This window comes from Notolepis coatsorum (assembly GCF_963971535.1).
Source record: "Notolepis coatsorum genome assembly, chromosome: 7".
Taxonomy (NCBI): Eukaryota; Metazoa; Chordata; class Actinopteri; order Aulopiformes; family Paralepididae; genus Notolepis; species Notolepis coatsorum.
Window position 1 is genome coordinate 53,197,319 of NC_140171.1, and position 50,869 is coordinate 53,248,187.

Consider the following 50,869-nt stretch of genomic DNA (forward strand, 5'->3'; position numbering starts at 1 on the left):
CAGGAGAGCGAGGCGCATAAACGTCTATTCGATCATGTCTCTAGCACCCCCACAGCCGTATCGGCAACCACTTACATCACGGCTCTCGTCCACATTCATTAATTTGACCCCCCGCAATCTCCTCCCTGATTTCAGAATCATTGGTCTTCTTCGGCTCTGCATGTAACGCGGAAGTGCAGTGATCTGTCGCTCGGATGATGACGCCGCATTGGAACGACGAACGAGGAGCCGCGCGGCATGATGACCTCACCGATCTAACACGTAAGGAACGTGATTGGACAGAATGAACGGCACGGCACGCCAATATACTAATATAGCACATTAGTACATACGTCGTCCACACGTTACATTTAACCAAGGAGCAAGTCGGCTATAAACAACAAATAAAAACAATCATAATGGTAAGTAGGACATGTCCTTATGTTTATGAAGACTATAACGATTGAAAAATGCGTGCGTATGTTCAAGAATTAAGTGTCTTGGCTTTGTTTAGTTTGGACTGTTAGTGCTAGCTAGGCTAACGTTAGCTCCCTCAGACAGCACCCAGCGTTAGCCCGTTAGCATGCTAGCTACTAGCTCTCTGCTAAAGTATTATTAACTAACTGCACAGTGGTGGTTTGTAATATATTATATATTAACGTGCCTAACGTTAGCTAACTCACTGGGATAGTTAGCTTAGCTAACACATAGTAGCATACTACAAAACCTAGGGGTCCACAAAGACGACTTCAAACTTGAAATGGTAACAACCGATGAGGTACTCAAAAAAATTGAGCGCCCTCCAACCTAACAAGGCCACTGGCCATGACAACATCCCCTCCAAATTCCTCAGACGCAGCAGCCGCCATCACCCCAGTCATCATATGTCATATGGCTCGCCGACAACAAACTATCATTACACATGGGCAAAACAGAGTCCATTCTCTTCGGTTCAAATAACAAACTCAGCAAAACAGACGGCTTCTCAGTTACAGTGGGTGACAATATTGTCACAAGGAAAGATGAAATTACCTACCTGGGTTCCATCCTAGAGGCTAATCTTTCCTGTGACAAAATGGCATCCAATGTAATAAAAAAAAGTCAATCAACGAACTCTATTCTTGTACCGGATCTCCTCCCTGGTAAACAAGAATACCCTGAAGACTCTGGCAGGAGCACTCATTCAAGGGTACTACGACTATGCTTGCACCTCATGGTACCAAAGCACCTCAAAGGCACTAAAAACCAAATTACAAACATCTCAAAACAAACTAGTCAGACTACTGCTTGACCTGACTCCTAGAACCCACCTCACCCCTGCACACTTTGCCAACCTAGGATGGCTTAGAGTAGACGACAGAGTACAGCAACTTGCAATGGGCCTGGTCTACAAGATACACTACACGACCAAGGTACCCATGTACATGTCAAAATACTTCCCAAAGGTCAGTGAATACCACGATCACAACACCAGAGGGAGCTCCACAAATCATGTAAAACCCAGATTCGGCTCAAACAAGGGACTAAACACGTTTCGCAATTATGCCACAACAATGTGGAACGCCCTACCCAAAGCTGTAAAGGAATGTAAATCACTACCCACCTTCAAAAACACTCTCAAAGAACACCTACGGGAGACTGCAATTCAAAACTGGCCCCTACAAATGTCCTAACCCAGTTGTACAATAAAGACCAAGCATGGCTATTCCAATGTACAGCCCCACCCAACCCCACCCCACCTACCCAACCTCCTCCAATGTACAGTTTCCATGTCAAATGTATGTCAGTACTCCAATGTACAGTGCCCCCCCCCCCTACCCAACCCCCCCCCCCCCCCCCCCCCCTACCCCAACCCCCCCCCCCCCCCCCCCCCCCCCCACCTCCAATGTACAGCCCCACCCCTCCTACCCAACCTCCCCCAATGCACAGTTTCTATGTCAAATGTATATACTCTTCTTCTGGATTTTTTTTTAGTATCACAAACAGTACTGTATTTGAAAATCTGGTATGTCATAAATGTATAGATGTAGCAGTACTGTCTATCTGTATGTCATGTGTGTCATATGATGAATTGAAAATGGGGGACCCTGATGGAATCAAGACGAAAGTCTTAATCAGGTCTGCATCCTCTTAACAATTGTATGTATTGAGCTGTACTGTACTGTACCCATTCTGCAATCTGTTAATAAACTTTTCAATCAATCCATCAATCAATCACACACATAATAACCTCTCTATAAAACAGGGGCACGTCCCCAAGGACTTCAAAATTGCGAGAGTGACCCCCTCTGCACAAAAAGGGCAGCAAATTAGACCCAGGCAACTACCGCCCTGTTTCTATTCTTACCTCCATCTCGAAAGTCATGGAGAAAATAGTCTACGAACAGGTCGAAAAGTACCTGGCGGAAAAAAATCTAATCTACGAATTCCAATCTGGCTTCAGAACGTCCCACTCCACTGACACATGCCTCCTCTATTTGAACGACCACATCAAACAAGAGGTGGACGCGGGCAAATACTGCGGCATGGTCATGCTGGCCCTACAAAAGGCCTTCGACACTGTCAATCACTCCATTTGATTGATTGAATAGTTTATTGGTTTAGAATGGAAAATCACACATATACATTGGATCACAATATGAAAACAGGTATAACATTTTCTCCATTTACCAATAGGATTTCATAAAACACAATAAAGCCATAGGCTTGTTTCCATTGTGGTCCTTCATCATTGGTGTCAGTGGATTTATGTACTGGTGTGTGGGTGTTTGTAGTGTCTGTATGTCAGGATGTGTGGTATAAAAACAAAAAAAATACATACAATAATATTCCATTTTATAGACAATAAAAGAATAAAAAAGGAACAACACATTAAATGGATTCTAATGGACAAGCTAAAAGCAATTGGTTTTGATAGCTTATCAGTGAGCTGGATGCAATCCTACCTGGAGGGGAGAGAACAGATGGTAGAGGTAAACGGTACTCTATCCCCCCCCCCCTCACAGTGAGCTGTGGTGTTCCACAAGGAAGCATACTAGGACCGCTACTCTTCCTAATTTATGCAAATGACATGACAAAATGGCATCCAATGTAATAAAAAAAGTCAACCAACGAACTAGATTCTTGTACCGGATCTCCTCTCTGGTAAACAAGAATACCCTGAAGACTCTGGCAGGAGCACTCATTCAAGGGTACTATGACTATGCTTGCACCTCATGGTACCAAAGCACCTCAAAGGCGCTTAAAACAAAATTACAAACATCACAAAACAAACTGGTCAGACTACTACTTGACCTGAACCCCAGAACCCACCTCACCCCTGCCCACTTTGACAACCTAGGATGGCTTAGAGTAGACGACAGAGTACAGCAACTTGCAATGGGCCTGGTCTACAAGATACACTATACGACCGGGGTGCCCATGTACATGTCAAAATACTTCCCAAAGGTCAGTGAATACCACAACCACTACACCAGAGGAAGCTCAACAAATCATGTTAAACCCAGATTCGGCTCAAACAAGGGACTAAACACGTTTCGCAATTATGCCACAACAATGTGGAACGCCCTACCCAAAGCTGTAAAGGAATGTGAATCCCTGCCCACATTCAAAACCGCCCTTAAAGAGCACCTACGGGAGGCTGCAATTCGAAACTGGCCACCATAAATGCCCAAAACCCCCACCACCTCCTAATAGACAGTCTCCTCCCCATATATATTCCCTCCCCGCCGTATGTATATTTCTCTCCCACCCACCCACCCCCTCCTAATGTACAGTCTCCTCCCCATCATATGTATATACTCTGTCAGGATCTAGGGGTAACAGTACTGTAAATTTGAATACCGCTTATGTCACAAATGTATCGGTACTAAATACCTATATGTCCCTATGCCATAAATGTCATGTATGTTGTGTATGTCATAAATGTCTATATGAATTGAAAATGGGGGACCCTGATGGAAACAAGACAAACGTCTTTCTCAGGTCTGCATCCCCTTAACAATTGTATGTATTGAGCCGTACTGTATTGTACCCATTCTGCAATCTGTTAAATAAAGTTTTCATTCATTCATTGGGTGAATAACTGACGCTGGAATTGATTGATTTATATTCCTTTATTGATCCCCTTGGGGGGGGGGGGGGGGGGGGGGGTACAGGTAGTAAAAACAACACAAGCAGTGTAAACAAATAAGTCAATAATATAATTTACTATCTAACTAACTGAAGTATACAGTATTCCCATAAGGTGCAGTATGCATACGGTAGTGTTATAATTTACTATCTATCTAACTAACTGAAGTATACAGTATCACAGTATTCACATAAGGTGCAGTATCCATAAGGTAGTGTTATAATTTACTATCTAACTAACTGAAATATACAGTATCACAGTATTCACATAAGGTGCAGTATGCATACGGTAGTGTTATTGAATTATTAGCTGATTGGTTGCCACAGACATTTCCCCCTCAAGACTACGGAATTAGAAGACATAGGAGGAGAGAACTGGGGGCGCTGTGGTGTGCGTTCTAAATGTTTTGTGTTCAATTTGCAGCTCCCTCTATCTTTGTTGAAGACTGCGCAGAACCACCCTATGGTAAGAAGGACCAATGTCGCCTTCAGTTTTTACTGCACTGTTGTCAACCCTTTCACTGCCACACGACAGCCGGTTAACCCTTTCACTGTGACAATACAGAAGGTTAGCCCTTTACTATCACACAACCGACGGCGATGCTCCATCATTAGCTCCGCATTTGCGGAGCTAATGATGGAGCATCGCCGTCGGTTGTGTGATAGTAAAGGGCTAACCTTCTGTCGTGTGGCAGTGAAAGGGTTAAGAAATAATACGTTTTCTTAGCCAAATGCAGATGCTGTACACGGAAATCTGTCTTCTTGATGATCAGAAATATGAAAAGTGTTTATTGCCAAGTAAGCTTTCAATTACAAGGAATTTGTCTTTGGTGCATCAACATTAACAACAGACAATTAAAGTAGAATAAAATCAAATGGAATTCATAAACTAAATTAGAATACAAATATATTATGTAACATGGCTGTGGAATTGTGCAAAACATATGAACAGTGTCGTCATACTGTGCAGAGACATTGAACAAGCTATTTATTTCAACAGCATGCCATGCTAACAGGTCAACTGCATTCAGTGCACAGGGGCAGCCTGACGGGACTCCTTACCGGCACTACTACTAGTCTACTATGCTCATCATCAGTTTTAGCCCACAGGTTGTTTATAGATTACTAATGGCCAGGCAGTTACCTTTGGCAGATAAAAAGAGGCATGCTTTCATCAAATCTGGACTTTTCAACAGTAGAGAGTGCAGTTTAGTATTGTTGCTTGAGATCGTGTCTGCCAACATCGGCACTGCTTACATCCGAGTACATTTGCTCCTGCTCATAATATTTCTATTCCCCGTTTTATATGTGCCCCCCCCCCCCCCCCCCCATATAGAAGTGTAATCTGTTATGTAATCTGCTGTGACATCCTAATTCACTGAGGCGTTTAATAATGTATCTGTCTAGATGGGTTGGGAATCGATTCACTTTCAATTAAAAGTGTAAACAGAAATGTACATACTTAATGATGACGACGGAACATTCATTCTCATTTGTTTGCCAATAGGTTGTGAATAATATGAAAATGTCATGCCAAAAGCTTTTCAGTATTTGAATTTGAAAGAAAATCCCCTTCCTGAATTAATTATCTATCTATCTATCTATCTATCTATCTATCTATCTATCTATCTATCTATCTATCTATCTATCTATCTATCTATCTATCCCTTTTTAGATGTTTGCTTTCCTGCATAGGAGGCTCTTTTAAATCCATTTCCTTTTGTCAATAACGACTGGTCCAGGTGGCAGGCAGTGCATAGTATCGATGGCCAAAGAGCAAAACCTACTATCTGCGTATACTATATACTATATACTTTGCGACATGTTTCAACAGTTTTCTCAAAAAACATTCAGATGGGAGGCTTTGCTCTTCGGCTATTGTTATACTGAATCAGTATTAGCTGGCACAATTGCCCAGTCCTACCTCCATGATTTGTAAAGTTAAATGTTTGCACTAGATTATAATTTCACGATCATCACAATGTCGAACGTGTCTTTTAATCTGTCTTTCCTCAGCTGGTGGAGTTGAAAAACGGAGAGACTTATAACGGTCACTTGGTCAGTTGTGACAACTGGATGAACATCAACCTGAGGGAAGTCATCTGTACGTCGAGGGTAAAGTCCTTATTTAACTTAACCTCTTAAGCCCGAGTGGTTTGGTACCGGTATGAGATTGATATCACTATAAATCCATCAATACAGAACGTATTAATTAACCCATTCTCTGCCACCACTTTGATCATCCTAAACCAGGGGTCAGCAACCTTTTTGACATGGAGTGCCTATTTGAAATATAGTTGTAACTAGTGTGCCTCAACAATATTCCATGCATCGTACTTTTTTTTCTCTCATAATCAGGTCTTTTTAATGATAATTCTTACATTATTACATCATTATTGTTATTGTTATTATTAACAATATTATTATGATGGTTGTATCAACCCTAAATCTGAGTTGGGGAGGGGGGGGGGGGTGCAATGCAGACAAACAGCTGCATACAGTGCGACCATTTCACTCACATTTGCCCATTCATTTTTGGACACAGCACACACCATAGCTCCACCTACAGGCCTAATGGAGAACTGTACAAAAATAAATAATAATAAGTTACCCAAACTTAAAAATATTGAGTTCAGTTACTGTGCTCAGTTTTCAATCCATAATAAGTTAACAGAAAAATAAGTACACAACCACATTATTTCAACCTAATAAAACTATGTTTATTGTCATTGTTTTAAGAACACAAGTTGACTTGGTAATACTCACATTTTGAGTAAGAAAAATGGCTTTTAACATGTGCAATGTTCAATGAAATAATAGAAAAATAAATAATAAAATGTGTTGATTAAGCACTGGTCACAATGGTGACCGTAATAATGTTTTTGTTATAAGGCTCTGCAAATGTTACTGAATGATGTAGCAATGTATTTCCAGCTAAATTGAAATAATAAACAAATAAAGGGTTTCAATTAAATATGTGTACTATTGTCACATGACACAGCTCAGAAGCTCAGAACACCTCAGAACACAGCTTCATCTAACGAGGCGTCGCAAGGTTTAAGTTTAACTGAGGCTAACGTTAACATGATGGCACACACACAGTGCACACGCAAAGCACACTGTGCTCCACGAGAGAGAGAGAGAGAGAGAGAGAGAGGGAGAGAGGGAGAGAGGGAGAGAGAGGTTCAGCACCACACACACAGTGCACACGCAAAGCACACTGTGCTCCACGAGAGAGAGAGAGAGAGAGAGAGAGAGAGAGAGGGGCACAGTGGACAGCTCCCCTACACATAATAATAATATATGCGCGATTGTGCGTATGATCTATTATGCGTAGAGCCCTGCATATGCACGTTCAAGTTAACATGCAAACCGATGTACTTAAGCATTACATCACACGCAGGAGTGGTTTGTGACCAATAAACCATGCCTAGGGGTGGTTGTTAGGCCCGAGGCGCAGCCGAGGGTCGTTAGACCCCCCTAGGCATGGTTTATTGGTCACAAATCACGACTGCACGTGGTGTAAAGCTTTTATACAACTGCCAGATTCATCCAACCTTATTTCTATACAATAAACACACATTAATCGAAGATTTATTGAAAAAACCATCCGCCAGAAAAAGTAGTTCCCACAACTCCATGTGGAAGCAGCTTGAAGTGCATCCAACCAAACTAACACATCCAACTGTGTATTATTGGAATGATTGAGAGAAGTTGCCTCATGTAGAAGCAGCTTGAAGTGCATCCAACCAACTAACACATCCAACTGTGTATTATTGGAATGATTGATTGAACATTTTATTACCAGATGCAGAATGGGTACAATACAGTACGGCTCAATACACACAATTGTTAAGGGAATGCATAGGAAAAAAAAAACGTTTTCTTCGCCCTATTTTTTTATTTATTTCTTTTAGCCTAAACTTAACCAGTTGGAAACCAGGGGTACAGTAATAAAATTAGCAATCAACCAATCAATCAATTCAATAGACCATGCTCACTTAAAACAGCGCTGCTTCTCTCTCAGTCTGACTCCCCCGCTGTTGCAGACAGGAGTGTGTGTGTGTGTGTGTGTGCGTGTGTGTGTGTGTCACAGTGTGTGTGTGCGTGTGTGTGTGTATGTGTGTGTGTGTGTGTGTGTGTGTGTGTGTGTTTGTGGGTACGCCAGCGTCGGACAGTGAGAGAGAACGCTGCAGTCAGTAGCAAGAAGGAAGTAGAAATTTAAATCAATCAATTAATCTATCAATCAAACCGCGATTTTTCTTTTGTTCTAGATTGCCTCAAGACCCATCAATTACATCATCCAACATTGTTTAAAGGGCTAACACATTCCCCTTGACAGAATCGCTTCATATTTAGTCGTTTAGTCGCCATTAACATATCCATTTGTAAATATTATTGGCCACCTTCTTGTGATCCGGCGGAGTGATGTGATGTGGGTCGGTTGTGGGCGGGTCCTGGGCCAGCAGCGTGGATTGTTGCCAATAAAGACGTGTAAAATGACTGTTTCAGCCAATCAGAATCGAGAAATTTGCATGCCGTTGTATAAAGGAAAATAAACAGCAGCCTACCTGTCGCGTCAGTGTTTTGCCTGGCTGAGCTCCGGTTATTTGGGGGGTGTAATTAGTCACTTTAAGCTGGACACATGCTTCGGAGTGGTCGGTTGTCAATCGACTCCGGGAGGGGTTGAGCACGTACTTCATGTGCGAAAAGATCTGCTCACAGAGGTATGTTGACCCGAAGACCGTCAGCAAAGCCATTGCAACGTTCCGTTGACATGGTGGGGATATCTTTTATCCTTGCTTGTATTGTCTCTTTATTTGGCAAGCCTTCAAACAAAACATATGAGGTACAGATAAAAGCCTATATACGTCGCCATCCGTGAATGGCTCTCCACGTTTTGCAATGCAATGAGCAATGCGATAGCAATTGCTTCAGTTGCGTGTTTTTTAGCGCTTGTGAACACTTTGAGGGTGCTGGCTTGCTTCCCATACCTGGCGACGGCACGTTTAATGGATTCTGCCTTATCCGCCTGATCCTTGAAACTTGTTTTATGCTTAGTCTCGAAATGGCGTTTCACAGATGATGTTTGGCAAACTACATTTTCCAAACAGAAAGAACACATAGCACGGTCCTTCTGACGGTCCACAAACCCGTAATCGTCTGTCCACGAGGGCTGGAATGTGCGAATTTGCTTTGATTTCTTAGCGGGGGTTGATCATGACACTGCACAGAATGCAACCTCAGCACTGTGTGTTACCTGGCGCGACTGCTGCGGGAGGCCGGCGGGAGGCCGGCTACAGCGGAGCACATGGGAACAGCTGATTGCTGTCATAATATAGGGGTGTGCAGAACAGTCGACTTACAAAAAAGAACCTGTGGGAGGATTTCAACAAGAGATATGCGACAACAGTGCAAAACATTTCACAATAATATTTCAAAGCGAAGTAAAAAAAAAAATAATAATAATAATAATAATTTTTTTTTATGCTGCCCCCCCCCCCCCGCGTGCCTATGGAAATGGTCCCGCGTGCCTAAGCAGGCACGCGTGCCTAGGGTTGCCGACCCCTGTCCTAAACCATTCTCTGCCAGTACTATAAGTCTATGGAGATGTTCACCTTCTTTGCAGGGCTATAACTTTTTAAATTGTATTGCTAAATTGACATTACTATGGCCCATTCAACATCGATTAGCTATCGTTCAGGATGTAGGAAAATTTTTCTTTTTCATTCACACATTCATACGAAAATACCGTCTAGAGTATAAATATGTTTTTATCGTTTTCTGCAGTATTTCCTAGAACGTGAGATATAGACATAAATGCAAATATTAGATTATCAAATGCCGTTTGATACCGATCAACGTTATATAAAAAATTTCAACTGTACATGGTCCTAAGCATTATGACTGATCATCCGCGGGTGAACGGAAGGGGGGGGTCGTTTATAATTCCGTGACCGACGTTGAATGATTTATGTAGTATGGGTGATATATAGATCAGAGCAGTTTGTATAAAAAATTATAAAGAAAAATGCTGAAACTCACGGCAGCTTCCTCGTAGCGATGGGCGATGAGAGTGGAGCAAACGGATCCCAGTTATGTGATGTGGATCAATGCGATCCAGTTCCGGTTTGTATAATACTAATATACGCCCAAATCATGTGGATTATTGAGTTATGGCAAATATCCATATCCACGGTGTGTGTCTTGAGTCCAGGGACGATAAACGAGTGGCCGGACGGAATAGGGAGACGCACCGGGGTCACAAGAGATCCACTTCCGGTTGCAACTCTCCGATCAGCCACCAGGTGGTGGTATTGAAGCGTTGCAGAGTTGTGATGGCTCCCGCAGCATATGACAAGGCTCCGTGGGTGCAAGCTATAACACTGACGAAGGAATATGTAATTCCGAAACATGTTTGTTTCAGGCTGCCATTAAATACTTGAACCTGAGAGTGCTGGTCTGGCTTCACTGCTTCTTTTTTATATAATACTTAATGGGATTTCAGCACCCATTGTCGAATCTTGAGAGCGCGGTCTAACTTGACATTTAAGGCTCCGTGGGTGAAATATGAACTTGAAACACGCTGTACAGCGATATTGGCAGACAACGGATTTTGGCGGAGAATGGGTTATTGTTGCGTTTCTTTTTCAAATGTAGCCAAGAGTAAAGACCCTAACCCTGTCAAAACAGCAGTCAACGTGTATATCCCCCCCCCCCCCCCCTCCTCTATTTTCATGATCATATCTCACGGGTCGAACAAACCTGAACGTTATTGCCATAACATAGAACATAGGTTAGTTTTGGTGGTGGCAGGCAAAGGACACATTTGATGAGCTGAAAACAAAGTGTGCAAATGCAAGGCAATAAGCACATTGACTATTATTTGATCTGTTTGTGTAATCTGTTAGCCAAAGGTGGGTTGCCACAAATACCATGTATATGGGAAACATAGATCATGGGGGGGGGGGGGATCCTTCACCTTCCTGTTAACTTTGGGAAAGATTTCTGTGGCCAACCACAGGGCGAGCCAATTAAAACGAGAGTAGAACCGGTCATAATGAAACCAGAAGAATGGAAGTCAGTAGAGTGCTGACCTCCATCCAGCTGCCCCTCTGTGTCCTTAAACACCGCTGACCACTGGGACGTCCAGCTGGCCCTCTGCTGCACATGTCCTTAAACACCGCTGACCACTGGGACGTCCAGCTGCCCCTCTGCTGCACATGTCCTTAAACACCGCTGACCACTGGGACGTCCAGCTGCACATGTCCTTAAACACCGCTGACCACTGGGACGTCCAGCTGCCCCTCTGCTGCACATGTCCTTAAACACCGCTGACCACTGGGACGTCCAGCTGCCCCTCTGCTGCACATGTCCTTAAACACCGCTGACCACTGGGACGTCCAGCTGCCCCTCCCTCTGCTGCACATGTCCTTAAACACCGCTGACCACTGGGACGTCCAGCTGCCCCTCTGCTGCACATGTCCTTAAACACCGCTGACCACTGGGACGTCCAGCAGTTTCCTCATTTTACTTCTCCGGCAAGCCATCCGAAGAGATCCAAGTCTTCGCCGACCCTCGGAACAGCGTGGAATCGGTATTTCCAGTACCCAGCGCTGAATCAATAAACGCGATCGATATTTGGAATGGCGATCAGGAATTGGAATAATCTTTTTGGAGAACATCTGATCAGAGGTAAGGAATCTTCTTAGGATAATCTGAGCTGTTTTCACAGATATCAGCGTGTGCCGTGTGTGTGTGCGCTGATCAGGAAATGAGAGAATCGATTTTTCGGCTCTTCTCTAGCGTGCATAAGTACACATATACTATCGATAATCTAGCGTTTATTTGAAAACGATTCATAAATAGACCGAAAATATTGTGTATTCCAGTAAAGGCCGTTTATCAAAATCTTTATATTTTCCTGAAACTTTCAAGAAAACGAGGGCTTTTCAAAATGGTATAAAACGGAAATGAACCGATTATTTAAAAAAAAAATCGTTTCGACAATGTTGACTGCAAACAAGTCATTGATAAGCGACGGCCAGATTAAACGCATAATTTAAGACATAGTTTATGCGTTCACAATGCTATCATTGAAGTGGGTGCTGGCATTCAACCATGTTTTGAGACGGGGACCCGTGGCATCCAAAGTGTTAATATTTCACATTTAAAGCAAAGGGGAAAAATAGCCTGACCCCTAGAGGCATCGATAGGTTTCTTCCTCTATGGGTCGTGAATGTTCATCCTGCTGCTATTACTTTTCAAGACCTCTTGGTGCGGAGGGAGGGAGGGAGTATTACTTTTCAAGACCTCTTGGTCACAGGCAGGCAGACAGACAGACAGACAGACAGACACACACACACAGACGGGCAGACAGAGAGACAGACAGGCAGGCAGGCAGGCAGACAGCTCACAGTCTCTCTGCTCCCCCCGCAGGACGGAGATAAGTTCTGGAGGATGCCAGAGTGCTACATCCGGGGCAGCACCATCAAGTACCTGCGCATTCCAGACGAGATCATCGACATGGTGAAGGAGGAGGTGGTCTCCAAGGGCCGCGGGCGTGGAGGCATGCAGCAGAACAAGCAGCAGGGCAAGGGCCGCGGAGGAGGAGCGGGCAGGGGTAAGAGGGCAGAGGAGGAGGAGTCAGCAGGGGTCAAAGGGCAGAGGGGGAGGAGCCGGCAGAGGGCAGAGGAGGAGCCGGCAGGGGGCAGGGAGACTTACTTATTATCCCTTGTGTCCAATAATAATAATAATACATGCAATCATTAATGGCTATATGAAGGCCAATTACATTTACAGCTTATACAGCTGGGGACATTAAAATACTTTGGACTTTTTTTATTTCATTTTCAATTAAAAGCATGGATTATTATGATTTAAGAGTGCAAGTATTGTTAGAAATAAATGCTGATTATGCGTTTGAATGAGCAGAGGGTACAGTAATTAAAACAGATGTGTAGGCAGTAAAAGATGAAAGATAAAGGACTACACTACCGCCTCACACCTGTCCTGCTGACACTTGGGGCTTTTGATTTGATTTGAACATGTAAATACAAACTAAATAAAGAACTAAACAAAAGCAAAACATAACTCAATTTACTTCCAAGGAGTAGGAAGAAGTATACACTTATTTAATCCTACCCCTTTTCCACTACTCAAATGAGTGTACTAATTTAAAACATTTCAAAACAAATGTATTATGCAAAAAAAAAAAAAAATGAAACGATATGTAAAACATGAAAGAAATAAAATACAAATGTAAACACCCGTGAATATCAAGTCCCTTCCTCATCCCTGTACCTTGTGAACATAATTTCCTTATACATCAGTTTGAATTGTCTCATGTTTGGACATTGCTTTAGCACCACATTCAGACTGTTCCACAGTTTCTCTCCACATATCGAGATGCAGTGTCTTCTCATGGTAGTGCGTACATTTAGCACCTTTAAACTGAGTTCTCCCCTCAGATTATAACCCCCCTCCCTATCAAAGAACAGTTCTTGAATGTTTCCTGGAAGTACATGACCTTTTGCTTTATACATTAATTGTGCCGTTTTAAATTCCACAAGATCATTTAACTTTAATGTTTTTGACTTTAACACTTTAATCGCCATGGGTTAAATTCATAATTTACCATCCCTCGCCAGCTCTATTTGTCTATGGAGAAGTTCCCCTTCTTTGCAGGGCTATAACTTTTTAAATTCTATTGCTAAATTGCCATTATTATGGCCCATTCAATGTCCTATTGTTCAGGGTGTAGCAACGTTAAACTTTTTCATTCACATATTCATACTAAAATATGGTCTAAATTATAAGTGTTTTTATCGTTTTCTGCAGCTTTCTCCAGAACTTGATTTATAGCCCTAAATGCATTATATTGATGATCAAATACAGTTTGATAGGAATCTGTGCGAGATAAAAAGTTTCAACTGGACGTGGTTCTAGGCGTTTCTACGCATCATCTGATGATGACCGGATGGGCGGGGGGGGGGATCGTTTATAATTCCGTGGGCAACGTTAGATGATTCATCCAGAGTGGGTCATATGTTCATCAGATCAGTTAGTATAGAATACGTTCGAAAATAACGCTGAATCTTACCGTGGCTTCCTCGCGCCGCTGGCAGATGAGCGTGGAACAGATTTTTTTCTATTATGGGATGTAGAAATGCCCGATCCATTTCCAGGTTGTATAATAGTATATACGTCCAAATAACGTTTTTTATTGAGTTAGGGCGAGCTATCTATTATCCAGTGTTTCAAGATGGAGTCGCGGGAGCTATAGCGAGTGGCCGGACCACATATGGATGAGCACTACCGGTTCAAAGGTTAATATCCGGTTGGTGATCTGCCGATCGGCCACCAGATGGCGCTCTTGAACCGCTAGAGAGTTGAGAGGAGATCACCAGTGTGTCTCAGGGCTCCGGAAAGGAAATATGATTTCGATGACAGATTTTTGAAATATTGACATCAAAGACGAGTTACGGCGTCTTCGGCAGAATGAGCATGGCTAGGAATGTCTTAACTCGTCATCAGCGATCATAGTGTTAAAAATAATAATGTTAAGTGTGATCACGATAACCTGCAATGTGAACTATCGTTATGGCCCTTTTTTGGAGTATAAAAAGTGGTTGTAGTCATGTAGTGTAGAATTATCATCTGTCTTTGTGAAAAACGTAAGATAAAAAAAGTTGGAAGTTTGAGTTTCGTCACATATATAAAGTACATGTCAATGACAGTGACATGCTTGGTTCTGTACGAGCCCCCTGAGACTGTGCTTCATACAGTAAAACAAGAAAAGTTAAATGAATAAAGTCCAAACACAAATACAAACTAAAGTACAACCTAAAGAGGTGTTTTGTGTGGCATTTCGTTCTTACAAAGCCCTGCCTCAGCTTGTTCCCACCGCTGGTATACTGTGGCCTTGCTGCCCTCTCGGTGGCATCATCTGGATTTAAGCAAAGAGAAATAATTATTGATTTGAATGTCATTTGAAAACATGTTTTACACAGTTTTACACAGACTGTACACCATGTGAATACAGTCAATTGCCATCATTCTAAATCGTTAGCCTCATATGATAATTGCCTAAGTAATCTTTTGGCCAAATAGATATGTCTGCCTAACTCCACTCCCCTCACACTGCTGCCCTGGCTTAGGGCCTACTGTCCTCAGCCAATCGGAACGCTTGTTACGTTCAAAGATCCCCATCTGCCTGACCTCGTTCCCAGCTTTATCTCCAGAGCCTGGTAAAGCACTACGGTCCCGCCCCTGGAAGCTGCCTCCGAACGGACCAATTCACGCCACAGCGCTCATGAAAATGCACTCCCCCCAGAAACGACCTCGTTATCGCCGCCTCGTGATACTAATGTACAAAAGGCTGGGAGTTTTAGGAGACTGTCCATTTAGACACTTGTTGAAAGTGAACGTTAATTAACTTGAATAATTATTCCATGTTCATTTATTAATCCTGTAAGATTCAGATTGTTAGAAGTCAATGTTATAAAGGTAAGTGCCCGCAGTTCATCGTATTATATATCGAGTGTACTAGAAATTCTTTGCAATTTCTGGATTAATAAAGCATCCTCTATGACTTAATTAAACACTGTAAATATGCCAACATTAGCAGGGTTGCTAGTTTTCAGTTGTAGTCCGTGAGCTAGATGTTTAAGCCAGAAAGAAACAGAAAAATAGAAGGACATTAAAGCGAATATATATTTAAACATACTACATTCATTCACTAGGCATTCATGCATCTATAATAAAAAACAGTGTATAGGGACAAATCAAAGCCCCTACATGGACCAGCACTGTATAGGCAGACATACATACTGTATACATCAAACAAGCACTGTATAGGCAGACATACATACTGTATACATCAAACAAGCACTGTATAGGCAGACATACATACTGTATACATCAAACAAGCACTGTATAGGCAGACATACATACTGTATACATCAAACAAGCACTGTATAGGCAGACATACATACTGTATACATCAAACAAGCACTGTATAGGCAGACATACATACTGTATACATCAAACAAGCACTGTATAGGCAGACATACATACTGTATACATCAAACAAGCACTGTATAGGCAGACATACATACTGTATACATCAAACAAGTCAACCAACCAAACGAACAATATTCTTGTACCGGCTCTCCTCTATGGTAAACAAGAATACCCTCAAGTCAAGTCAAGAGTTTTATTTGTCACGGAATACAAGCATACAGTGAAGACTCTAGCAGTTTTGTTGAAAATGTCCGCTGATAACTCCATTGTCTTGTTTTCGAGATGTACGAGCGTCTGCTTGTGTTGTTTCGCTGGGGACTATAAACAGAACAGGGCGTGGGTTAGGGTTAACTGGGGACTATAAACAGAACAGGGCGTGGGTTAGGGTTAACTGGGGACTATAAACAGAACAGGGCGTGGGTTAACTGGGGACTATAAACAGAACAGGGCGTGGGTTAGGGTTAACTGGGGACTATAAACAGAACAGGGCGTGGGTTAACTGGGGACTATAAACAGAACAGGGCGTGGGTTAGGGTTAACTGGGGACTATAAACGGAACAGGGCGTGTGTTAGGGTTAACTGGGGACTATAAACAGAACAGGGCGTGGGTTAACTGGGGACTATAAACGGAACAGGGCGTGGGTTAGGGTTAACTGGGGACTATAAACGGAACAGGGCGTGGGTTAGGGTTAACTGGGGACTATAAACGGAACAGGGCGTGTGTTAGGGTTAACTGGGGACTATAAACAGAACAGGGCGTGGGTTAACTGGGGACTATAAACGGAACAGGGCGTGGGTTAGGGTTAACTGGGGACTATAAACGGAACAGGGCGTGGGTTAGGGTTAACTGGGGACTATAAACGGAACAGGGCGTGGGTTAGGGTTAACTGGGGACTATAAACAGAACAGGGCGTGGGTTAGGGTTAACTGGGGACTATAAACAGAACAGGGCGTGGGTTAGGGTTAACTGGGGACTATAAACAGAACAGGGCGTGGGTTAGGGTTAACTGGGGACTATAAACAGAACAGGGCGTGGGTTAGGGTTAACTGGGGACTATAAACAGAACAGGGCGTGGGTTAGGGTTAACTGGGGACTATAAACAGAACAGGGCGTGGGTTAACTGGGGACTATAAACAGAACCGGGTTAGGGTTAACTGGGGACTATAAACAGAATAGGGCGTGGGTTAGGGTTAACTGGGGACTATAAACAGAACCGGGTTAGGGTTAACTGGGGACTATAAACAGAACAGGGCGTGGGTTAGGGTTAACTGGGGACTATAAACAGAACAGGGCGTGGGTTAACTGGGGACTATAAACAGAACAGGGCGTGGGTTAGGGTTAACTGGGGACTATAAACAGAACAGGGCGTGGGTTAACTGGGGACTATAAACAGAACAGGGCGTGGGTTAGGGTTAACTGGGGACTATAAACAGAACAGGGCGTGGGTTAACTGGGGACTATAAACAGAACAGGGCGTGGGTTAACTGGGGACTATAAACAGAACAGGGTTGGGGTTAACTGGGGACTATAAACAGAACAGGGTGTGGGTTAGGGTTAACTGGGGACTATAAACAGAACAGGGCGTGGGTTAACTGGGGACTATAAACAGAACAGGGCGTGGGTTAGGGTTAACTGGGGACTATAAACAGAACAGGGCGTGGGTTAACTGGGGACTATAAACGGAACAGGGCGTGGGTTAACTGGGGACTATAAACAGAACAGGGCGTGGGTTAACTGGGGACTATAAACAGAACAGGGCGTGGGTTAGGGTTAACTGGGGACTATAAACAGAACAGGGCGTGGGTTAGGGTTAACTGGGGACTATAAACAGAACAGGGCGTGGGTTTACTGGGGACTATAAACGGAACAGGGCGTGGGTTAGGGTTAACTGGGGACTATAAACAGAACAGGGCGTGGGTTAGGGTTAACTGGGGACTATAAACAGAACAGGGCGTGGGTTAGGGTTAACTGGGGACTATAAACAGAACAGGGCGTGGGTTAGGGTTAACTGGGGACTATAAACAGAACAGGGCGTGGGTTAGGGTTAACTGGGGACTATAAACAGAACAGGGCGTGGGTTAGGGTTAACTGGGGACTATAAACAGAACAGGGCGTGGGTTAGGGTTAACTGGGGACTATAAACAGAACAGGGCGTGGGTTAACTGGGGACTATAAACAGAACAGGGCGTGGGTTAACTGGGGACTATAAACAGAACAGGGCGTGGGTTAGGGTTAACTGGGGACTATAAACAGAACAGGGCGTGGGTTAGGGTTAACTGGGGACTATAAACAGAACAGGGCGTGGGTTAGGGTTAACTGGGGACTATAAACAGAACAGGGCGTGGGTTAACTGGGGACTATAAACGGAACAGGGCGTGGGTTAACTGGGGACTATAAACGGAACAGGGCGTGGGTTAGGGTTAACTGGGGACTATAAACAGAACCGGGTTAGGGTTAACTGGGGACTATAAACAACAGGGTTAGGGTTAACTGGGGACTATAAACAGAACAGGGTTAGGGTTAACTGGGGACTATAAACAGAACGGGGCGTGGGTTAGGGTTAACTGGGGACTATAAACAGAACCGGGTTAGGGTTAACTGGGGACTATAAACAGAACGGGGTGCCCGGACACGGAAAGCCTGTAGCTGGTATTTCTGTATTTCCCATTCACACTTTAGGAGGCATAGCTTTACCAGCCTACCATCTGCCTAACTCACCCGTGTGACTTGTGCATTTTAACGTTACACACACAGACAGCGATCGCATGACTTAGGCAAGTAGAACAACTGCCTTAGTGTATGACATGTATGTATTAGGGCTGTCAAAATTAATGCTTTAACTCTGGAGATTAATTTAAATTCTTTAAAGCGTTAAAATAAATTAATCTAGATTAATCTATGGAGTGAAAAATGTTCAATATAATATAAGAAAGCGGTCTAGCTGAGTCAATGTTGATGGTTTTGTTGAACATTTGTATTTCACAGGAGACAAACTGTATTCAAAGAAAGCTATTAAAATAGTCTTTGAATCTAAATATACTTTCTTTGTGTTGATTTTGCATTAATTCCATGATTTTACTCAAGTAAATATCTGTTACAAGCTTCGGTCTTAAGTAGAAAAATGCTATTTTTAATCTACATTAATTACAGAAAATTGTGAGATTAATTAGTAAAAAAAATGTAATCTATTGACAGCACTAGTATGTATGTATGAGGAAAAAATGCCAAGTCACGACATATTTTGTTTAAAAGTCACCTTATTTTGTTACGCAATGGTTGTTGTGTTTTTGTATATTTGCAAACTTGTTGATGCACCTTGTGGAACTTGTTTTTAAAATATAAATTAAAAACTCATACACATTTTCAGGAAAAATTATTTTTCTTCTTTTCCAAAAATCTTGAAAAATGACATAGGCAATTCTGGTATGATGCTAACTCTCTGTTTCTCTCTGCCCCTGGCCCCTGCAGGCGTGTTCGGTGGGCGCGGCAGAGGCATGCCTGGGGTCGGGCGAGGCCAGCAGCAGCAGGAGAAGAAGCCCGGTGGGAAGCCTCAGCAGGGGATGAAGAACCAGCACTAACGCCCAGCACTGCAGAGAGAACCTCAGTCATAACACACCGAGATCAAAGTGACTCTCGCACAGTGGTCACCACCTATCTCAAACCCCGCCCTCTTCTATCCATCCTCCAATCGCAACGGTTGCTTCCCTCAGACAAACAAAGCAACGGTTGCGATTGGAAGAACAGCAGAGACTATTGAGCTCAGTTAAACGGAGAGTTAATTCCCTCCGCCAAGGAGGTTATGTTCTCACCCGTTTGTCTGTGACCAAGATGTCTTGAAAAGTAGTGGCGGGATTAATGTACAATTTTCTGTCAACATTCATGACTCCTAGAGGAAGGAACCTATTGATTTTGGTGACCCCATGACCTGTACTCCAGCGCCACCATCAGGCCAAACGTTGAAGGTTAAAGTTTGAGATGGGTCGGTTGTGTTCACAGACCTTGTCCATTATCCCAGCAGCTCTACCTTGTAGTTTCATCAGGATGACCTTTTGACCTGTAGGATTGACCTTTTGCAAATTCATTGCGAGAACTATAAAGGCGTTATGCGTGCTTGAAATATCTCCTGAAGGCTTCTGATTTCTCTCTGACTTGCACCATCTCTGCACCAGGAAGGACTACCATACATTTAAGAATAACATTTTGTAACATTCACAGTCCTTTGTTTGTGTTGTCGTCACCAGTAGTGGTTTCTTTAATTTTATTTGTATCCTGTGCTACCAGTAAGATAACTGGCCAATATTATGTCATCATTTTGGGGACACATTTTATGTCCCTGGAATATGAAAACCTTTGTTATTGGATTTATACAATGGCACATCATGGCAATATGCATGATTCCCGGAAGTTTGTCATTCTAACTCTCAAATGGACATGTCCAATGTGTTATGTTGGTGGATTTCATTTTATTTTTGTAACAAAGGACAACGTTGTAATTTATTTACAAGAGAACTTGAGAATAAAACATCTTTTGTTAAAGAGTGGTTGCCGTTATATTTTTCAGGAGCTCTGCCATAAAAAGGAATGGTGGGTGGGTGCATTCCACTCTGGCAAAAGCCTAGTGTCTAGTCAATACAAGATACTTTAATGCCACACAACGATGGTTGGTGGTAATTGTTTGCGGTAGTTTGTTAAGCACTGGGTACATCAACATGAAACATCAAACGCCCACCTCCCAATCCCCACAATAAATACATATATACATAAATACATACAGGACAGTAACAGTGTCAGTCAGTGACAGATGCTTGCCCGTCTGTGCAAAGCGGGGCGGGCCAGGGTGTTCAGTGTTCGGACTGCTGTGGGGAAAAAGCTGTGAAGCGTGTGTGTCTGGTTAACTTAGCATGGACCTGTAGCGACCTGAGGGCATGCTGGGTGGTGAGTACATGGACCTGTAGCGACCTGAGGGCATGCTGGGTGGTGAGTACATGGACCTGTAGCGACCTGAGGGCATGCTGGGTGGTGAGTACATGGACCTGTAGCGACCTGAGGGCATGCTGGGTGGTGAGTACATGGACCTGTAGCGACCTGAGGGCATGCTGGGTGGTGAGTACATGGACCTGTAGCGACCTGAGGGCATGCTGGGTGGTGAGTACATGGACCTGTAGCGACCTGAGGGCATGCTGGGTGGTGAGTACATGGACCTGTAGCGACCTGAGGGCATGCTGGGTGGTGAGTACATGGACCTGTAGCGACCTGAGGGCATGCTGGGTGGTGAGTACATGGACCTGTAGCGACCTGAGGGCATGCTGGGTGGTGAGTACATGGACCTGTAGCGACCTGAGGGCATGCTGGGTGGTGAGTACATGGTTGGCTGTCAGTCTGGGTACGGCAGGCTTTTGGTGCCCGTTGAAGAGGACTCGCAGGGGGGCAAAGGAAGCTCACGTGACTTGTTGACCGGGGGAGGGGTGGCGGGAAAGTACGCTCATTTTTTCAAAAGATTGATTTTAGAAAGAAAACTGGTTATTCTTCCAGTGATGTTTTCAAGTGTTGTTTTATTTGTCACATAATGTACATTACAGTGGCATGATTGGTTCTGTATCAGCCCCCACCCAGAGATTGTGCGTCGGAAATGTCTCGTGTACTGTATATACTATGTTCGTTCGTAATGTCTCGTGTACTGTATATACTATGTTCGTTCGTAATGTCTCGTGTACTGTATATACTATGTTCGTTAGTAATGGTCTTTAAAAAGCCACCAATATGCCCATAATATGTAGCTTACGTTCTCTCACACGGAGAGAGCACGACTCACACGGAGAGAGCACGACTCACACGGAGAGAGCACGACTCACACGGAGAGAGCACGACTCACACGGAGAGAGCACGACTCACACGGAGAGAGCACGACTCACACGGAGAGAGCACGACTCACACGGAGAGAGCACGACTCACGGAGAGAGCACGACTCACATGGAGAGAGCACGACTCACGGAGAGAGCACGACTCACGGAGAGAGCACGACTCACACGGAGAGAGCACGACTCACGGAGAGAGCACGACTCACACGGAGAGAGCACGACTCACACGGAGAGAGCACGACTCACGGAGAGAGCACGACTCACACGGAGAGAGCACGACTCACACGGAGAGAGCACGACTCACACGGAGAGAGCACGACTCACACGGAGAGAGCACGACTCACACGGAGAGAGCACGACTCACGGAGAGAGCACGACTCACACGGAGAGAGCACGACTCACACGGAGAGAGCACGACTCACACGGAGAGAGCACGACTCACACAGAGAGAGCACGACTCACACGGAGAGAGCACGACTCACACGGAGAGAGCACGACTCACGGAGAGAGCACGACTCACACGGAGAGAGCACGACTCACACGGAGAGAGCACGACTCACACGACTCACACGGAGAGAGCACGACTCACGGAGAGAGCACGACTCACACGGAGAGAGCACGACTCACACGGAGAGAGCACGACTCACACGGAGAGAGCACGACTCCCTGAGCAGGACACTGTGGGCAGGTTGGCACCTCGCCTGGGTGAACCTGACTGCTCCTCCCGGTGGGCAGGTTGGCACCTCGCCTGGGTGAACCTGACTGCTCCTCCCGGTGGGCAGGTTGGCACCTCGCCTGGGTGAACCTGACTGCTCCCGGTGGGCAGGTTGGCACCTCGCCTGGGTGAACCTGACTGCTGCTCCCGGTGGGCAGGTTGGCACCTCGCCTGGGTGAACCTGACTGCTCCCGGTGGGCAGGTTGGCACCTCGCCTGGGTGAACCTGACTGCTCCCGGTGGGCAGGTTGGCACCTCGCCTGGGTGAACCTGACTGCTGCCGGTGGGCAGGTTGGCACCTCGCCTGGGTGAACCTGACTGCTGCTCCCGGTGGGCAGGTTGGCACCTCGCCTGGGTGAACCTGACTGCTCCCGGTGGGCAGGTTGGCACCTCGCCTGGGTGAACCTGACTGCTGCTCCCGGTGGGCAGGTTGGCACCTCGCCTGGGTGAACCTGACTGCTCCTCCCGGTGGGCAGGTTGGCACCTCGCCTGGGTGAACCTGACTGCTCCCGGTGGGCAGGTTGGCACCTCGCCTGGGTGAACCTGACTGCTGCTCCCGGTGGGCAGGTTGGCACCTCGCCTGGGTGAACCTGACTGCTCCCGGTGGGCAGGTTGGCACCTCGCCTGGGTGAACCTGACTGCTCCCGGTGGGCAGGTTGGCACCTCGCCTGGGTGAACCTGACTGCTGCCGGTGGGCAGGTTGGCACCTCGCCTGGGTGAACCTGACTGCTGCTCCCGGTGGGCAGGTTGGCACCTCGCCTGGGTGAACCTGACTGCTCCCGGTGGGCAGGTTGGCACCTCGCCTGGGTGAACCTGACTGCTGCTCCCGGTGGGCAGGTTGGCACCTCGCCTGGGTGAACCTGACTGCTGCTCCCGGTGGCCAGGTTGGCACCTCGCCTGGGTGAACCTGACTGCTGCCGGTGGGCAGGTTGGCACCTCGCCTGGGTGAACCTGACTGCTCCTCCCGGTGGGCAGGTTGGCACCTCGCCTGGGTGAACCTGACTGCTCCTCCCGGTGGGCAGGTTGGCACCTCGCCTGGGTGAACCTGACTGCTCCCGGTGGGCAGGTTGGCACCTCGCCTGGGTGAACCTGACTGCTCCCGGTGGGCAGGTTGGCACCTCGCCTGGGTGAACCTGACTGCTCCCGGTGGGCAGGTTGGCACCTCGCCTGGGTGAACCTGACTGCTCCCGGTGGGCAGGTTGGCACCTCGCCTGGGTGAACCTGACTGCTCCTCCCGGTGGGCAGGTTGGCACCTCGCCTGGGTGAACCTGACTGCTCCTCCCGGTGGGCAGGTTGGCACCTCGCCTGGGTGAACCTGACTGCTCCTCCCGGTGGGCAGGTTGGCACCTCGCCTGGGTGAACCTGACTGCTCCTCCCGGTGGGCAGGTTGGCACCTCGCCTGGGTGAACCTGACTGCTCCTCCCGGTGGGCAGGTTGGCACCTCGCCTGGGTGAACCTGACTGCTCCTCCCGGTGGGCAGGTTGGCACCTCGCATGGGTGAACCTGACTGCTCCTCCCGGTGGGCAGGTTGGCACCTCGCCTGGTCGCCTCCGCCGTCGGTGTGTGAACGGGTTGTTGGTATGTGAGGCATAAGTTGTAAAGCGCTTTGGATAAACACACTATATAAATTTTTATTTATTTATTTACAAAAATCTTTAAACATCTCGATTGGTCCGTTTCTGTCTTTCGATAGCAAGGCCAGCAAATCCCCTTTTATTTATCTCTCTGAGCTTTTAGCCTATAGCAAATGGAAATGCTACCAAAATGTATATATATATACATAACTATATATATTTATCTCTGTGTATTTTCAGTCAGGTACTGGTTGACTGAACATTTAATTTTAATGTATTTTCGCTCCTTTTCTTTGTCTGTCCACGCGCGCACACATTATTCACTGTTCACCCTTTATACACACACATACATGTACTCGAGTTTCAAGTTCTACTTGTTTTATTCGTCACATAAGGTACACGTGTACATTATAGTGAAATGCTTGGCTCTGTATGAGCCTCCTGAAATTGTGCTTGAATGAATGAATGAAAACTTTATTTAACAGATTGCAGAATGGGTACAATACAGTACGGCTCAATACATACAATTGTTAAGGGGATGCAGACCTGAGAAAGACGTTTGTCTTGTTTCCATCAGGGTCCCCCATTTTCAATTCATATAGACATTTATGACATACATAACATACATGACATTTATGGCATAGGGACATATAGGTATTTAGTACTGATACATTTGTGACATAGGCGGTATTCAAATATACAGTACTGTTACCCCTAGATCCTGACAGAGTATATACATATGATGGGGAGGGGACTGTACATTAGGAGGGGGTGGGTGGGTGGGAGGGGAATATACATACGGCGGGGAGGGAATATATACATGTGGTGGGGAGGAGACTGTCTATTAGGAGGTGGTGGGGGTTTTGGGCATTTACGGTGGCCAGTTTCGAATTGCAGCCTCCCGTAGGTGCTCTTTAAGGGCGGTTTTGAATGTGGGCAGGGATTCACATTCCTTTACAGCTTTGGGTAGGGCGTTCCACATTGTTGTGGCATAATTGCGAAACGTGTTTAGTCCCTTGTTTGAGCCGAATCTGGGTTTAACATGATTTGTTGAGCTTCCTCTGGTGTAGTGGTTGTGGTATTCACTGACCTTTGGGAAGTATTTTGACATGTACATGGGCACCCCGGTCGTATAGTGTATCTTGTAGACCAGGCCCATTGCAAGTTGCTGTACTCTGTCGTCTACTCTAAGCCATCCTAGGTTGGCAAAGTGGGCAGGGGTGAGGTGGGTTCTGGGGTTCAGGTCAAGTAGTAGTCTGACCAGTTTGTTTTGTGATGTTTGTAATTTTGTTTTAAGCGCCTTTGAGGTGCTTTGGTACCATGAGGTGCACGCATAGTCATAGTACCCTTGAATGAGTGCTCCTGCCAGAGTCCTCAGGGTATTCTTGTTTACCAGAGAGGAGATCCGGTACAAGAATCTAGTTCGTTGGTTGACTTTTTTTATTACATTGGATGCCATTTTGTCACAGGAAAGATTTGCCTCTAGGATGGAACCCAGGTAGGTAATTTCGTCTTTCCTTGTGACAATATTGTCACCCACTGTAACTGAGAAGCCGTCGGTCTTGCTGAGTTTGTTATTTGAACCGAAGAGAATGGACTCTGTTTTGCCCATGTGTAATGATAGTTTGTTATCAGCGAGCCATATGCAGATTTTGCCTAGTTCCGTGCTGAGGGTTTTTTCAACCTGCAATTTGTTCTTGTCAGAGACCAGCAGGGCTGAGTCGTCCGCAAACAGGAACAAGTTGCAGTCACAGGCTGACGACATGTCATTTGCATAAATTAGGAAGAGTAGCGGTCCTAGTATGCTTCCTTGTGGAACACCACAGCTCACTGTGAGGGGGGGGGATAGAGTACCGTTTACCTCTACCATCTGTTCTCTCCCCTCCAGGTAGGATTGCATCCAGCTCACTGATAGGCTATCAAAACCAATTGCTTTTAGCTTGTCCATTAGAATGGAGTGATTGACAGTGTCGAAGGCCTTTTGTAGGTCCAGCATGACCATGCCGCAGTATTTGCCAGCGTCCACCTCTTGTTTGATGTGGTCGTTCAAATAGAGGAGGCATGTGTCAGTGGAGTGGGACGTTCTGAAGCCAGATTGGAATTCGTAGATTAGGTTTTTTTCCGCCAGGTACTTTTCGACCTGTTCGTAGACTATTTTCTCCATGACTTTCGAGATGGAGGTAAGAATAGAAACAGGGCGGTAGTTGCCTGGGTCTAATTTGCTGCCCTTTTTGTGTAGAGGGGTCACTCTCGCAATTTTGAAGTCCTTGGGGACGTGCCCCTGTTTTATAGAGAGGTTTATTTATATAGAGAGGTTTATTATGTGTGTGATGACTGGGGTGATGGCGGCTGCTGCGTCTCTGAGGAATTTGGAGGGGATGTTGTCATGGCCAGTGGCCTTGTTAGGTTGGAGGGCGCTCAATTTTTTGAGTACCTCATCGGTTGTTACCATTTCAAGTTTGAAGTCGTCTTTGTGGACCCCTAGGTTTTTGTAGTATGCTACTATGTGTTCTACCCCATAATGCCCTGAGTGGGAGGGTAAATGTTCAGTCAACCAGTACCTGACTGAAAATACACAGAGATAAATATATATAGTTATGTATATATATATACATTTTGGTAGCATTTCCATTTGCTATAGGCTAAAAGCTTCATACAGTAAAAAGTAAAAGAATACACTATACAAAAGTGTCACACACACACATACTCTCTTTCACACATACACACACACACACACATTCCCCCCTACAAAATAAAAGACCAACACGGCCAGACAGTATGATCCAGACTGACAACACGGCCTATCACGTTGTAAAGGGAATTCTCTACAGCGACTCTCCTGTGTGAGTGAGTACACACTACCAGTCGCAACCACCAGGTGGTGTCATTGATGAATCTAAAGTGCAGTAGGCTTGTTTGTAAAAATGCTCTTTCTAACCTCAAACAGGATACCAGAGAACTTACAGTCAGTCAGTCAGTGTGAAAGGAGCAGTACTGTACATAGCCATACATTCATGTCAAAGCAGCATACTGCATGATGCAGGGAAGCCAGGTGATTTATAATGCTGTAATAGGGGTTTTATTATGTCATTATAAGGATGACACTATTTGAGACCTGGTAGTGAGGCTTTATTATAAAAATATATATATATGTATATATCAAATGGATCACATATCAGATTACCCAGTATGTGCAATTTGAAATTCAAAATAGGATATACCTTTTCTGGAAATATTAAGGATGGGATTTCAGTGCGTTCTATAGTACTATAATACTATATCTGTACATATCCTACACTTACTAGTTACGCTGCTGGCCAGTACTACTGTCTACACCTGTATCACTGTACATATTATGCTACAACTCTGTACATCTGATTAGCACTACACTCAGTAGTACTCATTTGTATATTTTGTACCCAGTTTAATCACCTGTACATTGTATATTGCTGTTGCACTTTACTGTTACATTTGCACTCTGGTTGGATGCCAAACTTATTTTCGTTGTACTGTACTTGTACTGTATAATAATGACGATACATTTTAATCTAATCTAAAGTTTTGAGTAACATAAACAAACCTCCTGGTGTCGTAGGCCAGTAACACACAGACGGTAACACACTTCTTGTAAAAAGAAAATAACATTAACGTGAATAAATTAAAATGTTTTAGCACTGACATAATCTGACTAGCAAGGTTACAAACGAGCAGATTGTTCTTGATACTTGTCGCTCTGCCATCAAAAAGGCACTTTTTTAACAGCACTTTGGGGAAGATTCCAGTAACAGAGGTTTCAGTCTAATGGGCTCCTTTTTCCGACTTTGTCGCTTTTTCTCGTCATGGTTTGCAGAAAAAATAAATAACTGTATTAATCAATGAACAAGTCTTACAGTCCTGAAAATCAGTCCAGGACTCGGCTGGAGTCCTACAACACTGGAGCCTTACAGTGAAGATCAGTCCAGGACTCGGCTGGAGTCCTACAACACTGGAGCCTTACAGTGAAGATCAGTCCAGGACTCGGCTGGAGTCCTACAACACTGGAGCCTTACAGTGAAGATCAGTCCAGGACTCGGCTGGAGTCCTACAACACTGGAGCCTTACACTGAAGATCAGTCCAGGACTCGGCTGGAGTCCTACAACACTGGAGCCTTACAGTCCTGAAGATCAGTCCAGGACTCGGCTGGAGTCCTACAACACTGGAGCCTTACAGTGAAGATCAGTCCAGGACTCGGCTGGAGTCCTACAACACTGGAGCCTTACACTGAAGATCAGTCCAGGACTCGGCTGGAGTCCTACAACACTGGAGCCTTACAGTGAAGATCAGTCCAGGACTCGGCTGGAGTCCTACAACACTGGAGCCTTACAGTGAAGATCAGTCCAGGACTCGGCTGGAGTCCTACAACACTGGAGCCTTACACTGAAGATCAGTCCAGGACTCGGCTGGAGTCCTACAACACTGGAGCCTTACAGTCCTGAAGATCAGTCCAGGACTCGGCTGGAGTCCTACAACACTGGAGCCTTACACTGAAGATCAGTCCAGGACTCGGCTGGAGTCCTACAACACTGGAGCCTTACAGTGAAGATCAGTCCAGGACTCGGCTGGAGTCCTACAACACTGGAGCCTTACAGTGAAGATCAGTCCAGGACTCGGCTGGAGTCCTACAACACTGGAGCCTTACACTGAAGATCAGTCCAGGACTCGGCTGGAGTCCTACAACACTGGAGCCTTACAGTGAAGATCAGTCCAGGACTCGGCTGGAGTCCTACAACACTGGAGCCTTACAGTCCTGAAGATCAGTCCAGGACTCGGCTGGAGTCCTACAACACTGGAGCCTTACAGTCCTGAAGATCAGTCCAGGACTCGGCTGGAGTCCTACAACACTGGAGCCTTACACTGAAGATCAGTCCAGGACTCGGCTGGAGTCCTACAACACTGGAGCCTTACACTGAAGATCAGTCCAGGACTCGGCTGGAGTCCTACAACACTGGAGCCTTACACTGAAGATCAGTCCAGGACTCGGCTGGAGTCCTACAACACTGGAGCCTTACACTGAAGATCAGTCCAGGACTCGGCTGGAGTCCTACAACACTGGAGCCTTACACTGAAGATCAGTCCAGGACTCGGCTGGAGTCCTACAACACTGGAGCCTTACAGTGAAGATCAGTCCAGGACTCGGCTGGAGTCCTACAACACTGGAGCCTTACAGTGAAGATCAGTCCAGGACTCGGCTGGAGTCCTACAACACTGGAGCCTTACAGTGAAGATCAGTCCAGGACTCGGCTGGAGTCCTACAACACTGGAGCCTTACAGTGAAGATCAGTCCAGGACTCGGCTGGAGTCCTACAACACTGGAGCCTTACAGTGAAGATCAGTCCAGGACTCGGCTGGAGTCCTACAACACTGGAGCCTTACAGTGAAGATCAGTCCAGGACTCGGCTGGAGTCCTACAACACTGGAGCCTTACAGTGAAGATCAGTCCAGGACTCGGCTGGAGTCCTACAACACTGGAGCCTTACAGTGAAGATCAGTCCAGGACTCGGCTGGAGTCCTACAACACTGGAGCCTTACAGTGAAGATCAGTCCAGGACTCGGCTGGAGTCCTACAACACTGGAGCCTTACAGTCCTGAAGATCAGTCCAGGACTCGGCTGGAGTCCTACAACACTGGAGCCTTACACTGAAGATCAGTCCAGGACTCGGCTGGAGTCCTACAACACTGGAGCCTTACAGTGAAGATCAGTCCAGGACTCGGCTGGAGTCCTACAACACTGGAGCCTTACACTGAAGATCAGTCCAGGACTCGGCTGGAGTCCTACAACACTGGAGCCTTACAGTGAAGATCAGTCCAGGACTCGGCTGGAGTCCTACAACACTGGAGCCTTACAGTGAAGATCAGTCCAGGACTCGGCTGGAGTCCTACAACACTGGAGCCTTACAGTGAAGATCAGTCCAGGACTCGGCTGGAGTCCTACAACACTGGAGCCTTACAGTCCTGAAGATCAGTCCAGGACTCGGCTGGAGTCCTACAACACTGGAGCCTTACACTGAAGATCAGTCCAGGACTCGGCTGGAGTCCTACAACACTGGAGCCTTACAGTGAAGATCAGTCCAGGACTCGGCTGGAGTCCTACAACACTGGAGCCTTACAGTGAAGATCAGTCCAGGACTCGGCTGGAGTCCTACAACACTGGAGCCTTACACTGTAAACAAAATAAATAAAAATCACAGGAAATTCACTATTATTTTACAGATTACCTTTGTTATTATTTTACAGATTACCTTTGTTTTTCTACTTTAAGTGTAAATACCATAACAATACAGTAAATTACCTTTAATCAAAATATTAACCATTAAATAAAGGTTGTAATCTGTAAATGTATTTGATTTTACTGTAATTTGACAGTAAGTATTTGCAAACCATTGATGCCAGACATTTACCGTTTTCTTGCAGCTTTTTTTCTTACAGTGTAGGTCTGTCACTGTACATGTATGGAATCTGTGTTGATGTACCTAACCTCATGGCTCTGTTTTTAAATGATACTATACCACAAGCATAGATAACTCACCGTTCTGTCTACATTATACAGCGACACAAGAAGTGACCTCCTGATGTTTCTCTGCTGCAGTAAGGGTCACCACAGTCCTGCAGGTGGGGTTAAGGGTCACCACAGTCCTGCAGGTGGGGTCTGCTCCCAGTATCAGTACCGGTACCGGTACCAGTAATAATAACCATGGTTTAATTACAATGAGAGTGAGAGCACACCTGTAGTCTCGCGAGAGGTGCAGAAATGGGATGTGGAGTCGGAGGGGACGCTCCAGGCTGCGTTTGAGTGCACAGACTGGAGTGTGTTCCGTGACACAGATAACATTAATGTCTACACGGAGACAGTGCTGGACTATGTTCGTACTTTGGTGGAAGAAACAATCCCCACTACCACAATTAGAGTTTACCCAAATCAAAAACCCTGGGTAGACAAATCCGTCCGTGAAGCTCTGAAAGCGCGCACCAAAGCATACAACGATGGCCTGGTGGCAGGCAACATGAATGACCACAAGGTGGCGCGATACAACGTAAGGAGGACAGTGACAGAGGCCAAACGGCGCTACAGAGATAAAATTGAACTCCAGTTTGAACAGGCTGACTCCAGAGCTATGTGGCAGGGGCTCAAAACGATGACAGACTACAAAGGCACCTCCCTCAAACTGAACAGTGACATCTCCTTAGCAAATGACCTCAATACCTTCAATGCGAGGTTTGATGCTGGTAATAACAACACCAGCCCACAAGCCACGGCAATGGGGGGGGGGGGGGGGGGGGGGTCTGCTGCTGATGGAGACTCAGTGTTCAGGGTAACAGAGCATGAGGTGAGGCGGACCTTTAAAAAAAGTGAATATCAGGAAGGCAGCAGGACCGGACGGCATCCCCGGCCGCGTCCTAAAAGTCTGTGCCGACCAACTGGCCCCGGTATTCACTGACATATTTAACCTGTCCTTAGAACAGGCTGTCATCCCCACCTGCCTGAAGAAGTCCACTATTATCCCTGTACCCAAAAAATCCAAGCCTGCTTGCCTCAACGACTACCGCCCTGTAGCTCTCACCTCCATAGCCATGAAGTGCTTTGAGAAGCTAGTAAAGGGCTACATCTGCTCCTCCCTCCCCATCAACATGGACCCCCTGCAATTTGCATACCGCCCCAACAGGTCCACGGAGGACGCCATAGCCCATGTGCTGCACACAGCAGCATCACACCTGGACAAGAGGAAGGGGAACTATGTGAGAATGCTATTCATCGACTACAGCTCGGCATTCAATACCATAGTCCCCTCCAAACTCATAGCCAAGCTCAGGGACCTGGGCTTGAACTATGACCTCTGCCAGTGGGTCTTGGACTTCCTGACGGGCAGACCCCAGGTGGTGAGAGCAGGCAACTGCACCTCCTCATCCATCACCCTCAACATAGGGGCCCCACAGGGCTGTGTTCTGAGTCCCCTCCTCTACTCCCTGTACACACACGACTGTGTGGCTCAGCGGAGTAGCAACACAATAATCAAATTTGCCGACGACACAGTGGTGGTGGGCCTGATCTCTGCCAACGACGAGAGGGCCTACCTGGAAGAGGTCAAGGTCCTGGCGGGATGGTGCCAGGAAAACAGCCTCTCCCTGAACGTCAGCAAAACAAAGGAGATGATTGTGGACTTCAGGAGGTCGGGGGTCAAGGACTACAGCCCCCTCAGCATCGACGGGGCACCGGTTGAGAGAGTCAACAGCTTTAAGTACCTCGGAGCCTACATATCCGAGGACTTGACATGGACCACACACATTGACAGTGTTGTGAAGAAGGCACGACAACGCCTCTACTTCCTCAGGCGCCTAAGGAAGTTCCAAGTCAGTCAGAAGATCCTTAAGAACTTCTACTCGTGTACAATAGAGAGCATCCTGACTGGCAACATCACCTCCTGGTTTGGGAATAGCACTGCACAAGACCGAAGCAGACTACAAAGAGTGACACGTTCAGCCGAACGCACAATCAGAGGGGGGCTCCCCACCCTCCAGAACATTTACAACAAGCGGTGCAGGGGGAAGGCTAAGAGAATTATTAAGGACTCGAGCCACCCGAACAACTGCCTCTTTGAACTGCTGCGGTCAGGCAAGCGATACCGGAGTCTCAAGGCGAGCACAGAAAGACTCAGAAGAAGCTTCTATCCCCAGGCCATCAGGCTGCTTAACGAACAATGAACACTACACAACAACAACCATCAAACGCACATAGCACACACATCCACACACTCACTTTAAACAAACACACTGTAGCACCCACTCCCCACACTTTATAGCACACACTCACTTTAAACAAACACACTGTAGCACCCACTCCCCACACTTTATATTTATTGATGAAGGATTGCACTACAACTCGTACACCTTACTGTAAATTGTACCTAAATTGTACCTCATCCCATTTCTGCATTTCTGCTTTGCACTATATAATATTGTACATTAGTACACTGCATAGTATTGTATATTATATGGTAACTCAGTTACGTCTATTCTGCATCGAACATTGTACATATGTCTATACTGAACACTGACCTCATTTTCTACTTCTAATTTACATGCTATACTATGTTATTTGATACTATCTTGTCTAGCACAGTCTCTGGAGCGTAACAGTAGGAAGCATTTTGTATGAAAGTATTCTGTACTTCTGTATGACCACTATTAAAGAAACTTGAAACTTGGGAGGAAAAAGATGACCTTTGAGTTCAAGTTTCTTTAATAGTTGTCATACAGAAGTACAGAATACTTTTATACAAAATGCTTCTTACTGTTACGCTCCAGAGACTGTGTTAGACAAGATAGTATGAAATAAAATAGTATAGCATGTAAAATAGAAGTAAAAATAGAGGTCACAGTGTTCAGTATAGACATATGTACAATGTTCGATGCAGAATAGAAGTAACTGAGTTACCATACAATATACTATGCAGTGTACTAATGTACAGTACTATATAGTGCAGAGCAGAAATGGGATGAGGTACAATTTAGGTACAATTTACAGTAAGGTGTGCGAGTTGTAGTGCAAATCCTTTACCAATAAATATAAAGTGTAAAGTGTGTTTAGGTGTTCTAAAGTGGGTGCTGCAGTGAGTTGTTTGTTTAAAGTGAGTGTGTGCGTGTGGATGTGTGTGCTGTGTGCATTTGATGGTTGTTGCATTGTGTTTATTGAGACGGATCTACTGAATATAGCATCAGGGCTTCTCCTCCGCTGTTCTGTAAAGAAATAATACATTGATACATGTCATTGAGATGATACGGTCGGCCAGTTTAATTTTAGATCTGGGGACTATGAGGGAAATGTCCCTCATAAAAGCTGTAGCCTATATATATGTTTATTGTAGATATGCTATATATATATTGTTGATATACTGTATATATATATTGTAGATATACTGTGTATATATATTGTTGATATACTGTGTATATATATATATTGTAGATATACTGTGTATATATATATATATATATATTGTAGATATACTGTTGATATACTGTGTACTGTATATATATTGTTGATATACTGTATATATATATATATTGTAGATATACTGTGTATATATATTGTTGATATACTGTGTATATATATATTGTAGATATACTGTTGATATACTGTGTACTGTATATATATTGTTGGGGGGGGGGTTGGTTAGGAGTGGGGGGGGGGGTTGGGTAGGAGTGGGGGGGGGGGTTGGGTAGGCGGGGTGGGTGGGGGGGTTGGGTAGGAGGGGTGGGTGGGGGACACTGTACAACTGTACAAACAACTGTACATTGGATTATTGACAAGACCATACTTGGTAATTTACTGTACATTGGAGGGGGTTGTGTTCGGACATTTACAGGGGCCAGTTTCGGGTTGCAGTCTCCCTTAGGTGTTTTTTGAGAGTGTTTTTGAAAGTGGGTAGTGATTCACATTCCTTTACAGCTTTGGGTAGGGCGTTCCACATTGATGTGGCATAATTGCGAAACGTGTTTAGTCCCTTGTTTGAGCCAAATCTGGGTTTAACATGATTTGTGGAGCTCCCTCTGGTGTTGTGATCGTGGTATTCACTGACCTTTGGGAAGTATTTTGTCATGTACATGGGTACCTTGGTCGTGTAGTGTATCTTGTAGACCAGGCCCATTGCAAGTTGCTGTACTCTGTCGTCTACTCTAAGCCATCCTAGGTTGTCAAAGTGGGCAGGGGTGAGGTGGGTTCTAGGAGTAAGGTCAAGCAGTAGTCTGACCAGTTTGTTTTGAGATGTTTGTAATTTTGTTTTTAGCGCCTTTGAGGTGCTTTGGTACCATGAGGTGCAAGCATAGTCGTAGTACCCTTGAATGAGTGCTCCTGCTAGAGTCTTCAGGGTATTCTTGTTTACCAGTGAGGAGATCCGGTACAAGAATCGAGTTCGTTGGTTGACTTTTTTTATTACATTGGATGCCATTTTGTCACAGGAAAGATTTGCCTCTAGGATGGAACCCAGGTAGGTAATATCTTCTTTCCTTGTGACAATATTGTCACCCACTGTAACTGAGAAGCCGTCGGTCTTGCTGAGTTTGTTATTTGAACCGAAGAGAATGGACTCTGTTTTGCCCATGTGTAATGATAGTTTGTTATCAGCGAGCCATATGCAGATTTTGCCTAGTTCTGAGCTGAGGGTTTTTTCAACCTGTAACTTGTTCTTGTCAGAGACCAGCAGGGCTGAGTCGTCCGCAAACAGGAACAAGTTGCAGTCACAAGCTGACGACATGTCATTTGCATAAATTAGGAACAGTAGCGGACCTAGTATGCTTCCTTGTGGAACACCACAGTTTACTGTGAGGGGGGGGGATAGGGTACCGTTTACCTCCACCATCTGCTCTCTCCCCTCCAGGTAGGATTGCATCCAGCTCACTGATAGACTATCAAAACCAATTGCTTTTAGCTTGTCAATCAGAATGGTGTGATTGACAGTGTCGAAAGCCTTTTGTAGGTCCAGCATGACCATGCCGCAGTATTTGCCCGAGTCCACCTCTTGTTTGATGTGGTCGTTTAAATAGAGAAGGCATGTGTCAGTGGAGTGGGATGTTCTGAAGCCAGATTGGAATTCGTAGATTAGATTTTTTTCCGCAAGGTATTTTTCGACCTGTTCGTATACAATTTTTTCCATGACTTTCGAGATGGAGGTAAGGATAGAAACAGGGCGGTAGTTGCCTGGGTCTAATTTACTGCCTTTTTTGTGCAGAGGGGTCACTCTCGCAATTTTGAAGTCCTTGGGGACGTGTCCCTGTTTTATGGAGAGGTTTATTATGTGTGTGATGACTGGGGTGATGGCGGCTGCTGAGTCTCTGAGGAATTTGGAATGAATGAATGAATGAATGAAAACTTTATTAACAGATTGCAGAATGGGTACAGTGCAGTACAGCTCAATACATACAATTGTTAAGGGGATGCAGACCAGAGAAAGACTTTCGTCTTGTTTACACCAGGGTCCCCCATTTCCAATTCATCGTAACATATATGACATACATGACATACAGATGGACAGTACTGCTACATCTATACATTTATGACATACCAGATTTGCAATTACAGTACTGTATTTGTGATACAAAAAGAGTCCAGAAAGAGTATATACATTAGGCGTAGAAACTGTACATTGGATTGGGTAGGTGGGGGTGGGACTGTACATTGGAGGTGGTTGGGGGGGGGGGGGGGGGGGGTTGGGTAGGAGTGGGGGGGGTTGGGTAGGAGGGGTGGGGATGTTGTCATGGCCAGTGGCCTTGTTGGGTTGGAGGGCGCTCAGTTTTTTGAGTACCTCATCTGTTGTTACCATTTCCAGTTTGAAGTCGTCTTTGTGGACCCCTAGGTTCTTGTAGTATGCTACTATGTGTTCTACCCCATAATGCCCTGAGTGGGAGGGTAGTTTGTTTACCAGTGTTGTGGCTATGTTTGTGAAGAAACTATTTAAGTAATTGGCTACATCCAGCTTTTCTGTGATGAGCGTGTTGTCCGTCTTTATGTTTATGTTTGAGAATCTGGTTTTAAGTTTTTTACTGCAGCCTAGTTGGTTATTGAGTAATTTCCAAAGTTCACGCGGTTTGTTTTTGTTTTCCTCGGTTTTGTCATTGATGAATTTTTTCTTTGCTGTTTTGATCATGGAGTTTACATCATTTCTTAGTCTGTTTCTTTCTAGTTTGAGTTCAGTCACGTGGGCTTGGAGTTCACTGCTCGTGCTTATGTTAAGCTTTGACTGACTTTTACGAAACTCAGAGCATTTTTTGTCTCTGGTTTTCATAGCGGTCAGTATTTCAGCGTGCATCCACGGCTCAGCGCGATTTTTTACCCTAGTGGTTCTTAGGGGGGCCATGTTGTTTAGTATCGTTGAAAATTTGGTTTTGAAGCCAAGCCATGTTTCTTCAACCAGTGTACCATTGAGTTCATCTGACCAGTCCAGGCTCTTCAGTTCAAGGTTAAAGGCCTCGCTAGAGTACGTTTTTAGGTCTCTAGATGTGACTGTTTTGTGACAGCCAGCCTTTTGTTTTAGCTTTTTGCGCGTACAGAATATCATATAATGATCACTTAACCTGCATGCTATAACCCCTTTATTGGCGATCTTGGACTTGTCAGAGGTCAGGATGAGGTCAATGGTACAAGATAGTCAGTACGGTGATGTGAGTCTCTAGTTCTCAAGTCCCGAGTTGAGACAGTGATAGTTCTTGTGGTGTGTCGGGGGGGATGAGTCTTAGGCTGAACGTGCCCTTCATTCTGGCCAGCTCCTCATAGACGGGGTGAGAGGGGTTCTCCAGGAGGGCTTCTAGCTTTTTCCTCATCCTCCTCTCAGCCACCACCTCTAGATTATCCAGCTCACCACCCACTACTGAGCGAGCCTTCTTCACCAGCTTGTTCAGCTCACCACCCACTACGGAGCTAGCCTTCTTCACCAGCTTGTTCAGCTCACCACCCACTACTGAGCTAGCCTTCTTCACCAGCTTGTTCAGCTCACCACCCACGACGGAGCTAGCCTTCTTCACCAGCTTGTTCAGCTCACCACCCACTACGGAGCTAGCCTTCTTCACCAGCTTGTTCAGCTCACCACCCACTACGGAGCTAGCCTTCTTCACCAGCTTGTTCAGCTCACCACCCACTACGGAGCTAGCCTTCTTCACCAGCTTGTTCAGCTCACCACCCACTATGGAGCTAGCCTTCTTCACCAGCTTGTTCAGCTCACCACCCACTACGGAGCTAGCCTTCTTCACCAGCTTGTTCAGCTCACCACCCACTATGGAGCTAGCCTTCTTCACCAGCTTGTTCAGCTCACCACCCACTACGGAGCGAGCCTTCTTCACCAGCTTGTTCAGCTCACCACCCACTACGGAGCTAGCCTTCTTCACCAGCTTGTTCAGCTCACCACCCACTACGGAGCTAGCCTTCTTCACCAGCTTGTTCAGCTCACCACCCACGACGGAGCTAGCCTTCTTCACCAGCTTGTTCAGCTCACCACCCACTACTGAGCTAGCCTTCTTCACCAGCTTGTTCAGCTCACCACCCACTATGGAGCTAGCCTTCTTCACCAGCTTGTTCAGCTCACCACCCACTATGGAGCTAGCCTTCTTCACCAGCTTGTTCAGCTCACCACCCACTATGGAGCTAGCCTTCTTCACCAGCTTGTTCAGCTCACCACCCACTACGGAGCTAGCCTTCTTCACCAGCTTGTTCAGCTCACCACCCACTATGGAGCTAGCCTTCTTCACCAGCTTGTTCAGCTCACCACCCACTACGGAGCGAGCCTTCTTCACCAGCTTGTTCAGCTCACCACCCACTACGGAGCTAGCCTTCTTCACCAGCTTGTTCAGCTCACCACCCACTACGGAGCTAGCCTTCTTCACCAGCTTGTTCAGCTCACCACCCACTACGGAGCTAGCCTTCTTCACCAGCTTGTTCAGCTCACCACCCACTACGGAGCTAGCCTTCTTCACCAGCTTGTTCAGCTCACCACCCACTACGGAGCTAGCCTTCTTCACCAGCTTGTTCAGCTCACCACCCACTACGGAGCTAGCCTTCTTCACCAGCTTGTTCAGCTCACCACCCACTACTGAGCTAGCCTTCTTCACCAGCTTGTTCAGCTCACCACCCACTACTGAGCTAGCCTTCTTCACCAGCTTGTTCAGCTCACCACCCACTACGGAGCTAGCCTTCTTCACCAGCTTGTTCAGCTCACCACCCACTACGGAGCGAGCCTTCTTCACCAGCTTGTTCAGCTCACCACCCACTACGGAGCTAGCCTTCTTCACCAGCTTGTTCAGCTTGCTGGAGTCCCTCGAGTTGATGTTGCCCCCCCAGCACACCACAGCAAAAAAGAGGACGCTGGCTACAACCGACTGGTAGAAAGATAGCAGCAGTCGGTTGCACACGTCGAACGACCTGAATCTCCTCAGGAAGAACAGCCTGCTCTGCAGTGGCGGCCGGTGGGTACTTCGCCACTAGGGGCGCTATACCAAACATTTTGCAAACATGTACAAGGCACGCATTGGCGAATATTATCACCATTGCCATCGATCAATATATGATCAGTCAGTCAAATGCAACGACGTTTCCAATAGCCCAACACAAACACGCACAGCTCTCTCTCTCTCGCTCTCTCTCTCTCGCTCTCTCTCTCTCTCTCTCTCTCTCTCTCTCTCTCTCAGATGATGTCAGATCCATTCAATAATAAACACATTTGTCAAGCTCGTTATTTTAAACAAGTTACCATTCATTGTCTGAGTGGTTATGCCCCACATGCGGCGAAATTAGAGAGAGAGAGAGAGAGAGAGAGAGAGAGAGAGCGAGAGAGAGAGAGCGAGAGAGAGAGAGAGAGAGCATTTTAGTAAAGTTACATTTTCAACAAGATTGCTGCTATTTAAACACTTCATGGAAACGGGGTAACGTTAACCTTATGTCGACTGTAGTATTGTATGACCTCGACATAACGTTTAAACGTTAACGTTACTCCGTTTCCATGAAGTAATTATAAAAGTGGCCAGCTAAGATAACGGAGCTAACAGCTAGCAGTAGCTAACGTTAGCTGAAAGCTGTAACGTTACAACGTTATGCGGCATCAGTAGACAACGTATCATGTATTAAACTAGAGTTAAGATCGCTAATCTACCTTGTTGTTGGCTTGTTGATAAAGTATATCCACTCCATGGCATTGTCCATCCAGCCTGTGTTGATGTCCATCCATTGTTGTCCCTCCGCATCCATATAGCTTGTTGTTAGCCAACAAGCTGTGTGAGTGAAGAGCTGTGTCTTTGTCCATTTCCGCCTCGAACAGCCTGCAAACTACCTGGCGTTCTATCGCCATGCTCTAAGACAAACTCTAACCTTAACCAACTTTGAAAGAGTGCCTAAGCTTAACAGTCTAAAGAACTTGCAGTCACGGCACGCTCGTCTAAGACAAACAGCTGCCTGCATCATTCTCACAACAACACAACTATCTCCACCGACCAACCTAGGAAGCTAGAATTGGAACATTAGAAATTGGATTCGGCCAATCAGAGATCGTCTCTGTGAAATTCTGCTACGGAAAAAAATACTGGCGTCGGCCAGCTACAGATATTCTTGACGCTACTGGCTAGACCGCTTCAAATTGCGCCCGGATTCCAACAGTCATATTTCAACGCACAACGCGTTATGCACTGATTGGCTGTGACGGATACAGCGATCAAACTGTGACGCGCACTCAGAGCGCTATCGCGTATAGCCCGGGCCGAGAAATACGAAAAAATAAAAAAAACGTGATGTCACTTCCTGCTCTGGAAAACGATGTTTTTTAATTGCGATAATAACGTTATATTGTGCATTGGAAACACAAACATACTTAAAATGAGTAAATATTATTAATTTTAAACATGTTTATATTATTTATAGGGCTATAAAACTAAAAACTAAAAACTTATTTTTCTTGTTCTCTCATATAACCAGGGTAGGGCCTGAGGGGGGGCGGCGCCCGAGCGCCCCTAGTGGTGAGCCGCCACTGCTGCTCTGTCCCTTCCTGTAGAGGGCCTCAGTTTGATTGATTGATTGATTAATTGAAAGCTTTATTAACAGATTGCAGTACGGCTCAATACACACAATTGTTAAGGGGATGCAGACCAGAGAAAGACTTTCGTCTTGTTTACATCAGGGTCCCCCATTTTCAATTCATCATGACATTTATGACATACGCAACATACAGATATATATCGTGACATACATGACATACATGTATACAGTACTGTTACATTTGTGACATACAAGATATGCAAAATGCAGTGTTGTCCGACCAGTCCAGTTTTTTGTTCAGGTGAACTCCAAGGAACTTGTAGGATCCATCTCTACCTCCTCCCCTCCGAGGATTATGGGTATAGTGTATACTGTATACTGCTTGGACTGTGAGGGTAAGTAGGGATGGGAGGGGGGGGGGGGTGTGTGTCCTCCTCTTCATCCTCCCTCTTCTCTTCCTCCTCCTTATCTATTCCCGTTTCTGCCGCCCACACATCTCTTGCCCTCGCAGTCGTACAGTACACCACAGCGCCAGGCCAACCAATCAGCGCCTCGCTCCTCCTCCAGCGCTCTCACCTGCGTCACTCTGCATGTCAGTGTTGCCATGGTGACCCCCCCCCCCCCCACCTCCCCCAGTGGAGCACGGAGCTGCTGCTGCTGCTGCTGCTGGTGCAGAGACAGGCTGTGGACGTCATCACTTCACATGGTGACCGGTGATGCACCCCCCCCCCCCACCTCCCCCAGTGGAGCACGGAGCTGCTGCTGCTGCTGCTGCAGAGACAGGCTGTGGACGTCATCACTTCACATGGTGACCGGTGATGCACCCCCCCCCCCCCCCCCCCCCACCTCTCTGGTGCAGAGACAGGCTGTGGACGTCATCACTTCACATGGTGACCGGTGATGCACCCCCCCCCCCCACCTCCCCCAGTGGAGCACGGAGCTGCTGCTGCTGCTGCTGCAGAGACAGGCTGTGGACGTCATCACTTCACATGGTGACCGGTGATGCACCCCCCCCCCCCCCCCACCTCTCTGGTGCAGAGACAGGCTGTGGACGGCATCACTTCACATGGTGACCGGTGATGCACCCCCCCCCCCCCCCCCCACCTCTCTGGTGCAGAGACAGGCTGTGGACGTCATCACTTCCCTGCCACCCAGACACAAATATACCAAGCTGCCCAACGCTAGCTGCCAGGAAATCATTTACATTCTCTTATCTTTGTCTCTCACCATTCATTTGACGGAGATGCGTTTTGGTGAATTCTCCTTCAGTGCAAGTAGTGAAATGAGACGACACCACTTCACTTGGCTTGGTTTGGTCGCTGTGCTGTTCATGTTCAGAATCTTTACTTTTGAATTGTGACAGTGGGCAGCAATGTTAACCCTTTCACTACCACACTACAGAAGGTTAACCCTTTACTATCACACTAATAGTAAAGGGTTAACCTTCTGTAGTGTGGTAGTGAACCCTTTGTCATGTGGCAGTGCAAGGGTTAACCTTCTGTATTGTCGCAGTGAAAGGGTTAACCTTCTGTATTGTCGCAGTGAAAGGGTTATCCCAGGGTTAACCATCCCGCATTTCATTGTATGCCCCTGGTATGTATGTGACAAATAAACCTCTTGATTCTTGATTTGGTAGTGCGGCAGTGAAAGGGTTAAAGGTTGCTTTATTTCATCAAACTTAGCAAAAGGATCTAGCAGGAGACAACCCAGGAGACAACCCAGGAGTCAACCCAGGAGAGGAGACAACCCAGGAGACAACCCAGGAGACAACCCAGGAGAGGAGACAACCCAGGAGAGGAGACAACCCAGGAGAGGAGACAACCCAGGAGACAACCCAGGAGACAACCCAGGAGAGGAGACAACCCAGGAGAGGAGACAACCCAGGAGACAACCCAGGAGACAACCCAGGAGACAACCCAGGAGAGGAGACAACCCAGGAGACAACCCAGGAGAGGAGACAACCCAGGAGAGGAGACAACCCAGAAGACAACCCAGGAGAGGAGACAACCCAGGAGACAACACAGGAGAGGAGACAACCCAGGAGACAACCCAGGAGAGGAGACAACCCAGGAGAGGAGACAACCCAGGAGACAACCCAGGAGAGGAGACAACCCAGGAGAGGAGACAACCCAGGAGACAACCCAGGAGTCAACCCAGGAGTCAACCCAGGAGAGGAGACAACCCAGGAGAGGAGACAACCCAGGAGAGGAGACAACCCAGGAGACAACCCAGGAGACAACCCAGGAGAGGAGACAACCCAGGAGAGGAGACAACCCAGGAGAGGAGACAACCCAGGAGAGGAGACAACCCAGGAGAGGAGACAACCCAGGAGTCAACCCAGGAGAGGAGACAACCCAGGAGTCAACCCAGGAGAGGAGTCAACCCAGGAGACAACCCAGGAGACAACCCAGGAGACAACCCAGGAGACAACCCAGGAGAGGAGACAACCCAGGAGACAACTCCAAACACCATGGTCCTATATTATGAAGAAGACATCTGTCATCATATCTTATCAGCCTCACTTCATACTGTCATCTCCGGCTTTAGTTATTTCTATTTATATTGCCGTATCTTCCAAAAATACCAAGAGACGTGACATGTTTATTCAGCTCTAAAACATAGCAATCGTATTTTCCATTGTGAAATTATATCCCTTTTCATCTCTGATAGATTTGTATGGAGAGATGGATTACTTGTCTTGACTGCGTAATATATGAGAGGGGGGTATGTTGAAATGAGTTTCTTCAACCTATGACATGAACACTGAGACTCCGTCCAGGATGTGTCCACTATGGAGCTTTCAAAGCTGCCTCCACTGTCAGCCCCTATTATAAATGGTTGTGGTTTTAGTTAGAATGAATTCTCTCATCACTGTAACATGTAACATCCACCGCTTACACTACTAGTAGGACGTTATCCGGGTTAAATGAGACTTCGGAAGAAGCATTGAAAGGAAGTCAGTGGATTTGGTTGTGGAGGAATAACGTCAGCTGGGGGCTAAAGTAAATAAAGGTTTAAGAGAGTATTCCTTTTCTTCTCTGTCGTTTCCGTTTCACGTGTGATATTGTTATCAGGAATTGTTCTATTTTTGACATAGGATAACACACGGAATTTCTGTGTGGGTGACGTGTGATGGACAGTGAGAGCTAGTATGGACTAGGGGTGGTTCTGGGACTGAGACGAACTGTTGTGGGTCTAACTGGATCAAACACCAGTGAAGGGAGGTACCCACTTGATAACCCTGGTGATGTGCTGGCTCTCACTGCCTATCTATCTACATGGTGGGTTGTGGTGTCATTAAGGACCATGTGGTAGGGTATGTAGCATCTATCTATCTACAGGGTGGGTTGTGGTGTCATTAGGGGCCATGTGGTAGGTATGTAGCATCTATCTATCTACATGGTGGGTTTTGGTGTCATTAGGGGCCATGTGGTAGAGTATGTAGCATCTATCTATCTACATGTTGGGTTGTGGTGTCATTAGGGGCCATGTGGTAGAGTATGTAGCATCTATCTATCTACAGGGTGGGTTGTGGGGTCATTAGGGGCCATGTGGTAGAGTATGTAGCATCTATCTACAGGGTGGGTTGTGGTGTCATTAGGGGTCATGTGGTAGAGTATGTAGCATCTATCTACAGGGTGGGTTGTGGTGCCATTAGGGGTCATGTGGTAGAGTATGTAGCATCTATCTATCTACAGGGTGGGTTGTGGTGTCATTAGGGGCCATGTGGTAGAGTATGTAGCATCTATCTATCTACAGGGTGGGTTGTGGTGTCATTAGGGGCCATGTGGTAGAGTATGTAGCATCTATCTATCTACATGGTGGGTTGTGGTGTCATTAGGTGCCATGTGGTAGAGTATGTAGCATCTATCTATCTACAGGGTGGGTTGTGGTGTCATTAGGGGCCATGTGGTAGAGTATGTAGCATCTATCTATCTACATGATGGGTTGTGGTGTCATTAGGGGCCATGTGGTAGAGTATGTAGCATCTATCTACAGGGTGGGTTGTGGTGTCATTAGGGGTCATGTGGTAGGGTATGTAGCATCTATCTATCTACATGGTGGGTTGTGGTGTCATTAGGGGTCATGTGGTAGAGTATGTAGCATCTATCTACATGGTGGGTTGTGGTGTCATTAGGGGCCATGTGGTAGAGTATGTAGCATCTATCTACAGGGTGGGTTGTGGTGTCATTAGGGGTCATGTGGTAGAGTATGTAGCATCTATCTATCTACATGGTGGGTTGTGGTGTCATTAGGGGTCATGTGGTAGGGTATGTAGCATCTATCTACAGGGTGGGTTGTGGTGTCATTAGGGGCCATGTGGTAGAGTATGTAGCATCTATCTATCTACAGGGTGGGTTGTGGTGTCATTAGGGGCCATGTGGTGGGTATGTAGCATCTATCTATCTACATGGTGGGTTGTGGTGTCATTAGGGGCCATGTGGTAGAGTATGTAGCATCTATCTACAGGGTGGGTTGTGGGGTCATTAGGGCCCATGTGGTAGGTATGTAGCATCTATCTATCTACAGGGTGGGTTGTGGTGTCATTAGGGGCCATGTGGTGGGTATGTAGCATCTATCTATCTACAGGGTGGGTTGTGGTGTCATTAGGGGCCATGTGGTGGGTATGTAGCATCTATCTATCTACAGGGTGGGTTGTGGTGTCATTAGGGGCCATGTGGTAGGTATGTAGCATCTATCTATCTACAGGGTGGGTTGTGGGGTCATTAGGGGTCATGTGGTGGGTATGTAGCATCTATCTATCTACAGGGTGGGTTGTGGGGTCATTAGGGGTCATGTGGTGGGGTATGGAGCTCACACAACAGGGCACAGGGTCTGTTGAAGTTGACCATGCTGTTTCATTTCAAACCTTTATTTATACTCGTGAAAGCACTGAGGTTTCCCTCATTTACAGTGATGACGAGTTAACAAAGGACACAAATATCATAACAGTTAATAATTACAATGAATTACAATTACTACAATGATGGATTAAAAACAATTACATGATTCAGTACATAGGTCAAGTGCAATGCCTTTAGGGCTTTGATCCGCCTGATCCCTGGGAGTGGCTTTAAAAACATGGACACAAGGAACTATGAGATGGATCGGACTCACCCCATTTCAGGCCACATCCACTGTTCTATGTTTTCGGACCAGTTCCCTACTCCCACTCACTGCGGATCTCAGAGCCATGTCCATACCCATGGAGAGCAGCCGGGCTCCATTCCAGTTGGGATGAAGGCCATCCCTAGCAAAGAGCTCCGGACGTCTCCAGAAAACATAGAAATTATCTATATAGGGAATCATCATTAGGCAACAGTAACCCTTCAGCCAGATATGAAGTTCACGGATCCTGCTGTACTTGCCATCCCCATACCTAGGGGAGGGAAAGGGACCAGAGATAATGCAGGATTTATTAGATGACTGGACTGTGGAGATCAGGGCCCTAAAGTCCTCCCTCAATAACTCAGACTGTTGATACCTAATGTCATTAGACCCGGAGTGGATGATGATGTATGATGCCTGAGGATGGTCCTTAATGAGTGAAGGGAGTGCTGCCTTGATGTCCGAGACCCTGGCTCCTGGGAGGCAGTAGGTTCTGGCCCAGCCACATGACGCACCATTGAAGTCCCAATGACAAGCACAGAGGGAGGGGGGGGGGAGCGGTGCAGGGCTCACCATGCCTTGTGGGTCTCTGTAGAGGTTTACCATTCCGAGCGGGAGGGGGGCGCGGCTGGCGAGGGGGATCCTTCAGAGAGTGAGGCAGGGGACCCATCCACGCCTCCTGCGTGTCGGCTACAGGCGTGGTACCAGGAGCAGCAGTGAAGGACATTCCTGCATGACCGGTCTGCTGCAACACCTGCTCCCACGCCCCGGGAGAGGAGGTCGGTTTCGGTCTGGGGGTGAAGACCGGGAAACCAGGGCACCTAGAAATGCTAGGAGTAGCTGGCAGATCCTCCTCCCGCTCCTGTGGTGGGGGGCCCAGACAGCTCCTAGCCGTAGGAGTGGGTGAGCCTGACCCCGGACGTTGCCTCTTGGCCCCTGGTGTCCGGTGGTCAAGCTCCACACTCTCCAGGACGTTGAATCTGTTGGAGAGTGAGAGAGACTCATGGGGTGGAGGGCTGAGACGAGAGTCCCAGGTTCGCCTCTTACGCCTCGACCACACTTTAGACCAGGCCTGGGGAGGGGGGTGAGTAGGAGTGGAGCTGTAGAGCTTGGGCTTGGCTCCCTGCTTCCTGTATAGGCTCTCCCTAGAAGATCCAGCCGAACGGGGGGCGCGCGGGGGGGGGGGGGGGGGGGGTGCTTCTCTCAGGTCAGCCGACAGGATGGTCTCCCGATGTCTCTGCTCATCCAGATGGATGGTGGTGAGGAGGGAGACCCGCTCCAGCAAATCCTCCAACTGCTTGGCGATCTGGTAACAGCCAGTAGTGGAACACTCCAGTGGGGGACCGGCGCCCGATGTCATCCTGGAGCTGTAGGCTCAGGCAGAGCAGGCTGGAGGCCTAGTGGAGCTGGAGGTCCTCAGGTGGAGATGGAGGCCCAGTAGAGCTGGAGGCTAAGTGGAGCTGGATGCCCGGTAGAGCTGGAGGCCCGGTAGAGCTGGAGGCCCGGTAGAGCTGGAGGCCCAGGTAGAGCAGGGTGGAGACCCAGTAGAGCAGGCTGGAGGCCCAGTAGAGCTGGAGGCCCAGGTAGAGCAGGCTGGAGGCCCAGTAGAGCTGGAGGCCCAGTAGAGCTGGAGGCCCGGTAGAGCTGGAGGCCCGGTAGAGCTGGAGGCCCAGTAGAGCTGGAGGCCCAGTAGAGCTGGAGGCCCAGTATAGCTGGAGGCCCGGTAGAGCTGGAGGCCCAGTAGAGCTGGAGGCCCAGTAGAGCTGGAGGCCCAGTAGAGCTGGAGGCCCAGGTGCAGCTAGTGGCCCAGTAGAGCTGGAGGCCCAGTAGAACTGGAGGCCCAGGTGTAGCAGGCTGGAGGCCCAAGTCAGGCCAAAGTAAAAAATATCTCTCTCAGGCAATAAGCCTCTGCTGCAGATCTAGGCTATAGACGAGCCACACTGCAGCAGTAAGATGGTTGTGATGGGCAGGTAAGCAGGAGATTATTCTTCCAACTCTGGACTGGATTGATAGCAGGGCTAGCAGAGCCAGCTAAGCTACTGCAGGTCTTCCAGCTCTTGGCTAATTGCTAACAGAGCCAGCTAGGCTAGGCTACTGCTAACAAGCAGGGCACAATTTCAGAAAAGTTCCCAAAAACAGTATAAGTAGTCCACTGTTTTTAAAGCAGATTAAATAAAACAGACCTTTTCAACTGGCAGTACAATTCCATGTTAAAAATCCATTAAAATTCAATAAAATCCAATAAAATCCAACAAACTTTTCAGGAGCTGTCATTTCACACAGCTATCACGGCAGCCATTTTGTTTTTAGGGAGGAGCCAGTTTGGGGGCCGCTATAGGCCACGTAATACATTCATAGTGTGTAGTCTCTTTTGGCAACGGGAGTGGGTTATTTAATTGAGAATTTATCCTTATTTTTAGGGCACCAGTATCTTGCATTTTTATTATAAATTCAATCACACGTTCATGTTTGACAGAAAATTTGTCCTTTTCCACAAACCTAAATTAGCATTTAGCTGTATCCTATTTGAAATAGAAAGTTAGAAAAAGGAATGGAAATCTTTAGATGAATATCCAAAAGGAATGGAAATCGTTAGAAGAATATCCAAAAGGAATGGAAATCTTTAGAAGAATATCCAAAATGAATGGAAATCTTTAGATGAATATCCAAAAGGAATGGAAATCTTTAGAAGAATATCCAAAAGGAATGGAAATCTTTAGATGAATATCCAAAAGGAATGGAAATCTTTAGATGAATATCCAAAAGGAATGGAAATCTTTAGATGAATATCCAAAAGGAATGGAAATCTTTAGATGAATATCCAAAAGGAATGGAAATCTTTAGATGAATATCCAAAAGGAATGGAAACACGTGTACACTAGTGAGAAGTAAAGTAGGTAGATGTTTGGCATCTTTTCTCAATGACACAGAGGGAGATCTCAGAGGATAAGATGCTTCAGTGTCCAGGTCTAAGCATTGAAGCATCTTAGCAAACCTCTAAACATCAAAAGCACCACTTGTGAGGTTTTATGCGGATCGGTGCAAGGTTGTCTGTGCATGTGTGGGCAATGCATAGTGTAAATCAGCGGTTCTCAAACTACGGGTCGCAACCCAAAGTGGGGTCATGGGTATGTAACATTGGCAAGTAAAACATTTTTAAATATAATTTTTTTTATGTTCTGGCAACATATTTTGGCTAAATATGCCTTGTTTTAAAATGTGTATTGATAGTGCTGTAATTAAATGTTCTAATAAATATGCATGATCAACTTCAACAACGTGTGCTTTTATTTTGATATTCCTTAATTCCACATTGAAATTACGCGATACATTAAGTGTGGGGTCGCCAAAAAGAAATCCTAAATAAAATTGGGTCACGGTATAAAAAAGTTTGAGAAGCCCCGGTGTAAACGGTGCCTTTATATCCAGCTTTTATCCAGAGCGCGTTACAATTTGTTCCTCACATTTTACCCGTTCACTCACACATTCACATGTATGAATAAATAGATCAAAGAAAATATGGTGTAATGTTTAAAAAGTGTCTAAAGTGAATGAATGTTTAGAAATATGAATAAAAAATGTTCACTACCTCTGCACATAGCTGTCAACATTTCGTTTTGAGAAAACGTGCACGTTTTAGCCCCGCCCCTTCTCCTGGCCCGCCCCCTCAGCCCGCCCCCTCCAACCCGGCCCCGCCCCCTCCCAATGGAGCTGCTTCGTCGCTGCCATCTGCTGGTCAAAACCTGTATGTACCCAGCCATTTCGTTGTAGGGTAAACTTGTCCTACTTAGAGTGTAAATGCTATGTAAATTATGGTTTTGTTGAACATTTGTATTTCACAGGAGAGAAACTGTATTCAAAGAAAGCTATTAAAATAGTCTTTGAATCCCCACCTACCCAACCTCCCCCAATGCACAGTTTCTATGTCAAATGTATATACTCTTCTTCTGGATTTTTTTTAGTATTACAAACAGTACTGTATTTGAAAATCTGGTATGTCATAAATGTATAGATGTAGCAGTACTGTCTATCTGTATGTCATGTGTGTCATATGATGAATTGAAAATGGGGGACCCTGATGGAAACAAGACGAAAGTCTTTCTCAGGTCTGCATCCTCTTAACAATTGTATGTATCGAGCTGTACTGTACTGTACCCATTCTGCAATCTGTTAATAAACTTTTCAATCAATCAATCAATCAATCTAAATATACTTTCTTTGTGTTGATTTTACATTAATTCCATGATTTTACTCAAGTAAATATCTGTTACAAGCTTCGGTTTTATGTAGAAAAATGCTGTTTTTAATCTAGATTAATCTAGATTGATTACAGAAAATTGTGAGATTGATTAGTTAATTTTTTTTATCTATTGGCGGCGCTGGTGTATATATTATATATATATATATATATATATATATATATATATATATATATATATGTGATGTGTATATATTAGGGCTGTCAGTTTATCGCGTTAATTAGATTAATTAATTACACAGCAAATTATCGCGTTATGAAAATTAACTCAAAATTAATTACAAAAAAAAAAGTTTTTTTTTTTTTTTATATAATATTTTTTTTGTATCTCATTCATTCCATAAGAATGTAGAATACACATTTACAGACTTTTTTTTTTAATATGGCCCATTTGCATGTTCTTGGTATCTGATTCTAGGGACATCTATGAATCTCAGGGAATGTATTCCCAGTGTCAGAAATACTGTGGGCTAGATCCACAAAGAATGGATTGCACGGTGCAAGTTGCACCCTTACTTACAATTCATTATGAATTAAAAATGGGGGACCCTGATGTAAACAAGACGAAAGTCTTTCTCTGGTTTGCATCCCCTTAACAATTGTGTGCCGTACTGTATTGTACCCATTCTGCAATCTGTTAATAACATTTTCATTCAATCAATCAATCTGCGCGGTGATTG

The 50,869-nt window shown here is 46.0% G+C and overlaps 1 protein-coding gene across 1 annotated transcript; it reads left to right on the forward strand.

Moving 5' to 3' along the window:
• Positions 1–226: 226 nt before the first annotated feature.
• LOC311232171 (U6 snRNA-associated Sm-like protein LSm4) lies at positions 227–20,671 on the forward strand. Its single transcript, XM_084318871.1, has 5 exons — positions 227–401; positions 4,535–4,576; positions 6,127–6,225; positions 12,550–12,733; positions 19,604–20,671. Exons 1-5 carry the CDS (start codon positions 399–401, stop codon positions 19,711–19,713), a joined length of 438 nt encoding a protein of 145 aa, XP_084174997.1. The 5' UTR covers positions 227–398; the 3' UTR covers positions 19,714–20,671.
• The last annotated feature ends 30,198 nt before the right edge of the window (positions 20,672–50,869 follow it).

What these genes read in the sequence shown, in the direction of transcription:
- LOC311232171 (XM_084318871.1), top strand. An exon ending in CTGCGCAGAACCACCCTATG is followed by an intron (nt 4,577 to 6,126) that starts GTAAGAAGGACC and finishes GTCTTTCCTCAG; the next exon opens with CTGGTGGAGTTGAAAAACGG. An exon ending in AAGTCATCTGTACGTCGAGG is followed by an intron (nt 6,226 to 12,549) that starts GTAAAGTCCTTA and finishes CTCCCCCCGCAG; the next exon opens with GACGGAGATAAGTTCTGGAG.